Source organism: Phoenix dactylifera, chromosome 7, assembly GCF_051530095.1.
Source record: "Phoenix dactylifera cultivar Ajwa chromosome 7, Ajwa_hap1_PhDact_Kaust_v1.1, whole genome shotgun sequence".
NCBI lineage: Eukaryota > Viridiplantae > Streptophyta > Magnoliopsida > Arecales > Arecaceae > Phoenix > Phoenix dactylifera.
The window spans coordinates 28,537,984-28,602,894 of record NC_143196.1 but is presented as its reverse complement, the minus strand read 5'-3'; the positions used below and the strand labels follow the sequence as shown (position 1 = coordinate 28,602,894).

The window sequence follows — 64,911 nt, the reverse complement described above, 5'->3', positions numbered from 1 at the left end:
GAAGCGGCCCCCGTACCGGGCATCTACAGACACAATAATAGGATGGCATCAGTACGGAACCTTGCATCGAGACTGCATACCGTGGTTTATGATCTTTGTGAGAAAGAAAGTTCTACAAGAAGGCATATTTAAATGAACAAAATTCATCCCATGTCATGCATGACTTACAAAAACGTGCATGGAGATTGTTCAGGTGTCTTGCAGTGTTACACTTAGCTGCTTTTCAAGTTTGTTGCTATGGTATTCAAATATGAGGCAGCATCTCAGCAGTCTTATTTCATTTCTATTGTCTGTCTTAAAAAACAAATAGCAGAAGGACAAAATAATTTGGGTTAAAAAACTGAATACATGAGAGGTGGTGGTCATACATGACATGGTAGAATGTTGCGACCACGCCTCTAGAGAAAAGGTTTGGATATGTCGATCATGTTTTCGTATAATATCATGGCGGAGCCGCGGAGGGTTGTCAAAATGTTTGAAGGAGATGAAGGAATGCTGAGACCAGTTGGAAACCAGAGATTTTGAACATTAAATGTTATACCTTTTCTTTTCCTAATTTAAACAACCGTGGTTCAAGATAGATGGAAAGAGCTTCATTTTATCTGAATTTGCACACAAATGACAATGGATCATAAGAGAGGACCACAAATTCATTCACATTATAATATAAAACAGATGGCAAGCAAATACATGAAGATCTGATCCATGTTATCGATGCACATATATTTACAAATAGAACTGATACAGATAAAACTAATTAATGATAAAATTAGCCCGCACCAGTCGAGAGATGATATTCTTTCCATGTTCACCACCATTTTTGAAAACATCCATAAGTGCTGCTGGAAGAACCTTCCAAAATCTATCAACAAATTCAGGCCCAGTACGCCTGCCATTCTGTAAGATGTCATTGGCAAGATATAGATATGGAATCTTCTTTTCCTTTCGGGAACTACGGAATTGCTTGGCCCATGTTTGGACAACTTGTTCTGCATTCTTTCGGTGAAAAATACACCAACATGACAGAGCTATGGACAAGCGAAGTTAAGGTGACATATTTGATTACAGAAAAGATCAGCTTACAGCAGTATTACAAATAAAACACAAACATGATGGCATCCCAAGAACAATAGACAAATCAATATGGTCATCATGAAAAAGAGCATAGTTCTAATTGCAATTGTTTCTTCCTATAGCTCTAGTCCCGAGAGCTGCCTTTAAGCATACCTATTTTAACCTACTGTAAGTGATTTGGTTTGCATTATCTTAAATTTTGCACAAGCCAACTAAGATTTATTTGGGTCATAGTATATTGAAAGCAATCATACTAGACATAGTTTATGTTCTTGAAATTTCCAAATATAATATTTATAAAGACTTCCAAAGCTTGTTTTTTAATGATAACCTAAATGTTAACATTACATTCTGATTTATGCCTGTTTTGGCGAGAATTTTAAACATGGGGCATGCTTCAAAATCAAAATTTCCAATATTTTTTAAACTGTATCATCCAAATCCTTTGGTTTTCCAACCCATCATTCTTCATGTTGAGCATTGAAAATCTTAACCCAGTATGATAGTGAACAGACCGGATGGCATGGTTCCTGTGGAGAGACTCCTGAATATAATATTATAACAAAACAATGTTATTTTTTGAGAACCAATAAAACAGCATATCCCATGCGAAGATTACAAGAACATGGAGGCCTTGCATCTCTAATAACATAATGAAAGCTTGGAATGCGTATAAAGAAAGAAAATTAGACATAGAATCCCACAATATATATCTAAAAGCATCTCAAAGATATCGAGACTCCATGCCGGATATCACGCGCTAAATGACATCTGTTTCAGCTGACAATAAAAAGACTAGCATTGTCTCAAATGAACTTTAGCTACTGCTTACGTATACTAAATCATGCCTCGTGATCGTTCTGTTAGTAGTTCATCCGAAACCATAGGAGTGACTATAGCAGAGATTCGCAATAATAATGAAAATCATCGAAACGACAAAAAAAAAGCATCTATGAAGCATTTAAATTTTATTTCAGCGTCATATATAACATTCAATCCACATTCTCAATAATCATCAAAAACTAATATATATCTAAGAAATGGCACATAAAAAAGAAAATCCACCATTGTGATCTTCATTCTTGCCAAACAGAAAAGGACCAAAATGAAAACTGAAATAAGTGAATTCCCAGAGTAAGAATTTTTCAGGTTGGTCAAAGCGAACATCAAAAATTTCAAAAAAGGATACACTGAATGCGACTGCGAGTGTAGTTTAGCTTGGAGAGCTCATCTGCTAGTATCTGCTCAGAGAAAGCGTGATTCATCCCACCACCTCAAACTAGAACAAACGCCCCTCGCTGTCACTTTCACAAGAAAGCCTCAAGAACAAGCAGCATCAATCAGAACCTTAAAGATCACAAAAAAATTCACCATTCTAAGCACCAAAAGCCTGGAAAGATTCGATCTTTAAGCCCAAAACACAACGATTTCACTAAATTCAGCTCATAAATGGACGGAAAGAATAAAAATTCTCAGAAACAAAACTAAAATCAAGTACCTGAGACAAGAAACGGCAACCAGGACTCAAGGCAAAGAAGGAGAGAATTCGAACACGGTTACACTCTCAGGCACTGCCGAGAAGCCACCGTGATCGAAAACCTCGAAATGGGAAGAAAAGATGGGATTTTTACCTTGGGTTTTGATATGAACTTAGGGTTTCGAGGATCGCAGAGCGCTGCCTTCTCCTCTCTACGAACAAAAACTTTTCACCCTCTTTTTAACGTTTGCCGAATTGGACGACGAACTGGAAGGAAGGCGAGTCGGCGACCACACTGTGGACCCCCAGTGTACCGTATTTATACCGTGGGTCCTTAAGACCGAGTGAATCACGACCTTTGAAAGAAACATCCGTTCGATCTGATGATGCCACTTTTCCGACGGCTATTCCCTGAGCGTCACTAAATTTGTTGCCATTTATGCCACTTTTCTCTGTATTTTGTCTTAATTGCATGACCTGTGGGGCCCTAAAAGCGGTGGGTCCCATCACAACAAAATGCTTGGTACACCGAATTTTCCGGGCACCCAGATTTAGGCTCCGAGGTTGAATTATGCGCCCCACCTCCTGTGGTCTTGGGAGGACGGCCGGTGGGTGTGAGTGGGTGTCTTTTCCGTGGTGTGTGAAGCATCTCTAAAGCTTATGGCTTGTTTCGTTCAGACAATTTTATTGACGGCGGGAGGTAGTGGTTTTGCGGAAGAACTTGCATGGTTGTGAGCTTGCCTGAGCCAATGCATTAGAATGTGGCACGTGTGATATGCACGTGCCTAACCCAATTTATTATTATTAAAATATATACCATTTACAGGAGAGAAGCTATGAGGAGAGTCAGGGATTGCAATGGGAGGAGAAAGAAGTGAGAGAAAAGGTGGCGGAGAGGAGTATGGTGGAGGAAATGGAGAAAACAATGCATGGTTGTGCAGGCAAGAGAGCTATGAACTGGTTAGGCCCGGGTGAGTGGAGATTAGCAGCAGAAAACCAACCTTGAGTAATACTAAGAGGATCAGAACGATGTGTTCGCATAATAGTTGTTTCCTCTTGTAATGGATTTTTGAATTAAAAAATCGATATACACAACTATATAATATCTTGATGATTCATATATACTTACGATAGGAAATGCTTTATGGGGCAATTGTTTGATGTTACAGCAAGCTATTAAAGTACTCGGCAAATGGAGTACTTGTCTAGTATGACACTTAGTCAGTTTTATATTGATTATTTTATGTCCTAATTTTGTGTAACTTTCAGTTTGCAAGTGATTAATTTCTCAGTGATTGCTAATAATGAATATCACATAAGCCTTAACCGCTATACATTATAAGAACCTAATATATGGTTCACATCATGTATGTTAAGATCAATCTTTTTTAGATGCTCATTTTTCTTTGTATAAACTTGTTACATCAGTTTGCAAGTTCTCTGTAATGGAGATGAAAGAAAGAGGAGTTAGAGCAAGAAAGTCTATCAATCATAATTAATCTTTTTCTCAAGATAATAGAAACCACTAAAAAGGTTTTTTTTTAATATACAAAAATTGGGATAAGATGCAACCAAGTAGGCTTTGTGATCCTTCCAACTACCATAATTGACATACAACCTAAGCCACGGATCTTTCCTTCAATCTAATGAACCCCATCCATTTTATATGGCTGATAACACTATTCTAGATCTTTCAATGGATTTTCAAAAAGAATTAAACTTTTTGCCTATATATATATATATATATATATATATATATATATATATATATATATAAAGGAGACTCAACTTCTGCACAGTTCTTCATTTGCAATATAGTTGCTGGTGTTAATGATGCCGATGTTAATATACTCATGTAACCATTAAAATTCTTTACTAAATATGCAAAGCCTTTTATTTATTATGATTTGTTACATTGTCATATTAGGTTTCAAAACTATTAAAAAAAAAGAAGAAAAAAAATATTTCATGCAGACTAGTATTAATGATTAGAGTTTTTTCATAAAGGCTCAGTTTTGTGCAAAATTTTCCACTAGCTATTTGGGCATCAATTTTAATGACAAAAATTTCTGCTCGACCATTATTGAGCTTCACTACTCAATGTGAAATAGAAATTTAGCTATTGAAGCCTTCTATTTATTATAATTTATTAAGTTGCTATATTGTATTTAAAAATAATTGGAAAAGGAAGAAAAATTTATTAGGATTTGTTACATTATGTTATTACTTCAAAATGGCTAAAAAAGGAGAAAAAATATACCTCGCATATCTTTCAAGCCAGTACTCGATCATCATTAAAATTCATTACTTAATATATAACAAAAATTTGGCTATTGAAACCTTCTATTTATTATTATTTATTGTATTACTATATTATATTTCAAAAATAATTTAAAAAAAATAACATGCTTCACATCACATGGGTTATGCTAGCAGAATCTAGAATGAAGGCTATAGATCCGTTTTTGGTTAAGGCACTTATATAGCTAATATTTTTTGGAATACCATAATATTCTCATAGCTTTTGTTATTCCTTGTCTCTCATTTCTCCTTGCATACATTTTTTGTGAAAGCTCATTTAAAACCTCACCATCCTATGTAACTTAAATTATTTCAATTTCCATATCTTTTCTAGGATGATTAACATAAATCCCATCCAAAATTCTCCTTTCACTCAATTTACATTAAAATATAATAAAATAAAATGAGTGAAACAAATAACCAGAAAATTTTTATTTTTTTATTTATTGCCAACACAATCTATAAAGTGGATATAGTTTCCACTACACCCTCATGCAAAACTTCATATTAACCATTATGTATCTTTTGAGATACAAAAGGAATTTGTATAATTTAGCATAAAGTATGCTGCGAATCTCAAAATCTTTGGTGTATCATACATGGGTTTGAAGTGGAAGCTAAGCTCTAATATTAATAGATCCCACCCTTTTTGTTAAGTCAGTTTCATATGGGTATGGGATGATGTCTTTGTGTATGTGTATGTGTTTGTGTGTGTTTTTTTTCTAAAAAAAGACCAATAGACCTTACTAGATTCTCATACAATTTTGTATGCTTATGTCTTGTAGGAAAGGTATTCATGAGATAAGAAATGGATACAAATTAAGTAAACAAGCTTGGTTTAGAAAACTAAAAAGTAAAGAAAATTTATCAAAATACAATAACTTCTGAAACTATTTGGAAGAAGCAGTGATATACCATTCAAGCCAGCAATATTTAATATCATAGATAATGATGTCTGGACTTTTAGCTTGAGAAAAAAAGATTCTTATGTTTATTTTTAGCTAGAAGAGTACCCATCCGCTTGTCGTAGCACTTGTAAGAGCAATTTGTTGAGAACTCACAATAATTAGTTAAATTCCAAAAGATCTTGTCATAACAGATATAAGGTGACTATAGATGCAATTTTTTCCAAATGAGTTAAATAGTGTGGGAGATAATGTATGTTAATATTTCTTCTAAATTGCAAAGACTAGCCTTCTTCGGATAGATTATCTAACACTTTAGGTTGGTCCTTCTATATTTATGAAAAATAGAATTACAAGTCTAAGTGAAAAAAGGTTTATTGTGTTCCCCATCTTGTGAGGTTGTTAAACTAGAGAGGATTAGGATATGCAAGGCTAACATAGATAGGTAGACTTATACATCATTAGATTCTTAGTTATATCTCTTGAAACTTGTAAAATGATGGATGATCCAATTGGAAGTCTCTAAACAATATTTGTAAGGAATTTACCTATGAGAATTAGAAAATGTATTAACCTTTCCCCTTGTTTGACATACCTTTTTTCTTTTTTAAATTACAAAACTTCTACAAAAACTTTGGTGTTGGTTCTAATTGTTAATTTCTAACTTGAAACACGTTATACAATTGCATTATTGGTAGTGATATCCTTACTGAGTTTGGAGTGAGTATGTGTTGCTTCGTTACTGCATGGTATTCTATTGGTCGGCTATAAATAGTTACATACTTCCAATATAGTAGCTACAAAGTGAAGTTACTTCAAGTCACTTAATATGGTTTAGATAACCAGTTAGTCTCATTACTCTTTTTTATTCTAAATGGAACAAGCATTCTTTATTTGATAACAAATTCAATAAAGTTTTCTAATGCTAAATCATAATACCAACACAGAAACTTTCTTGACAACTAGAAGTTCGACCTTCGCCCAATGTTTGAGGGCCCTGTTGATTTTTTAGTGCATATATTTGGAAAATGATACCTGAGGATTTTTTTGCTAGTGCACCTAATGGAATCTAAGATTTAGATACTTAGATGCAAATGGATGCTGGATAATAATATAATGGCTGATCTTTGCAAAATAATACATCTCATTACCAAAAGTCTAATGAAATACTTGGCTAGTTAATGGCATCGAAGCCAAAATTAATACACTTTCCATAACTAGCCAAGTGCATCATAGTTGTATGATTGTGCTTGAATAATCGATTGTGTATACTTTTTTGGGGGTTAGGAATTATGTATCTTGCTTTAGTGCAAGCAATACTTGTCAGATATGAGTAGCTATTAGAAACCTCTTGCATTTGAACTATTGATAGGCCAATTCTTGATTCACCAAAATATTATGTTCCTTGTGTAGCTCATCATAAGGAAAGAAAAAAAAATACGGCTCAAGGTTTTTTTGGGCAAAAGTTAGTAAATTTAACACTTGAAGTTTGGTGAGGAGCTAAAATATAAGTTAATTAGAATTTTGTTTCATGGTGCTTGAAGTGCTAATGCTAAAAGTTTTCACCTTTTAACTCTTTAATCCACATATACTTAAAATGTCATTTTATTAGAAAACTCTTTTAGAGAAAATTTTGTTTTTTTAACTCCTTGTATCAAGGCCCATAATGAAGCAAGTCCTAAAGAAATTTAAGGCATCAGATTTGCTTTAAAATGATGGCAGATGTTCAAATGTTCCTCTACTTGACAATAGACCAATGGTGATTAATTTAGTTTTCTACAAGAAAGGATTGATAAGAGATTAGATGCATGGAAATGGCAAACTCTTTCTATGGCAGAAAAGTTAGCTCCGATCAATTTGGTCTTAGCTGCAACTCTTAATACAATTTTATTTTCTAATTATAGATGGTTTGTTCAAATGGTTGGAATGTACTATACTTGAAGGATTTGGTAGCACAAATTTATCATTGTGGCATAAGGTTTTAATAGCTAAGTTTGCTCTGAAGCTTTTTTTTTTAAGCCTTCTAATTTAGCATGCCAAGTTCCACATGCAAGATATGGATTTCATGGGGACTAGAGGTACCATTCAACACTATAGGTTACAAACAGTGCAAAACTAATCCAAAATAATCTTTAATGGATGGTGGGGCTCGGTTCCACTATTGAAATTTTTAATGATCTTTAGATTGGAATACGTGCTTGAAAAGAGTTTCTTCTGTATTCAATATGGAGATGTTTATCTCAAGTATGCAAGTAGAGTCAATTATCAAGGATGGCAAACAGTATGGCAACTTGATCCGGAGTTTATCTCCTCAAGGAGAGTGTTGCTCAGATTTTTAACATTACCTAGAATTTCTTCATAATCAGAAGTTTTTATGGAGTATGGACATACTCGAAGATAGAAAATAGCAGTCAAAGAAGTACATTACAAAGCTCTGGGATCAAATTAGATAGCAAAAATAGGACATAATGGATATGAAAATTAAAAACAACAATTGCATAACCTTGTTCATATGAAAACTCTATTGAGTTATTTGAGTGCTAATGGATGCCTCAGATGGTGCTGGTATTGAAGATTGCAATTACATTGTTTTTAGCTGCACTTATGCTCAACATGTTTGGAATATGATATAAACACATCCTACTTTATTCTATGCACCAATTCTTTCACAAGCATGGTAGGCCTACTCAAAGGACACATCAGATTGCACTGTGTTATTAATTGGTTAATATGGAATGCTCCTAATGCTTACATTTTCCAACAAGTGTTTGATAGCTCTCAACTTTGTGCTACTTGTGCCTTCATGCAATCTATTGAATTTGATAAAACTATTGCTTAAAGCAAGAAAAAGTAGAGTATTTTTTTTCCTGCTTTTAACACTCCCTCTACTCTTTCTATGTTAAATGGGTATTGATACCCCCACAACCTACCTGGATGAACGTAAATTTTGACATAAGGGATTAATGGCTGGTGCTAAGTTCATTATCCATAATGATCAAAATAGAATTATCCATCCTCTAAAGCATTCTAGGGTGTTTATAGCCGAGTTAAGAGCTGTATGGAAGGGTTGAACTATCTTTTAGTATCATTTAGGCCAACTCAATTTGCCTAGAAGGCGATTCTTCTTATGTGATAACTTGGATCAATGATGGATCTAAGGAGAATAAATTTTCTTCTTCACTATATTAGAAAGATGCATACACTTTCATTTTCTTGTCACCCACTTCTATCCTTAGACTAATCAACTAATAAATTGGCGGTTTATAGAGCTAGAGAGTGATTATTATATGAGATATTGGCTAGTAAATTTCTCTAGAAGCCGATAACCCTTTGCAGCCAAGATGCAATGAGTTCTACTTCCACATTTGTGAGAAATAAAGAGTTTTACTCCTTTCTATGGCTAGAACTTAAAAATAAAAAAAACATAAAACATCTTCTATAGCAAAAATAGTTAATGGGTGCTAAGGCACCATATCAATTATCAGTTGAAGCACATATCGTTCATGCCCAAATTATATTATTGCCTGTCCCTTTTTATGTTAAATTCATCAAAAATTTTAGTTACATATTACTGTAAAAATATTCCTGAATAAGCATAACTAGAAATGACTTGGCATCAACCTGAATCAACAAAATTCATATTTTTATCATTTGCAGCGTGTCGTTTGCTATACAGTTTATGCAATTAGTGAATGGATTCTAAGTATATATATTAAGAAAAAATATGGACCTTTCACACACCGGTTACCTACTAATTCATATGGAAGAATTAGTTAATGATATATCTATATTGTAAATACTCTACAAGTAAAGCCAAATGCGTTTCAATAAAATGTGCCTGGTATCTTCTTGATGAACTATTGCTTAAATTGATAAGCACTATTTTATTTTATTTGTTTTAGTTTTTAAAAAACACTTCCTAGAGGTGTTTTTTGAATGCAAAAAGGATAATGATAATTAAAAAAAATTATACCTCTATCACTTACTTTTCATGGCATTAGAATATGTACCATAGAATATAAAATATCGATATAAGAAAAGGATACAAGGTATTGGCTGCATCATATGATTCATGAATAAGGATACTTGGTGCAACTTGCCACCTCTCAATCACACACAAACTTCATAAAATTACCATTGAAATATTATAAATTAATAAATATATATTTTTTCAGCCAAAGAATGGTTATTATTTCAATCACACATCTTGGAAATCTTATATTAAGACATTGGAGTAAATCAAAGGAAACTATTGAAAAAATATCTAAATGGTTGATTTTATTGTATCGAAAATATGCTTTGCACTCTATATGTTGGTAAGTGAAAATGAAGATTGTAGACCCAACAAAAATAAATTGTTAGATTAAAGTTTATTTATAACCAAATATTAGTATAAAATGGGAGTCAATAAAAAAAAATTGAGAGCAGAAGAATTCAATGGAATCATTTATCTTTTTATTGCTAGAGGCAGAATCATATATAATTAGATGAGATGTAATAGGATTGTGATGAACTAGGAGAAAATATAATCATGATCAAGTTTGCTTTTTATAACACATTGTTAATCTTTGCCAACTCTATCTCTCCATTTTATTTACTTTTTAGTGACTCTTTATCTATTTGCTCACTCCACTTGTCATCCTATCTTGTCTTCATTACTAGAGTTTACATAGGGCACATAATCTCTCAAAATAGAGACTTGGTTGATTTTTATTAGTTTTGAGCTTTAAACCTCATTTGATAGTTTATAATAAAATGAAAACCTCATATGAAAGTTTATGATGAAATGAAAACTTTATCTAAATATGTTTGGCTTAAATTGCAACTTTAAATATCTTCGATCTCCATCTTTAAATATAGTTATCTTTATTAGTTTTCTTGGACTACAATATATAGTATAATTCTTTGCAAGGTGCGTGCATTGCACATGTAACAACTCTAATTATACAAAACAAACACCAAGAGCATCTACTGGATATTTAGTTGTCTTTGTCTCATATCTATAGTTATGCAACAAAGAATATAGAGAAAAACACACATATATATATATATAGAGAGAGAACAAGCTTCGAATTGAAGTTTGATATTAAGAAATGAGATTCTTAATTATTATTCATAAAAATCTTAGAACTTAATTAGAAATACTACTCGAGGGAAGCTCTCTCCTAGTAGGAGCAAAATATTAAGAATTCAAATTCTTTTTTTTCAACTAACAATCTACTAATATAACCTTAAGACAATTAATATAAAATTAAAAAATAAAAACCATGAAATATTATTAAATATATGATTGACAATAAATAATATCCATATCCTATCATCCATATATCAAAAATTTGATCTTTTTTTTTTAAAATTAAAGTAATAAAATATGTATAATAATAAGAAAGAATTACAAGATAAATATAGCTAATAGTCAACAAATAAGCATGCACTTGGAAAGAGAGATGTGCGCTTCACTAAATCACTACCAAAAAATTTAATGTAGGTGTATAGAATTTTGACCTAATGTTATGTCACAAACCATGTAAAGGGCATCACAAATTCAATTTAGCATTTTCAATCATGTCATACTATGTGATTTTAATTTGTTTACTAACTACTAGCATTATTATATAAAAAGTAAATTTTTCTAATATATTCAATCTTGGATATTTTAGGTTTTATTTAGGACATATTTTGTTTTTCTAGTTAGAGCCTCAGAAATAAAAATAGGAATTAGAGGAATCATGCTAATTGTGGAAAGTTGATTTGCAGTTAACAGACCTCACTAGACTATATAACATCTCAAAGAGATTTTTTAGGGAAAAAATCTAAGGGATGGTTTTTTGTTCTAAACAACAAACTTATAGTTGCTATAAAAACTCATACAAGGTGTAAACTTTTCACCTACTTCCAAGTCCAATAACAAAGTTCAATAGTGAAACCTAGTGAATGCAATGAACAAATACTAAAAATATATGTAAAAAAAAAAAAGTTTTAGAGAGTCCTTATCCATCCATCTATTCGTCCAAAAATTTATATACCATGTCATTGCCATTGAATTCTTGATTCAAGACAATTTGATACATATAGATCTCTTCAAATAATTATATAGTATTTCTTTATAGACATTTTAAAGCTGGTATCACCATAGTTTGCATGTCACTTGGCAACTCTAATTGTTGATTCAAAAGTCAAATCTCCCCCAATCCACACAACCTCATTGCCTACTGGGCTGGTCCGGGCCTGGGCATTTGCAGCAAGAAATATATGTTCGATTCCCTCTGCGGTTCTCCTTCCGTTTCCCTTAGAACAAACCCGGATGTCGTCCTGTCCTGATGCCCGAAAGCCTCTTATAAAACGCCGAGAGATCCCGGCTCCCTCCCTCGCTTCCCCCAATCCCTTTCCCCTCTCTCCGCACGAAGCGGTGGACGGAGAACGGAGTGAAAGAATCTAATAAGAGCCAAAAACGAGATCAAGACCTCGAATCCCTTCACTTCTTCGCATCCCGAGTCTCGCTATCACTTCTCCGCAATGCTGCGAAGGTATTTCGATCTCTCTTTCTTCTTCGCGGGCTCCAATCTCGATTCTTTAGGGTTTATGGGGTTTTTGTTCGATTCTTCCCTTCAAATCTTGATGCTCTCCGGTCCTCATAATATTCTTGCCATTAAATATTATAAAAGAATTTAGATAGGGTTTTGTTGCAGATGATGCTATTTTAATGCATGCAACGGTGAAATTTTTGTAAATCAGAGTTTTTTTTGGTATTTTTTGGATAATTTAGTGCCCCCACTGTAGGTGCATTTGGAAGCTCTCATCAGGCGATTCCCTCAGGAGGAACCCTCGGACGACCATGGCCCAGGTGCATATCCATTTCTTGATTACTCTTTTGCTTCTTGATCCTCTTATGAGCATTGATGCTTTGACTAGGGAGATTTCTGAGCTTTGTGTGGAGTTTATAAAAGAATAAAAAATGAGTTTGGTAAAGAAAAGTAATCCCTAAAGCATGTTGTACAAAGATATGCAAAACTATAATGATTGTAGAGTTAGCTTATCTAGTTTTGTGGAGAACGAATCTATGAGAACTATATTATGCTATCAAGTATCTTGAGCAGCTAATATTTTTTAATTTTATGGATTTAGTTAAACAATACTATCAACTCCTGAGGCTTCAATTTTACATGTGCGACAAAAAATCCGCTCATACCATAACCGTAAGGAAGTCAATGCGTAAGTTTATTGATGAGGTTATCATCCTGTCATGTTTAGCAGCTAATAAAGAGTGGTTGTTGTTGCAGAAAAATTAATGTATAGGGCATAGCATATGTTATACAAATGTGGAACCAAATTTTGGTTTTATAATATATGAAAGAGGTGCATAATTTGTATGAAGGGGTTCATGTGGCAAAATGTCCATGTGTTGGTACCATAACAGATTTATGAGTAGTCAAACTGAATGTGGTAGTATCAAGGGGTTTACGCACTCTATACTCTGTTATCCTTATGCAGAAAGAGATTCTATAGTTGCCAATAGAGGCAAAATATTGTTGCATTAATAGGTGGGTATTGAAGTGATTCCCTGTAGTTTGCTATTCATGCCTTAACCTATCTGGTGCTTTGGGTTGTTTGACATGCACATCTCCAAATTGGTGTCATAGGATGCATAACATAACCAAAACTAGCAATTCTTAACCCATTTGTAAGGGTTTGTCTATAAGAATCTTTCTTCATAATTGGTTCTAATTTGGACCAAGTAGTGACATTTCCTTTTGATGCTCTATGATGTAACCTTTCTCTCAACTTACTGCTAGGCCTTCTTAAAAATTGAGCTTCTTGCATTATGAGGGCATCTATTGGCTGTTTGTGTACATGCTAATACCATTAATTTTATTCCCATATCCTATCCTATCTGCTTTCCAAAGCATCCTTTGGTTTATCCATCAACGTTCTTGTATCTCTGATATCGACCCATTGTTTGTAGATTCATCATTGTTGACGGGTATTCTATGCCATGCAACGTTTCTTGGGCTGCTTATTTGTATATTAGATAAATGAAGACTGTATAGAAGACTTATTGGGTTCCCTAGGCATTGGCTTCCTCAGGCATTGAGTGACTGAATAGGGGGAAAAGATGATAGCAAGAGATCTTTGAACTGAATTGTAGATTTACTGGCAATGTATTAAAGGTGATTATGGACTGATGCCTATGGTAGTTGACTGAAATGAAGAGCATGTAGGGATATATTTACAGATTGTGATGGGTTAAGCCCACAGATTGTTGGGAATTAAAAGATCACAGTCTAGAGAAGGTTATGACAATGTTGAGGCTTTATGGAAAAGTATGACGGAGGTGGTTTGGGGGTTAAGCCATATGTGATGGTTTAAGTGAAGATGATGGGATGTTGAAAGTATGAAGGGATGGCTTTGGGCCATGAAAATGAGGGGTTAAGCTAGAATCTTGGCGACAATGCATCCCAATGTATGTCATCATGGCCTTAAGCGAAAGTTTACTACCATGAAACAAATAAGGATATAGAACTATAGAAGTATTCAAAATTTCAAACATGTATTGTGACCAGAAGCAATAAAAACATGCTTGGAACTTCGCGAATAAGTGCTAACCACTTATATGTAAATCTTGGGCATATAATCAGGGTGTTTTCTTCCATCATCTTTTCATGGATTTGTTACACATAATGCAACAAGAAGCACTAAAAAACTGTATTAAATTTTGGGAAAAACTAAGAGCTAACCGTTTCTATGTAAATCTTGGGCATGCAACCTGCATGTCATGATATGTTTACTGATTGGTGGGTGCTTAAGCGGCACAGTTAGAATACCGGTGAGTGTTAAGTAGAAACTGAGCGCAAGGGTCCTTTGGATTTGATAGATGGAGTTGCAAAAAATGGTGAACTTCCAAAATTACTATTGTAATAGCTTATTGCCTCTTTCACAATGCACTTATCATATATAATGCCAAAATCGATTCAATGCTTCTGCTGGTTGCTCATCATATCTTTCTTTTGTTTGGTTATTTTTGTTTCTTAATTAATAAGACATCTGCTAACGCAGTTTCATGTATTATCGGCTTAACTTATCCTTGTTATCATGGAGAGCAGATGCCCTTTTTACTTTCTTCAAGATATGAATACTCAAATGCTTCTCACCGAAGTTCAACCCAGAGACCTGCTCCTGCAAAAGAAACTCCTAATTCAGGGAACTATATCTCAAAAATTGTCCTTGGCAGTGTTGTTGTTGGCGCTGCTGTTATGACAGCTTACAAAATCGGCTTTTTAGATATTAAACTTCCAGATAAAGCATCTTCTCGAAATTCTAGTAAGCTAAACAATGTGAGAAAGTCAGAGATTCTCGAGCATTCTGCTGAACAAACAGTTCATCAAAATAATGAAAAACTGAGCACATCAAAAGCTGACATGGAGATTGTCGAGAAGCACGATGAACCTGGCCATTTTAACGATTCAGAGATCAAGAGGGAAGTTCCAGAGATAGCACCTGCAGAGGAGCCTCTGCCTGCCAAACAGAATGAATCAGTTAGCCTTTCTCAGGAGGCTGCTTCAGTCCTAGGTGGGCAATCAGTTGATTCGGAAATACCACATGAAGACATTCAGAACAGAGAAAGGCCTGTGGCTCAAACAGAAACCAATGTGGAACAGAAGACAAGTGAAGCCTCTGTGGAACAAAATGCAGAAATTGGCAGTTTAGTTGATGTTCCCAAGGAAACTACAAATGAAGCCGCTTCTCATCATGATACTTCATTGGAAATGCCAAAGGTATGAACTTGTTCAGGTAGCATCTTTTTCATTAGATTTACCTTGTTTCTGTTGTCTTTCTTGCTTTAACCTTGTTTTGAAGTTTTGTTACTCTTCTGACATAATTTCTGCTTCCAGATGTTCAATAAAAGCCATTTAAGGTGCAAACTGCTGTGTGCCTTTGCTATGTAATTTTTTCCGTGAATTGATTTCATCATCCTAACATTCATGAGAGTTGCTTTGATTGTTGTTGTGTACTACAAAGGCCCAATAGATAATTCTATCTTAACCTTATCTAACAAGCTTGTCCCTGGTTTGCTTTGATGGATTAAAGTATGATTGATTTCAGCTGAGAACATTTAGTAACTGTCTCAACATTTTCCTCCATCTACAATGAATCTTAATGATTATACAAGGTAATCTTAGGTAAGATTTTGGCGTGAATGAAACATGAAAGGTCAGTTTTTGTGTAAGGAGACTAATTATGCAATTTAAGTTCCTGCAATCAGGAAGCAATTCTCCAAGTTCTCATAAGAGTAAGGAAATAGATGCAGACAAAGAGGGAAGAGGGCAAGGTTTGATACAAGGAAGTACATCCATATCTTATGAATTGCAACCTAAAAAGTCAAATTGGCTGTAAATATCTTTTTGTATCAATTTGATAGGGGCGTACTTTGCGTCCTTTTTTCAGTTTCATTTCTAATGATGATAGTCCCTTGCTTGTGTTAAGGAGTATGCTTCTTCTGTTGTTACTTGGGAAGTTATATTTTTTGTAGAAGGTTATATCGTCTTGTTGCTTCTATATATCCAGTATATCTAACACCAATTCCTTGGCATGGCCTATGTGGATGTCGTGCAACATTATGTCGATTTATTCCATATATCTTGACTTGCCAAATGACACACTATTATAGATAACTTCAAACTGTAGTAAACTCATCTGTCTCTCTGTCCTTCCCATCCAAGAGAGGGAGAAAAAAGATGAGTGCACTAGCCAAAAGTTGGTCTGTAGTCATCAAGTTACAAAAACAATACTATAGAAAATTTTTAACTAGACATATCACAACAACCATGCTTCCTCTCACATTCGCTCAGTTACTCGTATGGGTTTTGTCTCATGTGCCTGTATATGCTACTTGCCAGTTAATGTTTGCCATGTTTTTATTTAAAATCGATATATCCTTGAATCTAGGCACTAATATAGTTTCTTTACCCACCTTGCATTCATAAGAAGTCATAAATAATATGTTATTGCATTTTTGGCTGCCTAAATGGGAGGTTACGAGAAGACTAGGGCATGTTTTTTGTCTTGATAAGGCTAGTATACTCATGTAACACCTTTTAGACTATTCTCTATCGAATGATTGTGATTAGTGTGAGTTTCAGTGAGAATGATCAATGGGGTAGCCATTTTTGTTGTGTTGAGGAATTCCCATTTTCAACAACATACAGCGACATGCTAGCACACTTAAAAATATAACATCTAGCACGTGCAATCCACATGAAGTGTATAGATAAAAAAATCTTTAAAATATAGACATTTATGATATGTTTATCAAATTTTAAAATTTATAATTATAATTATAATCATTATTTTGAAAGTTCAATTTTATAAACAAAATTTTAGATGTATTGAAATTTTTGAAGTAGTTAGAATTCCATAATCATCAAGCTAATGAGTGCTAGTTACATTGGTCATGAGGACCGAAGGCCTTGATATCGACAATTCTGGAGAGCGATCAGAAGGCAGAGACTAAGAGGGAGTCAACTCAGTTGATGAGGTCAAGTCTCCTAAAGGTTTGGTTTTTGGTACGTCCACCGTATCAGCAGAAGCATCCAATGACTCCCTTTTGGAGTCTTCTGTGATGTCCAATACTATGGCAAGCTTTGAAACACTACCCACCCGACCATGAAGGGGTGCCTTATTCTACCACTTTGTTGAAGAGGAATGGACCTAGGCTTGTGAACTATAGCCTTTATCCTCTTTGAAGCATGAACTTAGGTCTTCAATGCCGGCCGAGCAGGAGGAATTGAAGGGGCTACAGAGACAAGGATTGGTCAAAAACTGTTTTGCAGATACACTTACTCAGTTCAGTCAAAGAGATATACCTTTGCCCTTGACTGAGGTTGGAGACTTATCGACAGTCGGGTGTGAACTAGAGGGCGTAGTAGATAGAGTCAAGATGAGTGTCGATGTTGATATGGCCCAGGATGGCGGAAGCATGTTCATGCTAAATATTAGTTATGTGAGCCTTCCACCAACTTAGAAATTCTCCCGTCATGCTAGGCTGAAGGTCGAAGGGGACAAAGTGATAATCCAGGTATAGCTGCTTGTAGAAAAAGTCCATCAACACGATCTGATGTGGCTCAGAAATAAGGAGCCGATCAACAAATGACACATTCAAAGTGTAGAGGGGCGAACAAGGGATATTCTGGGTGAGACCGAATTGATAAACAAAGATGGTGGGGAAGTAGGGTTCAATGGAGCACTTATTATTCATCGATCTATCAATTATTGAGCTAACATGGAGGTCTCTAGGAACTAAGAAGTTTCTCCATAGAAGTCCTACAACTTTGGTCTCGGTTGAGAACATATCGTCCACTGGAAATATCAATTAGGCTGGTTTTGGGGAATGGGTCAGATGCACTGATGATTCTTTTTTCCTCCCTTGTGTTTAGAATGTGGGTCCCATGTCGGTTTCATGTTATGGAGTCCAGTTTCAGCATGGTATATTCTAAGAAGGAGAGAGAGAGATGGGGAATCAGGCTCTCTCTTTAGTTGGTGCAAGTTTCCTATGATGTGGGCCCCACTTTTACTAAAATAGAGAAAGAAAGATACCTTATTGCGCATATTTTTCTAGGAAGGGGAGTGCTCTCTCTCTCTCTCTCAAAGCATTCGTGTGAGCCATAGGCTTTCAACTAGAGTTTGGCTACGCATGTCGACTTTAGGAGTTTCCATTATATATAGTAGATAGTAGATATACAGCTGAAATACCTGAACTTTGTAGCAAGAATTTTCAATTTAGGGTTGTGCACTCGCTTCCGAATCTCCTCAGAAACTTGTCCTTGCACCTGCTTTCCAAGTTTTTTATTAATTTTTATTAAAAGACCTGCTTCCCTGTACCACACCTAACCAGCTTCCATTATATAAGATACCAGATGCTTGTGGATTGTGATCATGTCTGCAGAACCTTAATTCTAGGAGCATGATTTCATGGTCCAGGATAACTTTGTCATTCAATGGTTTACCTGGTTATGAGAAGCCACACTTTGTCCTGTTCCCTATTTGAATTGATAAAAATAGTTGCCTCCTTGCAGAATTCACTAAATGCAGAAACAGAGGCCCCGATACCCCTCTCCCAATCATATTCTCTTCAAGATGAAGTGAACCCTGACATTTCCAGAAAAGAAGAGGGTGCAGATGCCTTAGCAATGTTTTCTAAGAATAAAGAGGTTATTTCATGGCAAGAACTTGACCATTCTGGATGTGTTTTCTACTGTTTTGATGTTTAGTGCACATCCTTTTTGCCTTTCGAGAAGCTCTTGCTTACTTTCTTTTGTGATAATGAAGGCTTCAGTTGTTGCACATGAAAAACCAGAGGACAAGAAAACTTCTGAAGATGGGAAAATAATACTTGATTTAATAGATGCTATTCATACTGCTGAAAGAAAGCAAGCTGAATCAGATGCTTATATCTTTGCTGAAGAGAAAAAGAAGCTCAAGGTTTGCATTCTTGCATGATCCTTTAAAGTTATTTGCAAATCTAAATTCTTGGTGCTTTTGTGTGTTTTTGTGCATCCATCCATTTCAGTGTTATGTGGACTTTCTCTAGTAATAATTGTATGGCACATGCCCAAGAAAGTATAAAATAGAACTCATCTGATGAGAAAGAGTTATCCAAATAATGATGCATAATATAGTACCAAAAAATGATAAAAAGACTATATCAAACTTTCTTAGAATTGTTCTCGGATTTTTTTTTGAAAAAAATATGGATACATTTTCCTACAATAAATATTAAATATGTATTGTTTCGGCATGACCCAATTTATTATTGAATTCCTTTAGTGCATTCCTTGCTTCGTTGTTTAGTTAATTTAAAAATCATAAAGTACTACATTTCTTTCCAAGCTACTGACTATAATCTATTCAGAATGATTTTTGTTCAAACTCCACTGTTTTTTTGTTCATTTAGTGTTACCAAGATCTAGAATGCCTATAAAACCCATAGTTTCTTACCTAAAATTTTGTTTTGACCAGTGCACTTTTTCTAGGTCAATTTCTTGTTGCCTCTACATTACACAATTAAACTATAAAAATCCTCTATTCATTTTTTGTTTTGATATTCTGCTAGTTAAGAAATCACATTACCTTTCTTTCTCTATAATCTGGTGATCTGAAATCAGTCAATAATTTTGTTCAAACTTGTTTGTTTCTGAATGACAGTTAGTTTGATCTTTTATTGGTAGATTTTTTTCTTTCTTAAAGACATGTATATGTATTAGTTATCTTGTTTCTTTATGAAATTCTCCATTGATCAAGGGTCCATATTGTGCCTTTAAAACCCAACTTGCAAGAACCACACCAAAAGATCACATTCAAATTGATGTCAATGGTGACATTCCATTCAGTTATTTTTGTATGTGCCTTTATATGCATCCATCAAATCATATTTTTGAAAGAAATGATTCACAACACCAAACTAATATGCAGGCTTAGATAATAGGGTGGCCTGGTGCACCAGGCCCTTACCATTGTCGGGTCCAAGGAGGGTCAAATATATGCAGCCTTACCTCTGCATGCAGCGAAACTATTTTTGTGTTTCGAACACGACCTCCAGATCACAATGGAGAAACTTACTGTTGCACCAAGGCTCACCCTCTAATGGGTAGGCTTATATAAGGAAACAAAAGCCTTTTCCCCCCTTGAAAAGCAACAAGGAGCATGATTTGCTTTTAAACTTTGGTTCAGAAGGGGGAAACGAGACAAACATTTTTGGGAGTATGGGAGACTTATTGAGAGATTTATATTCTGCATACTTAATAACTAGTCATTTTTTTTTTATCATTCTGTTTCACTTCAGGAGAAATATGAAAAAGATCTGAAGGATGCAAGGGCGAGAGAACTTATGTATGCCGAAGAGGCAGCAATCTTGGTAAAGGTATTAGAACATTTATTATCTTGATTTTGTAAAATGTTAGTTTCTCTGATATATGTTTCACATTTGACCATTGCGACTTTCATTGTTTAGTTTTATTCTTCTTGGAAAAGATGTAGTGGTACAGCAGTTTTCTTCTTCCTGATGCTTTACATTTGCATATGAAATTGTTTAGTCCTTTAGTGTTACCTTTGGATATAAATTTACAGGTTTACTTATATCAGTGGTACTTGTCGTTGGATAGCAATACGCTCTTAACACAATGTTTATTATGAAAGTGTGTTTCGTTAGTTTCAGATGGCAGATACGGAAATCACTAAATAAAAAATGCGCATCATAGTAAGCAAGCAATTGTTGTTCAGTGATTATATGGTTCTCAAAAAAACTTTGCACTTTTGACAGAAGTCTGTATTCCTGTTATTGGTGATGGTTTTACTCGCAATACTATAGCTTACAAGATAATTAACTTGTCACATCATGGCTCTCTCTTTTTTATCACAAGTAGAACTATACAATTTTATCCATTCAAGGATGTTTTTCTCTTAGTTTACTCTTCAAGAGGGAAAACTTCAACTAAAAGCTCATAGACATCATAATGGTATAGTATTTATCCACTGATTTGTGATAATGTTCATTTGGACATTTACATTCAAGGCCTATCATTGGATAATTTCTTGTTTCTTCTAAATTTTGTTGATTCATATATTACTCTGTAAGTTTTTAAGTCTAGACTCTAGAGCATTATTTGAATCAGTATTCTACTTAGCGATGCTAAAGGGCATGGTCTCTGATGAATAATTTTTGTATATCTAAAGGTACATAGGTTGCTAATGACTTTTGTATCTTTCAGTGATTTTTCTACCAAATTATCCTTTTCACGTGATGCAAGTAGAACAGTGAGGCTCAATCATCATACTGCCATGATTTTATAATGTTTGCTTACAAGGGGTGCCAATGTCATTAAGGAGTGGAGGTGCAACTGAGAAAGGTAGAAATTTGTGAGACAAGGGGATTCTTCATAGCCTAGCTCATTGGGGAAAGTTCTTAGCCTTTGTAGTATGTACATTGGAAAGGCCATTCCAAAATGGGCATCTCCTTTGTAAACAGTGTTGAAACTACTTATATATATTACGTTATAATTGGAGATGGATGAGGGGCAAGGCAGAATGCAGAGACTTTAGTTAGTACATAAGTTTCTTTATGCTTCTTAGTAGTCCTTAAAATTCTGGCATAAGTTTCTCTCTCTCTGTGTGTGTGTGTGTGTGTTTATGTGTGTGTGTGTGTGTGTGTGGGTGGGTGGGTGGGTGGGTTGGGGGGGGGAGGGGGTGGTGGTGGTGGTGTCATACTCCCTCCTAAAGCATGTATTAGATTTGGGCAACTCAAGATATCCTGATAGATTGCTTTGTGGCTTTTTGTCTATTAAAAGCTCATCCATCGGCATATTCTGAACTAAACATTGAAGGATTAAAATGTGAAAGCAGAAATGTTTTCTTTTAGGTATGAATGCATTCATGGAATCCTACAAACTATTGTTGTAGAGGAGAAAGTGATGACGGACCGGTTAAAATAGTATACATATGCAATGAAGACCACATGTTGCCTCAAGGAGTGCGGCTTGATTTTTCCAGGAAGGGTTATAAAAGATAATAAGATACCAGAATACTAACATGTCCATGTGTTTGTGTGTTTGAGGGAGGTATCCTGCATCATAAATTTCTTCCATCATGCAACAAAAATGGTTACAATAACTAATAAAGAAACAAAACTTGTCAAAATTCCATTTTTCATAATGTTTTCCTTCCAAAATTTCAAATTTGTTTAACTAAGATACCTCTACCCAAATAGAGTATTTAGTACGAATTTATGGCACTGTGACTTGTTTCGAACTTAACCCAATATTGGAGTAGTTGATATATGAGTAAATAGCTCTCTACAGTGTAGGTCATAATTCTTTTGCCAAAGCCTGCCGGTAAAGTTAAATGCTGTTTTAAGAATTATTTTGGGAGTATATATATATCAAATCATCATAATGCTCAATTAACATCATTGGTAGAATATTTTACCTTGCTTTGTTAAACTATGTTTCAGGAGTTAAACCGAGAGAAGGCAAAGGCAACAGCTACAATAAAGTCACTTCAAGAAAAAGCTGAACAGAATCTTCGAGAGGAATTGAGACACAAGGTAATACCCAGCTAGTGGGACCAGTTTATGCATTGCATTGCTAGATTCTTCTTACAAACTACTTGATTCCATTTCTTTTCAGATGCAGAAGTAAAACAAAACTCTTTGCTCTTTGCTTTTTGCAGGATGAGGAAACTGATATAAAGCTTAAGAAAGTTCAGGAGTTGGCAAAAGCCGAATTAGCTGCTGCTATTTCAAAGGAGAAAGCATCCCAGATGGAAAAAATTGCTGAAGCTGACCTCAATGTATGTCTCGTGCTGTTGCAATTGGCATATGTGAATACTCTTTTATATATCACCATTTTTTTCCTTATGTTTAAAAGCATTTATGAGCTGTAGGCTAGAATGTCCTATTTTCCTTCCATCGCCAGTATCCTTGATATGTTCTTCGAAAGTTCTTAGGGTGATTTATGTATTTTGGGCTCTTGTAGATTAATGCCTTGTGCATGGCATTCTATGCAAGATCTGAAGAAGCCCGCCAGACTCACTCTGTTCACAAGCTTGCGTTGGTGCGTTTGCTGTTAATATTTACTAGCATTATGTTTGTATCACTTTACCTGAAAATTTCTTAAAATGTTGAAGCTTTGATTTATTATATTTGTAATATTACAACTTCTAGGTTGTCTGTGAAAAATGTATTTTAACTCCACTAATGTTAGAATCTTACAGGGTACACTTGCTTTGGAAGATGCTCTGTCTAAAGGACTGCCAATTCGAGCGGAGGTAGCTGCACTACGCAAGTCCCTAGAAGGCATTGACAAAGAATCTCTTTTAGATTTAGCACTTACATCTCTTCCAGAAGAAATATTAAACTATGGGTCAAGTACCCAGATGCAATTGAATCAAAAGGCAAGTCAGATTATTCTCTTAGACTTTGGAGACTTAGCTTGCATTTTCGTTGCTCTTGCTACTTCTGATTTGCTGCTTTTATAGATTTCTGTTAAGCGTGTCTTGCCCACTATTGGCAAAACTGATTGCATGTATATGTTGTATTTGAATCGGTGATAGAAGTTTCTATGCCACACACACACACACACACACACACACATATATATATATATATAATATATATAAATACTTGAAGACTAGTAATCTCTCTATTCTTCTTTTCCTCAGCACAATTGTTTATGACTGTCAATTGATAGTAAAATCTACATTACCAGTATGTCAATTGGGAGGTGTTTGCTGATCTTATTTTGTCTTTTATTACAATAATGGTGTATATTCATTTGCATGTTGATTATGTCATGAGGGGATCAGAAAATCCCATGAGAAGATGATATGGCTTCGAACTTGTTAATATAGCATCATTCTTGTGTTGTAGAAGTTCCGATTCATGAGCCAAGAAGGGCCTTTCTTTTAGTGCTATTATATTTTCAGATATTTGGCTTTCTGTAGTGCTACAGGCAATGGCCTGTGCACTGGGGATGGACCTCCCTGATAACACTACCTTGATGAAAATAGATGGAGTCCGTGCCTCTGGTACAACCATCAAGTGGCTTTACTGCACACTAAGCTGAAAGCTTTGAGGACCCATGCAAACCTGTATATGGTCCCACATAGGATGTGTGTTGGGAGGATCTTTGGTACTTAAGTAGGCCATGGATCCAAAGTAATAACATTTTGGCTGGGGCATTACAAGTGGTATCAAAGTAGATCCAGCCCAAGATCCATGTGTGGCTAGGGGCAACGTAGCGTGGGTCCGTTCATGGCTAACACATGCCACTCATAATGTTTTTCTGATTTGACCCTTTTCGAGTGAGAATGCGAGGGTTTAAATGGGTGGGTATATGAGAATCCATGTAGGCATGTATTTTTTATTTTTTTTTGCTTAAACGTAGTCATGTATTTAGTCCTACATTGGTTGTACGTTGGGAAGATGTTGGGCACTTAAGCAGGGCTAGGGATCTTAAATAGTAACTTCTATCTAGCCTTCTCTCCAGTCGGATCACATTACAACACCTTTTGGAGGTTTATCAGTTCAACCTTTCACGGTGCTTTGTATCTATTGGAAGGAAATTCTGAAGCAAGTGTTCATGCACGTAATACCAGGTTACTAAATTTTTTAATTATTCTTTCTGGGTGGGAGGGTGGACGAGGGGAAGGATTAAATAGTCAAACCATACCTTTTTGCGGTTGATATAGAATCAATTATTTCCCCATGTGCTAGAGGATATATATCAGGTTCATATCCTATCTTTAAAGAATCAAGTGTTTTCATGGGAAAACCATGTTCATGAATGAAATTGTAAGCACTGCCAACTTAAACATCAGATGAGACATTCCAATATAAGGTCATTCTTTTTCTAGTCATTGCCTGTCTGCATCATCGAGTACAGCATCCTTCTGGGACATCAAGAGATTTTTACTGTTTCAATGAACACATACCATTTCCTCTTGCCATTTCATGTGATGGCTATGGATACTTACAAATGTTCGTATGATTCTGTCGGTTACTATTGCTTGCATGCTAACCTGTTGAACAATGACAGAAGTTTTGAAAGTTGTTCCTTGTTTCATGAATATGAGGTTAGACTAAATGATGGCACGTGATTAATCACGATGCCCACTTTTGCTTAGCCTTCTGTTTTCTTTTGGTTTACCAAAACTCCAAAAAGTTGATGCTTGACATGCCTCTGATTCAATTATACGATTTTTCAACTGCTCTTAAGTACCTGATTCAGAGACGGCTTTTCACTGCAGTTTGATTCCTTAAAGCGGAACCTTCGGCATTTTAGCCTTATCCCAGCTGGCGGCGGCGGCATCCTCACTCATGCTGTAGCTCATTTTGCATCTTCAATAAAGGTAAAATATTGTAGCAGCATAATGCTTTAAACAAGGGATGTGTTTGATCTACCATGGTAAATATTACTTACGAAGTATATATGGACTTTTGGAGTCAAAACACTCTTCGTTCTAATTATTATTTGTTGGGCCGACAACTTGGCATCTTGTCATTGGGACGGTGGATTGCTTAATCCTGTCACACTGAGGATATCATCTGCTGATGGTTCGCCAATGCAATAATGTAGCTGCTACCTTTGGGTCTAGAATGTTTGAATCATTTCCTTGATCGATCATAGAAACTCTTATAATCTGTGAGATACTAATCATTAACTTGAGTGTGCTTCTAATTCTTTATTTTCCATTCTTTTCAGATGAAGGAAGATCAATCTGGAGATGGCATCGAGTCTGTCATCAGTAAAGTAGAGAACTTTTTGTTAGAGGGAAAATTTGTAGAAGCAGCAGATTCCTTGGAAGCAGGAGTCCGTGGCAGCCAAGCAGAGGAAATCGTCATCGAGTGGGCGAGGCAAGCAAGGAATCGTGCTATCGCGGAGCAAGCACTTTCTCTGCTTCAATCATACGCCACATCTATTACCTTTGCCTAGTTTTGATACACCCAGGCAGCTTCTCATTCCCCATTCCAAAGATCCGTGTGGGTCCTTTTTGTTCATGTTACCTACCATCACACTACCGGTACTGCTGCCTGAGTATTCAGTTTGGTTGGACTGAGAGCACAGAGAAACTTTGAACAAATAAAAATTTGTTCATTTCAACTATAGGGCTCTTTGCCTGATGTGAGATGGAAATTTAAATACAATTTACAAATGAGTGAAATTTTTGTACTAATCATAACGAGGATATGCAAAGTTGCCGTGTACTCAAGCTGATTACGTTATCTGCTTTGTAACGGGGCCGGTACGTTCTTTTTTATTCATATTTGGCTTGGTGTTCATTTGGAGGGAGAGTTGGACAGGGGAGGGCCTGTTTTACCAATTGGGCAATGATGGCCATGATCAGATGGAGCTCCATGGGGGCACATGGAGAGTGCATCCATGTCCCTGCCGAACTCTAAATCGGTAGTTTCCATCACCTGTTCGGGATTGATTCCCCCGATTTTGATGATGGAGAGGAAAAGCTACCTATTTACACTATCATTCTGGATAAAGCTTGCGTCCTCTGTTCTAGTCTCTGTATCTACGGATTATTGATCAGAAGTTGAAAGATGGTCTTATATTCAATTCGGTTAATATAAATTTTGTAATATTTTTGGATATATTTAATAGTTGCCTGCTAAAGAGTTCAAGTTGGAAGAATCCCATCCAAAGTAAAATAATTATTTTTAGATTTTTTTTGGGCATGAATACTCTTCTAAATATCGAATTTTGTATGAATATTGTTCTAAAATTAATATTTGCATATATACTTTCATAAACATTTGTTTTGCTATTTTATCCTTTTTTTTATTTTTGTTTTTGCATATGTACTTACACTATCTAACGCTGTTAAAAAATTAATGATTTCAAATTAAAATGACTAAACAACTCTTAATGGGTGGATATGTAAAAAGACACATTTATAAGGCGATCACGGTGGAGAATAAAAAAATAATTTAAAAATTATATTTTATTTTTAATTAAAATAAATATAGGTTTTATTAATAGTATTAGAAGAATTGTTATATTAGAAATATTTGTGTAAAAATAGTGTTTTATGAGGGTAAAAAATAAATATAAATTTTAAGAGAGTATTTACGTAAAATTTAAATTTTTAGAAAGATATTCATGCAAAAAAAAACTCTTAATTTTATATTCCAATTTCAAGAGAATGTTTTACTATTTTTACCTTGGTTTTGAAGAAAATCAAGCATGGGCACGTCTACATAACTAGACCTATCTTTAGGTGTCTTAAACATGAAACCATGCTTTAGATGGTATATAATTGACTTGGATCTCTAAAATAAGTGACTAATAAAATCCCTTTAAATGGACAATTAAGTACTTCTCACTGCCAAGTGCCAACCAATTTAGTCACTATATCTGTATATCCAAAAATTGCCTCCTTGAAGCCCTTATAACAGCACATGATAAACCATTTTAATCAGCTCTTTGCCATCTTTCTTTCATTGGTCCTCCCAATTTGAAGCTGTCGCTTAATTTATAATAGACATCCGTGAGCTAAAAATACTTTATTTTGATTTTTAATTCAATCAATCCTTCCTTGCACATGCGACGCACGTGGGTAGGGAGCATGTCTTATTTACATGCAAGTCCATGGATGACCTCAGCCGTTCATGGTTAAGCTGTTCTGTGAAGCACACCGACATGATTTGTTAGTCTTCCACTTGTAAAAGTTCAAGAAACCTGATACTTCATACCAGAAAAATGCGTTCATTTACTAATAGTATTACTTTAAATTCTTAAAACAGTTAACATGGGTCCAAATTATTGAGAATTACAAATATAATTCTGCAATAGAAATACTGATATTAAATTCTTACAAAAAAAAATTAGAAATTTTAACCACTAAAAATCTCAGCGAACTTAAAGAAAAGAATACATTACCTCGAGTCATCCACTCTCGACTTATACTTTCGAAGCTAAACAAGCATTATAATTCTTGCCATGTTTTCGCAATTTTTAATATTTCTAATTTAATTAATAGTATATACTTCAACCATTTAAACATCAGCTTGTTTGGTGCCACCATAAAAAAAAAGCGGATCTAATTACAACAAATAGTATAAAATATATAGAAAATTTCTAAGAATATTTTTTTTTCAAAAAATTAATGTAAAGAATGAAATGAGAATTTTGTGCAACCAAACGTTGATAGCATGACTACACACCTAATCTGTTAAAACTCTGCCATAATGTTATCCTTAGACTCCTATAAGTTGTACCGTCCCAATCACGCCAAAAAAATTCTGTTGCCAGGTCCCAATCAAAGCCGCTTCCGTTTCATGTCACAAGTTATGATTAACTTCAATCTGAAACTGGTGCTGTGGGCTGATTCAGAACGTGGATGAGTGCACGCCAAGGCCTGTAATCTCCATCCAATGGCTCTTGAGGGTTATCAGCGATCAATATTGGACGGTTCGATTCGTGCCAGACATGGTAATCCGGTGTGCCGTGGTTGAAGACCCAAGGTTCCTCTCGTACAGCTGCTTCCCAACTGCATGGAGGTTGGGAGATGCTTCTTCTGGATTGCCTGGAGCCAGCCAATTTCAGTGTCTTTTTTTTATGAAGACCAGCCAATTTCAGTGCCATAACTAATCAACCACCGCTCACTGCTATTATCTTATTTGTCATTTTACTATTATATGAAGCTTTGCCTGATGTTTTTGCCAGCTATGTATGCGTGGTTAGACACATTGGTAGAGAGAGAGAAAAAGAGGAGTCATTGCTTTAGCTAATAGGCTGGCTAACAATATTTAGTATGCATTAGAAGACAAGAACAATATTAATATGAGGTTCACTTTAGGTGAGAAAAAAGGTGGCAATGTGAAGATCTTCAAGAATTTTGCTATGTTTGGGGACTGTTAGTACTTGCATTGCTTGGGGACCTATCTACTTCCTTTATTCTCAATCTAGATAAGGCTATTTTCTGAACCTCAGAGCTTCCTTTTGCAACACAATCCTTGATCTGGGTAGAAGAGTGTGGTAAATAGTGACATAAACATTAAGGTTGGAATAATGGTTGACACATGTTCCTTTATTGCATTGCCGTGTATCCTGATGATCAAGAGAAAACCACTTTCACATGTCCATTTGGGACATTTGCGTATAGAAGAATGTCATTTGGACTCTGTAATGCACCCGCGACATTTCAACGATGCATGATGGCAATTTTTTCTGACATGGTAGAAAAATTTCTAGAAGTATTCATGGATGATTTTTCAGTTTTCGGCCCCTCATTTGATGATTGTTTTAGCAATTTAGCCCTGATTCTGAAAAGATGTAAGGAGACCAATCTAGTGCTTGGGACACATTGTGTCCAGAAGGAGTATTGAGGTAGATAAAGCAAAAGTTGATCTTATTTCTAATCTTCCTCCACCCAAATCTGTGAAACAAATCCGTTCTTTTCTCGGCCATGCTGGTTTTTACCGTCGTTTCATTAAAGATTTCAGCAAAATCTCTAGACCCTTGTGCAATCTTCTTGCCAAGGATACACCCTTTGTCTTTGATGAAGCATGTAAAGAGACCTTTGAAAAACTCCGATCTAAGTTGTCTACAGCACCTGTCATGCAACCTCCCAATTGGACCCTTCCATTTGAACTTATGTGTGATGCTTCTGACTATGCCATTGGGGCGGTTTTAGGGCAACGGCTAGATAAGTTACCTCATGTCATCTACTATGCTAGTAAGACACTCTCAGATGCGCAATTGAACTACACCACTACTGAGAAAGAATTACTAGCTGTAGTGTTTGCCTTGGATAAGTTTCGATCCTATCTCTTAGGATCCAAGGTTATTGTATTCATTGATCATTCTGCTCTTCAGTACCTCCTTTCAAAGAAGGACACCAAGCCTCGTCTAATTCGATGGATCCTGTTGTTACAGAAATTTAATCTAGAAATTCGTGATAAGAAAGGCACCACAAATGTTGTAGCCGACCATTTGTCTAGAATCCTTCTCGAGCCTCCTCATAACATTTTACCACTTCATGACTCCTTTCCAGATGAACAATTGTTTGAGGTACAACAAGTGAAAATACCATGGTTTGCCAACATAGTGAATTATCTTGCCATAAGACAAATTTCCGATCATTGGTCCAAGCAGGACAAGGATCGGTTCTTTTTGCAAGTCAGGTTCTACTTTTGGGATGACTCCGATCTGTTTAAATACTGCCCTGATCAAGTTATCCGTCGATGTGTGCCTGAATGTGAATTTCAGAGTATTCTTAATTTTTGTCATACCCAAGCCTGCGGAGGACATTTTGGGGGTAGAAAAACTGCAGCTAAGGTCTTACAAAGTGGATTTTATTGGCCCTCATTGTTCAAAGATGCTCACAAATTTTGCCAGACTTGTGAGCGATGTCAACGAATGGGTACAATCACCCGTAGAGATATGATGCCACTTAACCCCATTTTAATTGTAGAAATTTTCGATGTCTGGGGTATTGACTTCATGGGCCCTTTCCCCTTGCATTGCTTGGGGACCTATCTACTTCCTTTATTCTCAATCTAGATAAGGCTATTTTCTGAACTTCCATGAGCAGAGCTTCCTTTTGCAACACAATCCTTGATCTGGGTAGAAGAGTGTGGTAAATAGAGACACAAACATTAAGGTTGGAATAATGGTTGACACATGTTCCTAAAGATATCCTTTATCATTCTGAAGCTATAGTGCATCTGTTTCTCCAAAAGTAGTTGAGAAACTAGTCATTAGAAAACTTTATTATGTGATTTCCAAATTAGCATTTATCATGTATATAACTTGATGGACATGGTAGATTTGATATGAGATGATTATGATTTTTTTTTAAAAATGAATAATATTATGATTCCATCCCATTGATTAATATGCACTTGATTAATTTTATAAGCAAAATATTATAGATGATGGTGAAATTTATATTGATTTATGTAAAAGATTTTTTTTTTTGATTTTAATGCATGGCTGATTTTATTGTCTGATTAAGGTTGATAGTGCACTCATATTTTGGTGGAACGAATACCTAAATTACTTGTCGGAAAAAAAGATGAATTATTGAAACTTAATTTTATTTTTTGAGTTAAAATGAAAATCATAAGCAATGACATTAATGTTATTACTATTACTACTACTATTGATATTATTATTGTTATTACTATTACTCGATAAGTAAGAAGTTTCTCTTTTTATAAACCAAGAGATATTTATTAATAATTATAAATTATTACTCATAAGAAATCATTAATGAAGTATTTCTTTTACGAACCACTTATTAAAACATGGTAACTTAATACTTTATCGTACTTTTTAGCCTTATGTGGATGTAAGAGCGCCTTATTTGCAAATAAGAAGTGTTTTATCTTTATGTGACAGAAGATCATGACTCCAAGAAAGAGTTATCTAATGGAAAGAAAGCAATCAACTCCAACAGAAAATTTTGATTTAAATGAACATTTATAAAATACCACCTTTAAAATAAATGCTATCCTAATTTTTGATGATTGTCTGAACAAATTTGTTCTTAGCCATTTAAGATTGCTTCTTTGGACCTGCCTCTCCCCTCATGCTCTACTACATGGTGGATAACTTATTGACGCTTCGAAAGTCGAAACAGACCCTTTTTGTAAATTTTAAAAAAAAAACTCTAATTAGTTCAGTAATTGTTCAAGAGAGAAAAAAAAGAGAGACACCTTTAGATAAAGATGAACACATATTAACCACCCTAATGAAAGGTTTTGCATTAACCTTTCATCATTACTGTTCAGGATTAATGCGGCTCTCGCGCCGATCCGCTACGAGCCGCCGCCGCCGCCTCCAAACTGGCGCCGTAAATTGTCGGCGGACGTCAGACTAAAGAGAGAGAAACCCCGAGATTACTATAAATAACAGCTCATTTTACTGGTCGAAATTTCGGACGCCAAAAGAAAAAAATTGGAGCCTCTCTCTCCTCTTCTTCGGAGGCGGAGAGAAAAAATCTGTGCTGCTGTCTGAAAGATCTCCACTTCACTCTTGTCGACCACTAGAATCGAAGCTCTTCTGCTGCTTGAGTCCGTCGAGGTTGCTCTCCTCTGATTTTTCTCGATTTTTTCACATTTTTGGTCCATTTTTCGGCTCTCTGCGAGAATTTGGAGTGGGAGTGGACGATCCGGTCTCCTCTGGAAAATCTGGCATTAATGCGGTCGTTTACACTCTGAAATTTACTGAATTGTTGGAATTTTTGGAGTCTTTTTGAGTCCCAGGTGAACGCTTTTACTTCTATTTTCTCGGAAAGTGGAGGCTTTTGCGGGATTAGTGAGTGATCTGGTAGGTGTGAAGTGGATGTGGAGAGTTTTGTCTGGATTCGGTTTGCTTTGTGAGAACTGTTTGGGAACATTGAGAAATCATCAGATCTGTGGACGGAAATCACTGGTTTGATGATTTGGAGTTGGAGCAAATGCCAGTGATTCAGATCTAAATATACGAGTGCTCTAACATTTTAGTGGTGATTTTTTTTTTCTTGAAAATTTAGATATGTTACTGAATGCTACTTGTCGATTTAGATTTCTCTAATTCTTTTTATCTCGTCCTTTGATTTGGAGTAATTGGTACTGATTTATATATAGTCCTGATCGCAAAATATGATTTTCATTTAATTAGTTCAGGTTGTTTTGATTTGGAAGCAGATCGAGGGCGAAGAAGAGAAGTAGGTTTACTTAGCTGAGGGCTCTTAAGCAGCAGTAAAGCTGGCGACAACACTAGCGTGGAGGTACAATGGTGGCAGCCATGGAGCTGCGGATCTGGTAGGTTTCCTCCTTGATGTTCTGTAAGGGAGTCAATGATTACGGTTAGCTCGTGGCATTGTTGCAGTATCTCGTAGATCAGTAGGAAATAGTTGGATGAAAATGGATAGGAGAGTTAATTTTATTCTAGACGGGTCCTTGAATCTGGTGGTTCAATGCAATATATGGAATATTTTAGCCTTCCGGGAATATGATCATAACAAAAGAAGCAGTTTCTTTTAGGTAGATCCTTTATAATTTTGGTTGAGAAAGAAAAAGGAAATCAGGTTGGGTTCTCTATTTGAGCTGCAGTTCTATATGTTTAGTGTTATGCATGCCCAAGTCCATTCATTTTCCATGTTCATTTTGAAAATGGTACTAGAAGAGTATGTCAATGAAGGTTCTTTGTCGGTTAAGATTCCAATCACTAAACCTCACTCATGATCTTAAATGATTAATTGTTAGACTTTGTTTCCATGTAATTGGGTCTACTGGAAAAAAAATACACGAGATGATTCTATTTTTTCATTAATACAGTCTTGAGACATCTGATTATCGTGTTTGAATTAGGGTCTCTTTTTTTCACTCGTTTCATAGTAGTCATAACGCAGTTCAGGTCTTTTCCTTTTCCTACGCGAGACTCATTGCCAAGCAGTAATTATCTGTATTATGAAATCTTCAATTTGTATCCTTTTGCCAATTATTTTATCTTGCTAATAGTATTCAGTTTATTCTCTCTAATTTTCTTTGTGCAAAAGAATTTTATCAAATCATCCTAATAAATGCTTTTTACCAATTAAAAAACACTGGATAGAAAGATTGTAATCTAAGCTAAAGCTTAGTAGAGCTTGTTTGTATGTACTGGAGGTTGTCGACATGAATATTGCTAAAATGCCTACCTGGTATTGTTTTGCTGGAAACAGTATGATGGAAGAAGGAATCTGACTGATGGAAGATTATGGTTAGAAACAAGTCTGATCCCCTTTAAGAGTAGCCAGTCAGCACTAAAAACTATCTGCCATCTAAAATCCCTGTGACTTCAAGTGATGCAAAATGTAGACTTGCAGATGTGCATCACATATTTGATCATGCTAGGATAAGCTTGTTAGATCTTCAAAAGCCATATTTATACCAGATCTATTTGCACTGGACTTGTCAATAATAAAATCCACTGTCTTAACAAAAACCACATGTTCAGGATTTTGAACCACCGATGTTTCTCTTTTAACTTATCAGATTTTAGGACCTCCTTATATCCATGGATGGGACCCTGACCCGGTAGTTTAAATGTGGCATCACTTAGTAAAAACACTAAGAGATGACTCAGATAGCTTGATTTGTTAAAAAAGCAACCTGATATTTCCTATGCAACATATATCTCCGACATTATTGTATCATTAACAAGCAATGAAAAAGATAATAACAGAGATAACTTATTAATCTTTACCCTCATACTGCTATGGATAAATGATCCTAAACTACCTGGATAAGAACCATGGGACTAAGAAAGCATTGAGTCTTTAGTATTTTGGCGGCATCAATTCTGAATCAAACTCAGCCACTTCATTATTGTACATTCTAGCTTTAGATTTGATCTTGTTTGAACTGACATTGGTAAAAACTATGCAGCTGTTTATTCTAGTTAGTTGTAGCCTTAAAGTTGCATGCACATATGTTCATGAACTTGAGAAGGATCAAAGGGATACCACTGATTACATAAATAACTATACAAAAATTGATGATATTAGTCAACCTCAGATTTTACAAAATTAACATTTAATTAATCTGTAAGCCGTTTCTGTGGATGCCAATTTATACATAAATTCAGACAGTATAATCTTACCTTCATATAATCCTTTTTAGATGATAATGGAGCTATTTGCAATGCATCTTAGCTCAACAGCTGAATAATTCTGTATAGGTCATGGACACTAATCTGTAGCCTTCGTTGATGCACTTCTTATGATTAATGTTATTCCCCACTGTTCAATTACAGGAAAGAAATATGGATACTAAAGTTCAAGCTTCGGAGCCTCCAACTCCACACTCAGTAATGAAGATGGGCTTGAGGCGAGTTTAGAATTTCGTACTTCGATGTTTCAGATTTCATCACTAAATATCTCAGCAAGGGAAATAACTCAAAGTTTATTTACATTGTTAATTATTCTTTTTTAAAATTTATGGTTGACCATATATTGACATTATGAATACATTCTAAGTTACAAAATACACACATACATGTATACCTGGACATATTTATTCCATGTGCAAAGCAGATGCTATGGCATAGCGCCTAAGTGCAATTTGGGCCGTTCAAATCAGTAATCCAAACCTAGTGTCAGTATCTACATTATGTAAAATGCTTATAGACCCAAAATGAATGATTATTTTTTCAAAAGAAAAGAAGTCAATGGTTTAATCTAAATCCAATGTTGGAACATCTCCTACACAATTGAAATTTGGTCTGCATGTGCTTCAAAGTTTAAACATATGCGGTCAGGATAAATTGTGTAGATTATCCATTTGAGTGGTCTACCATGCATTTTAGGCACAAGGCATGACTAAATTATGCCTAGGGAACATTAAGATCATTAGCATACACATATTTAGATACATGATCACATTAGCTATGTATTGGTGTTAGCAACGTTTTAAATTATGTGGGACAAAGGTGTCTTGGTTTCTCTATGGAACGAAATTTTCTGCTGTCCTGTCCCATCTCGGCAGTGGTCCCGGCCATGTATCCCTGCTAGATATCCTCCGTCTCTCTCCTCTTCTTCTTTCCTTTTTTTTCTTTCTTTCCTTTTTTCTTTCTTTTTCTTTTACCTTCCTTTCTTTCCTTTCCTTTTTTCTTTCTTTTCTTATCCCTTCCTTTCTTTCTTTTTTTCCTTTTTCTTCTTCTTTCTCTTTCCTTTCTTCCTTGTTTCCTTCCTTTCTTTTTCTTCTCCCTTCCTTTCTTTCTTTCATTTTTCTTCTTTTTCATTCCCTTCACTTTTTCCTTTTCTTTGTATTTCCTTCCTTTTTTTCCTACCTCTTTCTTCTTCTCTCCCCACATGCATGCAGGAATGACATGGGATGGCCGGATGCCCCCTGTCCCACCAGGAGCTAAAACCTTGGGTATTAGTGATACCATTGTGCCACGTTGCTTGCTCTTAGTTAGAAAAGATCTGTTGATATGCATAAACTTGTAAAAATACTAATGTAATAGAGAATGTGCCATCCTGTTTTTTCTTATACCATTAAATATCTATTAACGGTCACATTGTTTCCATCTATATATTACTCAATAAAGTACAATAAACAGTCATTGTAAGCTCACACAATTATGGTTTTGAGTTGCAACATTCATTTAATTTAAGAAAAAACATTAAAGGTTGATTGCCTTTGAGCTTTCACTGACTAAATTTTAATACTATGTTATAAACTTCATGGTTTTGTGATCTATATAATACTCATATTATGCAAGCTCGACTATTTAAATATAGTTTTTTGGTGTCAATATCATATCAGAGGTTCAATCTGTAAATGGTTTCATGGGAAAAATATTGCTGTAGAATCTTCAAGTTAAAGCTGAAAGTTGTCTGGCCTCAAGGCAAGTCTTGGTTTCCCATCATTGGAAGCTTTGAACTAAACCAAACGAATGCCCATTTAGGACTGATGGGCATGGACTTTCAAGCCACACTGTATACTATCTTGGATTTAGACCAGGACTTGTCTGGTTTCATCTCATCTCCATAAAGACATTATCACTAAAATGTTTATCTCGTCATTGCTTAGTTCATGTAGGCCCAGCTTTCTGGTCATACAGAATCATAATTTTGGCTAGAGCATGATCTTTAATATATCATTAATAGAAATTGACAAAATATACACTAACATAACATTTGGATGCTCATGTTAGTCTTGTACACATCCAACATGTAAGACAGAACACCCACATCTCATAACTCTTAACACCTACTCTCAAACTCATGGCTGATACAGTATCGCTGATTCTACAGTCATATGTGACTTTTTTAATGAGTAATTAGTAGGATGTTCATGGAGGTACAAGTGATGAATAGCAGATTGCTTTCATTTTGTATTACTCTGTCACCATGAAGTGAATGGCCAACCATTGTGACACCCACATTATTGTAATGTTTTCAAACCCCACACCTACCAACAATAGATTGCATGACCAGTAAACACCCCTCCTCCTCCCTTTTCCCAACTGCTACAACAATTAGCATTCTTGTTCCTAACCTCATAAGCATTACCATCGCCGCCAGCCTGAGTATTATTTTAATCACAGAATAATTTTCCTTTTTTTTTTCCTCCATGCAGCAAATGTTTGAATATGTAGATATTGACCTGAGAAATATATATCTCCATGTGTGTGTGCTTCATGAACTTGTAGGCACATATATAGCTATAACCATAACCATAACCAGCCTTATTCTGCATGTTTTAGTTTGCTTTGACAAAACAGTTGTTGTTTAACTCCTTATATTTGTTGTAAATGGGATCTTCATAAGGTTGATCATTATGCATGTTACAATGAATTCAATGGGAAAGTCCAATGATAAAAAGAAGGAGATTCATTAGCTCGTTATTTAGTAAGAATGGGTAAAAAGGGGAAATCTATAAAAATTATTCAACAAGCTCTAGAAGGAATTCCTAGAGGTCCCTACGAGAATTTAGAAGTCCCACAAGCAAAAAAGTGGGCACACACAAAGGGGTTGTATCCATATGCAATATGAGCATTAAGCTAATAGTGTATAAAATTTCAAACCCACACACTAAATAAAATATACAGCAGAATGGAAAGAGAAAAAAACAATAATTAACAAGAATAACAATTGTAAATGTGATGATTGCTCATAAGTCATAACTATGTTATAGGACCCTGTCAAGATCCATATTTTTCTCATTGCCATTTGAACTGTGTGATTTTGAATCATCCAATGAACTGATTTTCTCATTTCATTAGGTTCCAAAATCAAAAATATAAGGCTTGTCATTTATTTATCTATGGGACTCGACATATGCTTCTTTAGTTATTATATTCCAACATGGATGGTGATGCATTTAACTGTCAAATTTTCTTGAGAACACAGATTTAATAGTTAGACATCAACATCACAGTAGCAACATTGACAAAATTCCAACACTACAACATGCAAGTTCCTCTTGCCCTATCTGTTGTGTGTTCACATACTACCTGCATAATGTTATGACATGTAGTATTTGAAGAATGATCCTCTTATTTAAGTGGGCAGTTGAACATCCAGCTATCTCCTGCATAATGTTATGACATGTGTAGTATTTGAAGAATAACCCTCTTATTTAAGTGGGTAGTTGAACAACCAGCTATCTCTTAATAAATGTTTAGAGGGTTATGTGCAGAATCATTTTAAATCACAGAATTTAGTAGCTCAGGATTGTGACCATTCTGCAATGCTGAATACTTGTGGATACCTTTCACCTATGGTTCTTGCTAAATGTGTTACTTTCAGAGACCGTGCTAGTATGGAGGATCCAGATGGAACACTTTCAAGTATTGCCCAGTGTATAGAGCAATTACGTCGGAATTCTTCAACTGCACAAGAGAAAGAGAGCTCCTTGAAACAGTTGCTAGAACTTATTGAAACTCGTGATAATGCCTTTGGAGCCGTGGGGTCGCACTCCCAGGCAGTTCCCATTCTTGTCGCCCTCCTCAGGTCAGGGTCATTAGGAGTGAAGATGTTGGCTGCTGCTGTTTTAGGATCTCTTTGCAAGGAGGAAGAACTAAGAGTAAAAGTATTGCTCGGTGGTTGCATCCCCCCACTGCTTGCTCTCCTCAAGTCCAGCTTGGCTGAGGGTCAAATTGCAGCTGCAAAATCTATTTATGCTGTTTCTCAAGGTGGAGCAAGGGATCATGTTGGATCAAAGATCTTCGCAACTGAAAGAGTTGTTCCTGTTTTATGGAAGCAGCTAAAACATGGTCTCAAAAATGAAAGTGTGGTGGATAGTCTGCTTACTGGAGCATTAAAGAATTTATCTAAGAGCACAGATGGTTTCTGGCCAGCGACCATAGAATCTGGTGGGGTGGATATACTTATAAAACTGCTTTCTTCAGGACAAACCAGTACACTTGCAAATGTTTGCTATCTTCTTGCATGTGTAATGATGGAAGATGCATCTGTCTGTTCACGAGTTTTAGCTGCAGGAACCACTAAACAACTCCTCAAGTTACTGGGGCCTGGTAATGAAGCTTCTATTAGAGCTGAGGCTGCAGGTGTCCTTAGATCTCTTTCTGCAAAGTGTAAGGAAGCCAGGCGTGAGATAGCTAATTCTAATGGGATCCCTGCTTTGATAAATGCAACTATAGCTCCATCAAAAGAATTTATGCAAGGAGAATCTGCTCAGGCATTGCAGGAAAATGCAATGTGTGCATTAGCAAATATATCTGGTGGATTGTCGTATGTGATATCCAGCCTTGGTGAAAGCCTCGAATCTTGTACTTCACCTGCACAGATTGCTGACACACTGGGTGCTTTAGCTTCAGCCCTGATGATATATGATATGAATGCTGAATCCATTAGGGCTTCAGACCCTTTAATCATTGAGAAGATATTGGTAAACCAGTTTAAACCTAAGTTTCCATTTCTTGTCCAGGAGCGTACTATTGAAGCATTGGCCAGTTTGTATGGGAATAATATTCTATCAAGGAGGCTTAACAATTCTGATGCAAAACGCTTGCTTGTTGGTTTGATAACCATGACAACAAATGAGGCGCAAGATGAACTTGTGAAATCTCTTCTTATTCTCTGCAACAAAGAATGTAGCCTATGGCATGCATTGCAAGGTCGTGAGGGGGTGCAGCTTTTAATATCTCTTCTCGGCCTCTCATCGGAGCAGCAACAGGAATGTGCTGTGGCTCTTCTTTGCCTCTTATCTAATGAAAATGATGAAAGCATATGGGCCATAACTGCTGCTGGAGGCATTCCTCCTCTTGTTCAAATTTTAGAAACAGGATCTCCAAAAGCCAAAGAAGATTCTGCAATAATCCTTGGAAACCTTTGTAACCACAGTGAAGACATACGAGCATGTGTTGAAAGTGCTGATGCTGTTCCTGCTTTATTATGGCTGCTGAAAAATGGAAGTGATAATGGAAAAGAGATTGCATCAAAAACATTAAACCATCTCATCCATAAGTCAGATACTGGGACTGTCAGCCAGCTCTCTGCTTTACTAACCAGTGACCAGCCTGAGTCTAAAGTATATATTTTGGATGCGCTAAAAAGTTTGCTTTCAGTTGCACCCCTCAACGATATTTTGCATGAAGGAAGTGCTGCAAATGATGCCATTGAGACCATGATAAAAATCTTAAGTTCTACGAAGGAAGAAACTCAAGCTAAATCAGCATCAGCTCTTGCAGGACTCTTTCATTGCCGCAAAGACTTGAGAGAAACTCATGTTGCTGTGAAGACTTTCTGGTCGGTGATGAAGCTGCTTAATGTTGAGTCTGAAAGAATTCTGAGGGAGGCTTCATGCTGCCTTGCAGCTATTTTCCTTTCAATTAAGCAAAACAAGGAGGTTGCTGCAGTTGCTAGAGATGTATTGAATCCATTAGTCCTTCTTGCTAATTCCTCAGTTCTAGAAGTGGCAGAGCAGGCAACACGAGCTCTGGCTAACCTTCTTCTGGATCATGAAGCATCTATGCAGGCATCTCCAGATGAGATTATTTTTCCTGTTACACGAGTTCTGCGAGATGGCACTATTGATGGACGAACTCATGCTGCAGCGGCAATTGCACGTCTTCTTCAGTGTCGCTTTATTGATCAGGCAATATCTGATAGTGTAAACCGTGCTGGGACAGTTCTTGCACTTGCTGCTCTTCTGGAATCTACTAGTATTGAAGCTGATGCTACATCAGAAGTTCTTAATGCGATGGTCGCATTGTCAAGATCAAAAGGAGCAAGCGATCATATAAAACCTCCATGGGCAATTCTTGCTGAATATCCTCATACAGTAGTCCCCCTCGTTGCATGTATAGCTGATGGAACTCCCTTGTTACAAGATAAAGCTATAGAAATTGTATCAAAACTTGGTCATGATCAACCTGTTATACTGGGTGGTGTGGTTTCTGGCACCTCTGGGTGTATATCATCAATTGCAAGAAGGGTTATCGGGTCTAACAATTTCAAAGTCAAAGTTGGGGGAAGCGCTCTTCTTATTTGTGCTGCAAAAGAGAACAGCCAGAATCTGGTAGAAGCTTTGAATGAATCAAGCTTATGCACTCATCTTGTTCATTCTCTTGTTGGTATGCTTCATTCTACATATTCCTTGGCTGACCATGGAGATGGTGAAAGCAATATAGACATAAGCATTTATAGGCATCCTAAAGAACAAGATAGAAACGGTGAAGTTGAGTGTAGCACTGCTGTGATTTCTGGTAACATGGTTGCCATTTGGCTACTTTCTATGCTTGCTTGTCATGATGACAAAACTAAAGTAGCCATAATGGAGGCTGGAGCAATTGAAGTTCTTACTGACAAGATCTCTCAGTATGCATTCCTATCCATACAGGTAATTGGCAATGCCTTTTCGGCAGTTCCATCCCTTATTGTATGAGCTTTGCCCATTTCTGTATTTACTATATGTATATTTCATGTTTGCACTTTCATCAATATTTTTCGTGGATTATTTACATCTTCGCTTAATGTCATGATTTATCTGCATGGTTTTTAAATCTTATGGTCACTCTCAGGACTTAATCTGACGTATGTAAATGTAAAATTTGCAGAGTGATTCTAAAGAAGATAACAGCACATGGGTTTGTGCTTTACTACTAGCAGTGCTGTTTCAAGACAGAGATATCATACGATCGAATGCAACAATGCACTCTATTCCAGTACTTGTAAATCTGTTGAGATCAGAAGAGTCAGCAAACAGATATTTTGCTGCACAAGCTTTGGCCAGTCTTGTTTGTAATGGTAGCAGAGGGACTCTGCTGGCTGTTGCTAATTCTGGGGCAGCTAGTGGGCTCATACCTTTGCTTGGGTGTGCTGATATTGATATAGCTGATCTTTTAGAATTGTCAGAGGAGTTCTCTTTGATCCGCAATCCAGAGCAAATTGCAGTGGAGAGGTTGTTTAGAGTTGATGATATAAGGATTGGTGCAACTTCTAGGAAAGCCATACCTGCACTTGTTGATTTACTCAAACCAATTCCAGACCGACCAGGTGCACCTTTTCTGGCATTGGGCCTTCTGACTCAGCTAGCAGTAGATTGTCCTGCAAATAAACTTGTAATGGTTGAAGCTGGGGCTCTAGAGGCACTTACTAAGTATCTCTCACTAGGACCACAAGATGCAACAGAAGAGGCAACCACAGAATTATTGGGCATTCTGTTCAGCAGTGCTGAAATAAGGCGTCATGAATCTGCATTTGGTGCTGTTAATCAACTTGTGGCAGTCTTACGATTGGGCGGAAGAAATTCCAGGTACAGTGCAGCTAAAGCTTTGGAGAGTTTGTTTTGCTCAGATCATATCAGGAATAGTGAGTCAGCTCACCAAGCCGTTCAACCCCTTGTAGAGCTTTTGAGCACTGGATCAGAGAGGGAGCAACATGCTGTTATTGCTGCTCTTGTTAGGTTGCTTTCTGAAAATCTGTCAAGAGCTCTTGCTGTTGGAGATGTTGAGACGAATGCAGTAGATGTCCTTTGCCGTATCCTTTCTTCGAACTGCTCAGTAGAATTGAAGGGAGATGCTGCTGAGTTATGTTGCGTCCTTTTTGGAAATACAAGAATTCGGTCTACGATGGCTGCAGCACGTTGTGTGGAGCCTTTGGTGTCTCTATTAGTTAGCGAGTCTAGTCCTGCACAGCATTCAGTAGTTCGTGCATTGGATAAGCTTTTGGATGATGAGCAATTGGCAGAACTAGTTGCTGCACATGGTGCTGTTGTTCCTCTTGTTGGTCTTCTGTTTGGTAAAAATTACTTGCTTCATGAGGCAGTTGCTAGGGCTTTGGCAAAGTTAGGAAAGGATAGGCCAGCTTGTAAATTGGAAATGGTGAAAGCTGGAGTAATTGAGAGCACACTGAATATACTCCAAGAAGCTCCTGATTTTCTCTGCATTGCGCTTGCAGAATTACTTAGAATATTGACCAACAATGCAAGCATTGCAAAGGGTCCATCAGCAGCCAAAGTTGTGGAACCTCTTTTCTCCCTACTAAGTAGGCCAGAAATTGGTCCTAGCGGTCAGCATAGTACCTTACAGGTTCTTGTTAATATTTTGGAGCATCCTCATTGTCGAGCTGATTATAACCTGAGACCTCGGCAAGCCATTGAACCTGTTATTGCTTTACTGGATTCCCCTAGTCAAGCAGTGCAACAATTGGCTGCAGAACTATTATCCCATCTCCTCTTGGAAGAACACTTGCAGAAGGATTCTGTAACAGAGCAAGCAATTAGTCCCCTAATCCAAGTTCTTGGGTCAGGTGTGCCCATTTTACAACAGAGGTCTATAAAAGCTCTTACTAACATTGCATTAGCTTGGCCAAATACAATTGCCAAGGAAGGTGGTGTTTATGAGTTGTCTAAAGTAATATTGCAAACTGACCCTCCCTTGCCTCATGCTATATGGGAATCTGCTGCTTCTATCTTATCCAGCATTCTCCAGTATAGTTCTGAATTTTTTCTTGAGGTGCCTGTGGCTGTATTGGTGCAGTTGCTTCACTCTGGAACAGAAAGTACAGTTGTAGGTGCACTAAATGCCCTGCTTGTGTTGGAAAGCGATGATTCAACCAGTGCTGAAGCAATGGCTGAAAGTGGTGCTGTAGAGGCACTATTGGAACTTCTCAGGAGTCATCAGTGTGAAGAAACTGCAGCAAGATTACTGGAAGTGTTGCTCAACAATGTGAAGATCAGAGAAACAAAAGCTGCCAAATCTGCTATCTCACCATTATCCATGTATCTTCTAGATCCTCAAACACAATGCCAGCAGGGAAGGTTGCTTGCAGCTCTCGCTCTTGGTGATCTTTTCCAAAATGAAGGCCTTGCTCGAATTACAGATGCCGTTTCAGCATGCCGAGCTCTGGTAAATCTTCTTGAAGACCAACCAACCGAAGAAATGAAAGTAGTAGCCATATGTGCCCTTCAAAATCTTGTAATGTACAGCAGATCAAATAAGAGAGCTGTTGCAGAAGCTGGCGGTGTTCAGGTTGTGCTAGACCTTATTAATTCCAGCAATCCTGATACGTCTGTTCAGGCAGCAATGTTTGTTAAACTTCTCTTCTCTAATCACACCATCCAAGAGTATGCTTCCAGTGAAACAATGAGAGCTATAACTGGTAAATTCTTGTGACTCTTGTCATGTGCCTTTCTTTGCAAATTTCTTTTTGAACTTCTGTGTGTTCTGGGATGCCTGCAATTCAATCTCAACCACAAACAAATACATAACTGAGGAAGATTACTGCTTGATTTTTTTTCTTTTTTTTGTCTTTCTCCTCACCATGATTGTACTTGTCTAGTGGTTTTCTTGACTAACTTATCCTTTATTTTTGACAAATCAAACATATTATGCTGAGCATATAATAAAGAATTATAGCTAAGACAAATGAGTATTGATTCCTTATAAAACATCATCTCTTTTTTTAGTTTAAGCTGTTTTGGTAAAAGAAATACACTCTGGTTTAGGGCTTAGAACATCTCATTTTCCAGTCACATGAATTACAAAATTAAGTTGATAAATATGTTTCCAAGTTCATGACTATGGTATTATCAAAGTTTTATGTATAAAACTTCTAGGATAGACACTTAAACTAAATTACAGAAGATAATAAATGTTAGATCTAATTATTGAAATAGAGAGCTCTGGATTATGTAGCTGTGGACTCCTACAACACAAAGTCAAACATTGTTATTATACTTAGTATATTGAATTGTACTCATTGAGGTGGTGGTCAGCATTACTTCTCAAGATGGAGAGTCATCTGTGAGTTTGCAATTGACCTTTCTATTTAACAAGGAAGCTGGCTGAATTTAAGCTGTACATCATAATTATTTGTTGCCTTGTCATCAACCATGACACCAACTTTCTAATTTTTCTATCTGTTGATAATTCTAATGAATTAAATGCTCATAATATTCATGAGCCATAGCCATAATTTTTTTCACCAGTATTACAATGGAATAATCTTGGAGACTATTCTGAGAATAAAAAGATTTATCACTAACATGACCATTTTTAATGTTGTTTCAACATAATTTGTTGAGGTTTTATTTCCAGACTTATTGTTTAGTCTAGCTGATGTTTATTTCTCATTCACTTGCTTTTTTCGTGCATCCACTATCCTTTCGATACCTCACAATTTTGATTCACGTGCAGCTGCCATTGAAAAAGATTTATGGGCCAATGGAAGTGCAAATGAGGAGTATCTAAAAGCACTGAATGCACTACTAGGCAACTTTCCTCGTTTGAGGGCTACTGAACCTGCTACTTTAAGCATTCCCCATCTTGTAACATCTCTTAAAACTGGCTCTGAAGCAGCTCAAGAAGCAGCATTGGATTCGCTTTTCTTTCTCAGGCAAGCTTGGTCAGCATGCCCAACTGATATTTTCAAAGCTCAATCTGTTGCTGCATCAGAGGCTATTCCCTTACTGCAATACTTGATCCAGTCTGGCCCACCTCGGTTTCAGGAAAAAGCTGAACTTCTTTTGCAGTGCTTACCAGGAACACTTACAGTCATTATAAAGCGTGGTAATAATTTAAGGCAGTCAGTGGGAAACCCAAGTGTTTACTGTAAACTCACACTTGGCAACAATCCACCTAGACAAACGAAGGTAACATACTGTGGCTAACCACACTTTGCATATCTAAAATGAAACTTCTGAACTCGTTTTCTGTTATTGTTATTCTCTTATTGTGGCCTGCCTTCCAATACTACTAATATCCTGAAAGCACTATCCTTATCTTACTAGATCAGCTTGTTTCTAATATATGATGGGAAGCTATTTTTCATTAGAGTCAGTAATTCAACTTTATTAATCTTGTGATGATTTCAATCATGTTGTATTTATTATTCATATAAAAATTAAATAACTTATGCTATACATATAGTATTTAACATAATATCTGAGATGGCTTATGCTTTTCTTTAAATATATTCAGGTTTTTATTTGGCATATGTAGGAATTTTAAGATGTTTGGTTGACCCTTTATCTTCTAACTCTTTAGTAGGTAACTAATTTATAGTTTCCTTTCCTTTTAATTGGGAGGTCTTAATCTGTGTCCCAGCAAAATTGTTATACCTATGTCAATCCCAGCTCCCAACTAATACTAAAGTATAAAAGAAATTACCAAACAGCAAAATGATGTCTGAATAGCAGAACTACTTCTTCTTCTTCTTTGGTATTTTGCAACACCCTTCTGCCCCTTCGTAATTTGTTGACAGCATTTATGTCAGCCAAAAATGCATCAACATCATGGCCAAATTATTAGTAAAAGGTTGGTTGCCTATTGAGGTCAGGTGGGAAGAACATAATGTATAAGCTAGGCCATCATGATTTCACCAAAGTAGAGTATGATTCTTGGTGCATTGAATTTGTAAAAGTTTTAAGGACTCACCCTCATGACATGAAAATGGGATCTACTGGAATTTTAAAGTGTGAATCTCCATACAACATAGCAGGATATTTCTATGCAAAATAATTACGAAATTACAAGACAAAACATGCCAAGTGTCGCAGATGAACTTCTCAATGACTTGGTGAAGGATGGTTTTAAAACTTTTGTTGGCCAGAGGGCGTGCACCACCTCTGGCAAAAATATACACAGCAGATCCTATCACAACTATCTGGACCATTTCTATGAATCCGAGCCTAGTACATGGTCAAATTTTCAAAAATGAATAAAAATCCAAAAAAATTGAGTATTATTATATTAGTTTTGTTCCTCTTTATCTTCTTCTCCTCTTTTCTTCCACTTCTACAGGAATCTGTGACCTCACAGTGTCAAGGTTGGATTTAACCTGTGTGCACATGGTCAAACTATCTCGATTAGTTCACCACTTATTCCCTGAATACTACTACTCTTGCACATCCTTTTCCAGTGTTCCTAGTTCTTTCGCCTCCTATTTCCCACTAATCAAATATGCAGTGTTTTGAATTGCACTCTAATTGTTTTGCGATGTGACCATGTTGCCAATTATTCAAACGATTAATTTTTTGTATTTTCTTAATCCCATAATTAATGATATTCTACACAAGGAACTTTTAGTTACTAGAGTAGTTTTAGGTTCAGTATCAATGAGCCTTTCGGTTTGTGAAACTCTAATTTTTGCATTGTATATCCATGGTGTTTGTTACTAAAATACTGTTAATTGTTTAGTTTCTTATTTGATATATTTGAAAATAAATAATTTAGAGAATAGTTTTATACATCACAGTTTTGTCACCTTCCATTCAATTAAAGAAGATATCATCAACCAGCTTTCTTAATATCATTGCAAATTTTAAAGTTATATTTGGTAGGATACTAATCTATTTTAGTTCAACAATTAAAATTAAAAAAAGAGAATTTCTTTAATGTACATAAGCGTCTTTGGAATTGGGTCGCTTTTTATATCACCTTGCTCTGCATTTGGTTCGGTATATGCTTTAGATGTCCTCTCCACTCATATTCTTCACATCGACTGCTTCAGACAAGCCCTTCTCCTACCTGTTCAGGCAACTGCTTATACAGTTCTCATTCAACATTTTTGCACCTTTTGATCCCTTTTCTCCTATCCTGGATGGTCAGAAATGTCAGTGAAAAGACATTGGGCTCTACGAACAGATGAGTGGACAGCATACAACATCTTTTTGGGCACTTGCTTTCTGACCAAAATATCTCTTGGCTCTTGCAAGTATGCCTTGCCCCTCTCTAAGTTTTTACTACTTGGAGCACCTTTAAGGCCTATATTATAAGTGGAGCAACGAATGGAACTGTTAGGAGTTGGTTAAAAACAAAGGAAGCCACAGGGCTTACACACCTTCGTCTATTTAATAAGACCAATGGTCTAGATCATTGAAGAGTTTTGGAAAAGTTGTTTTTCGGTTAGTTAAGTGCCTATGTACCCATCATTCTTGGGATCTTCCTGGAGTGACTTGCCCACAAGAATCGTGGACGGTGTGTCCACACCAGACCAGCACATACCATGCAGTGCCTTTTAGAGCAGCATGGCTGCATGCCAGTGCTTGCTCATGGTGCTAGTGCATGCCAAGCACAGGCATGACAGGGAACTGGTATGCAATGCTTTAATCCTTGACAAGAATACGTTGATTAATCATATGAAATGATGTAGAATATCTGAATCTAAGAGCTCTATGTGCTTCACTATAATATGCTTGTATATGCCTGAAACATCATAAAATTTTGGTACATAGACTGCACAGCACTGTGGTAAAGCTTGAGCTTTATAATTTACTGATCGTAGGGGTTATTCTTGCATTACATAACTACAATTGTTTACTTTAGTGTCATCTTCCAATTTCAGATTGTGTCAACGGGTCCAACCCCTGAATGGGATGAAGCTTTTTCTTGGGTATTTGATAGCCCTCCCAAAGGCCAGAAGCTTCACATATCATGCAAGAATAAGAGCAAATTTGGAAAGGTATTGACCCCAAAGAAAATAGATAGATGTTATCCCTCTTGTTGCCTAACACATTGCTTCAAAATCTTTGTGCTTTTGACCTTAGTTCTACTGGAAATTGACTGCCTCATTTTCCTTTGTGTCTGACTGCAGAGCAAATTTGGAAAAGTAACGATTCAGATTGATCGGGTGGTTATGCTGGGATCAGTTGCTGGAGAGTATACATTGCTACCTGAAAGCAAAAGCGGACCCCCCAGAAACTTGGAAATTGAATTTCAATGGTCAAATAAATAGTATCTCTTATGAGGTGTGCCATCTTTGCAATTTTAATTTATAAAGAACCGAAATTGCTCCTTCTTGCCACCCTTTTAGCCTTGCTCTCTTTATGTGTCAGTGTATATAGTCTGCAGAGGAAATTGTCATCTTCGTTCTCTCGCATTAGAAAATGAGTTGTGTCGAGTACTTGGGCCTTTTTCTTTCTTTGCTTGTAATGAATTATTCTTTATTTTTTCCAACATTTGCCATGATAAGCTTTGAGAGAAATTGTAGCTTCAGAACTTTGATTTCCTCCTTTTTTTCCCTTGTAAGAGATGTTTGTATGAATGTTTCTAATGAGCGTTGAGGAGTGTTTTTTAAAATGAATGCAACTTGTCTCTATTTTTCACAGTCGAAATGTCGAGAGAATTATTATTGCTCAGACTTTATACAGCCTATACAAGAACAATTATTGGAAGGAATTTCCTATACAGTTATCATTTGTTGCTATTTCCCTTTCTTAATTGATCATTCTGAAGTTAAAAAAGTTTTGAGGCTTGAAATAATGCATATAACCTGAAGATGGACAATGTTGAGCATGCTGTCTTTCCGGTGTGCTATGACAAGATGGTCCTTCTGACGGAATAATTGTGGCATACATTTTTCATTGAATGATCAAAGAGACACCCCCAAAAAAAGAAGGAAAAAAAAATCGTTACTTGGTTCGTGGATGTTAAAATTGCTATAAGCTGCTGTTAATTTTTCAATATTTTGCATGGATCTCAAATTCTTAGCCATTATGGGCATAGAAAGTTTGATCAGCATTGTTATAAATCCAGATTCTGAATAATATTGTACTCACTTTTGATCCTATCTACTAAAAAACTTGGATTACTTCATGATGGTAATGGTCCAGCACACCTTTGTGATCATGTCATCAACAATGTTATGCAGAGTACTGAACCATGTTTCCTCATCAAGGAAATCTTTGTCCATGTTCCCTTAATTTTCAAAATTTTGCAAGTCTTTGTGGGAGAATTGGAGGACAGAAACTAGAGGATATTGGATGAACTAGAAACTGTTGGGTCCAAAACAGGGATATTGCGGAATAAGCTAAGCTAAAATCAAAGCCAACTAGAAGTAATATTCACACAGGCAATATATCAAACACCTTAAGAGCAAAAAAAAAATACACCAAATTTACGTGAAAAACCCTCCAGTGTAGAGGAAAAAAAACCACGGGGCAAATCCAATCAATCCACTATAATAAATATAGAGTTTACAATCCGTTCATAACAAATTGGAAAAACTCCAATATCACCTCCCTAAGAGTAACAATGATCTCATCCAAACCACCACAGTGTGATGAACCCAAGAATGTAATGAGATCCCTAACAATGAATACTATAAACTCCCTATAGCATCCAATACAACTCTTAGATAGAAACCCAATTTGTTAAATCATTGTGCAAAAAACCACACCCAATAAAAATAAAGAAAGAAAGAGAGCCTGTTTTTCTTCTTTTATTTCTTCTTCGTTTGGCGTGCCAATTTCTGTCACCGTGTCCTCTGCCCAAAATTTCAAGAGCTGACGTGCCGTTGACCTTTTTTTCTCCTCTTCACAGCCGCTCTCTGTTTTTGGGGTTTTTATGTGCCGCAGCCTTTGATTCACGCCTCCCTATTATATTCTTTCACGCGCACACTCCCAGGTCCTGCAAAGGCAAACAAAGGTAAAGCCCTAATGGGCTTTCTGGGCCTCTCCAAGTGGGCTGGACCCACTTACAATCTCCCCCTCGAGCCCACAGAGGAAGGAGACTGTACTCTAACTTGCTAGTTAGAATCAATGCCGGCCAATCTGGCACAAAGTTTCAGCTTCTCTCTTGTCACAACTTTTGTCATCATGTCAGCTGGGTTCTTGTCAGTGTGAATCTTCTGTAGTAATACTAACGTTCCGCAACTACCTGATGTAGCCAATGGTATCTCACATCTATATGCTTCGTACGTGAATGATATGTAGCATTCTTGCTCAAATCTAATGCACTTTGACTGTCACAATGAACTACGTACTTGTTACGGGGGAAATAAGCCGCCATGCCCCACGTGACCGGCACGCGCGCCCAGGAAGACTACGGCTGCCCTTTGATCCAGCAATCCGACCCCGAGTCAGACATCCTCGGCTCCGCAGCCCGACCCCGAGTCGGTTGCCCTTTGATCCAGCAATCCGACCCCGAGTCGGACATCCTCGGCTCCGCAGCCCGACCCCGAGTCGGCTGCCCTTTGATCCAGCAATCCGACCCCGAGTCGGACATCCTCGGCTCCGCAGCCCGACCCCGAGTCGGCTGCCCCTTGATCCAGCGCTCCGACCCCGAGTCGGAGATCTCCTGATAACGACAGGCTATTCCCCAGAGGCACGCCGCGGCCTCCTGCTCCACTACTCCCTGCAACGGCTGTATCCGATGCTGCTCCACGATCTCCTGCATCAGCCGTACAAAGCGGAGCCCCACTATGCCCTGACGTGGCCGTACCCGGTGCTGCTCCACGACGCCCTGTAACGGCCATGTCAGTGGCCACACCATCGTGCCCCACGATAACGAACCCCCCTGAGAGACCCCCCGGTCAGGTATATATGCGGCTGGGGGAAGAAAGGGGGGGAGGTGAGCAATATCTCCCAGAGCACTCTCTTACTTGCGATTATCACCTCTCCTCCTCCTCCAATCTCCTCTGACTTGACCGTCGGAGGGCCATCACCACCCTGGTGGTGGTGCAAGGCTTGTTTGCAGGTTTCTTGGCGGAAGGTGGAGCGCAACCAACACCAACCAAGACAACTCAGACGGAACCCCGTTCACACCGCAGTGCCAATCGTTCATGGTTTGGACCACCAGCAACAGTTGGCGCTAGAAGGAGGGCACGAATCTTAGAACGATCGTAATGGCACGGCGAGGTGGTCGTGGAGCTTCCAATGCTTCCGGTCGCGGAGCCTCTCGCGCCTCCGGCCGGGAGGCTGCTGCGTCCCCAACGCACTCTCAGCAGCACTCCACCGCCCCTTCTCCCATTCAGACGGTCGAAGCTGCCCAGTTCGACCAGCTAGCCCAGCAGGTTCGCACCCTCGCGGAGGCAGTGCAGAATCTGCAGGGCGTGATCTCTCGGGTGCCGCAACGGGCTCAGGAGCCGCTGCCCCCCGAGCACTCGCCTCTTCCTCACAACCCGCGCTCCTTCCTCTCCCATGGAGAGGAGCGCCGGCGCGAGGAGGATTCTCGAGTGCGGTCCATTCTGCCAGGACCTTCTCATCGGAGCTGTGCGGGGTACGAGAGGCGGACCCGGGCGCGTTCTCAGACACCCCAGTCCTCGAGGGGCCCGCACTCCAGTCGGTCCCCCTCGCGCCGCTCCTTGTCCCCCACCCACCGGTCGCGCTCCTTGGACCGGCGGGTGGACGATCTCCACAGACAACTCCAGGTCCTGAAGGGCCACTCCAAAGATCCCTTCGCTGACTTGGAGATCTCCTCCCAGCCGGCGCTTGCCTCGAGGATCCTGCGGACCCCGAACCCGCCGGGGTTCAAAATGCCGGCGATCGAACCCTACGACGGGGCGGCGGACCCGCGGGACCACGTGGAGAGTTTCAGGACTCTTATGCTCCTCCATGGAGCATCGGATCCGCTCCTCTGCAAGGCCTTCCCGGCGACCCTCCGTGGCCCGGCAAGGGCATGGTTCGCCGGCCTGGAGGCTAACTCCATCCAGTCCTTCGACCAGTTCACCCGCTTCTTCATCAGCCATTTCGCCGTCAGTAGCAGGCGGCGACTGGTCTCCGACTCCCTCTTTGATGTCCGGCAAAACGAGGGAGAAAGCCTGCGGGATTATCTCACCCGCTTCAACAAGGCTACACTGGAGGTCCGGAACCTGAGCCAGGAAGTGGCTCTCTCAGCCCTGAAGCGTGGCTTCCGGAAGGGCAGACTCACCTTCTCCCTGGACAAACGCCTGCCGCGGAGCTTCCCGGAGCTGTTATCTCGGGCAAACCAGTATGCAGACGCCGAGGAGGCAGCCTCCCACCGGAACAAGGAGGCCGCCGAGGCCCCTCTAAAGTCCGGGAAGAAAAGGCGAAAAGAGGCACCCCAGAGGAGGAGCCCGACGCCTCAACGCCGGCGCAGAAGCCCGTCACCAGCAAGGAACCACGGTGCCACACGCCCTCGTTCTCCGCACCGACGCTTCAACCGGTACACCCCACTCCTGGCCCCCCGGGCCCAGATCCTCATGGAGGTCAAGGGGCGGGAGGACCTCCCGGTCCCGAGGCAGATGAAGAAGATCCCTGGGAGGAGGCCTTCTCGGGCGTACTGTGAGTACCACCGAGACCACGGCCACGATACCGAAGACTGCTTCCAGCTTCGGGACGAGATCGAGGCTCTCATTCGCCGAGGGCGTCTCGGTCGATATGTAAACGACCGACGTCCCCCGGCAGACCCGCGTCCGGTCGACCCGGCCCCTCAGGAGCCTCGGGAGCAGAATCGACCCGTTGCGGGAGTGATCCACACCATCACTGGGGGCTGCTCTCGGCCCGTGAGGAACGCAGGGGGCTCGGCGGAAGCATCAGGAGTGGCCGTCGCGAAGAGGCAGCGGGTCGGAAATGTAATCACTTTTTGTGATGAAGATGTAAAGGGGGTTCAGACTCCCCACGACGACGCCATGGTGATCTCTCTCACTATGGCGAACTATGATGTAAGGCGTGTTCTTGTGGATAGTGGAAGCTCAGCTGATATTTTGTATTACGAGGCCTTCCAAAAGATGAGCTTGTCCCGACAATTGTTGCACAAAACATCCACCCCCCTCATAGGATTCACTGGAGACGCTATCTCGGCCGAAGGTGTCATTGAGCTGCCTGTGACTGCGGGCGTTGCACCCGCAGAAGCCACGGTGCGACTCGGGTTCTTGGTCGTCCGTGTCCCCTCGGCCTACAACGCTATCCTCGGACGACCCGGACTGAACGCCCTTCGCACGGTGGTTTCTACCTACCATTTGCTCATGCGGTTCCCCACGGCGGCCGGGATTGGAGAGGTCCGAGGTGACCAACCAACCGCACGGCAGTGTTTCCTAGCAACTCTCAAAGGGAAGAAGCCCATAGAGGCCCTAAGCGTCGAGTCCCTTGACGCCAGAGACGAAGTGGCCTTGCGGCACGGGGAGCCGGCCGAGGGCGTAATCGAAGTTCCCCTCGAAGAAGGCCGCCCGGACCGCACGGTCCGGGTCGGTGCCAACCTCGACTTGGAAGCTCGGCTCCGATTAGTGGAATTCCTCCGAGCCAATGCTGATGTGTTTGCCTGGTCGGCGGCCGATGTACCTGGGATCGACCCGGAGGTCATTTCTCACGCCCTCAATGTCGACCCGACCCACCGACCAGTAAAGCAAAAGAAGAGACACTGTGCCCCGGATCGGATCCGGATGGTCGACCAGGAGGTAGACAAACTCTTGGAGGCAGGTTTCATAAGGGAAGTGAGCTACCCCGAGTGGCTGGCAAACGTCGTACTTGTCCGGAAGGCGAGCGGGAAGTGGAGGATGTGCGTCGACTACACCGACCTGAACAAGGCGTGCCCCAAGGATAGCTTTCCGCTTCCGCGAATAGACCAACTGGTCGACGCGACTTCCGGATATCAGCTGCTGTCTTTCATGGACGCCTTCTCCGGCTACAACCAAATAATGATGGCTCCACAGGACGAGGAGAAAACGGCCTTCATAACAGACAGGGGGCTGTACTGTTACAAGGTAATGCCCTTCGGTCTGAAGAACGCTGGCGCTACTTACCAGCGCCTCGTCAATAAAATCTTCAAGGAGCAGATCGGCCGGAACATGGAGGTGTACGTGGACGATATGCTGGTAAAGAGCCGCCATGCGGATCAGCACATTGCGGATCTGGAGGAGACCTTCGCCACCTTGCGGAAGTTTCGTATGAAGCTAAACCCAGCGAAGTGCGCCTTTGGTGCTTCGGCCGGGAGGTTCCTCGGCTTCATTGTCAACCAGCGGGGGATCGAGGCCAACCCGGACAAAATCAAGGCTATCCAAGATATGTCCCCTCCGACCAAAGTGAAGGAGGTTCAGGAGCTCGCTGGGAGGGTCGCCGCGCTCGGACGATTTGTGGCAAAATCGGCCGAACGCTGCCAACCGTTCTTCAAGGTGTTGAAGCGCCCGAAAGACTTCCTCTGGACGGCTGAATGTCAAGTGGCGTTCGACCAGCTCAAGGAGTACATGGCGTCTCCTCCCCTGCTGTCCAAGCCGCAAGAGGGGGAGATGCTCTACCTTTACCTGGCGGTCTCCCCAACCGCAGTCAGCGCAGTACTGGTTCGGGAAGAGGCAAAACTTCAGAAGCCCGTGTACTACACCAGCCGAGTCCTCCGGGATGCCGAGACGCGGTACACGAAGGCTGAAAAGATCGCCTTCGCGCTGCTGACTGCGACCAGGAGGCTTCGCCCCTATTTCCAGGCTCATTCTGTCACCCTTTTGACCGATCAACCACTGCGGCAGATCCTCAGCAATCCTGAGAATGCGGGACGGCTGGTGAAGTGGGCAGTAGAACTTGGTGAGTTCGACATCCGCTACCAGCCCCGGCCCGCCATCAAGGCTCAGATGCTCGCGGACTTTCTCGCTGAGTGCACTGTGCAGGAGGCGGAACCTAGGCCGCCGGAAACACCCAGCCTCGATCTCCCGATCTGGACGCTCCACATTGACGGGTCGTCGAACCCTGAAGGTGGAGGGGCTGGGCTGGTCCTTACCAATCCCGATGGAGTGATAGCCGAGTATGCCTTGAGGTTCGGATTTCCAGTGACCAACAATGAGGCGGAGTACGAGGCCCTAGTCACGGGACTCAAACTCGCCAAGGGGCTCGGCATCCGGCGTCTGAAGGTCTTCACCGACTCCCAGCTGGTGGTCGGGCAGGTTTGAGGGGAGTTCGAGGCACGGAGCCCGACCATGCAGAGCTACGTCCGGAAGGTGCAAGCACTCATTCCCGACCTCGGCAGTATTGACATTCAGCAGGTCCCAAGGAGCGAAAATGCTAGGGCCGACAGGTTGTCCCGCTTGGTGGGCGCTGAGGCACACAACCTGTCAAGGGCGATATACCTGGAGACCCTAGATGCCTCGAGCATCGGCGAGGCTGAAGCGGTAATGGCAATTGATCCGGAACCATCTTGGATGGACCCGCTTGTAGCTTACCTCGCCGAAGGGATCCTCCCCGAAGATGAAGATCAAGCTCGGCGACTTGTTATGAAGTCCGCCCACTACGTACTCTACGAAGGGAGGCTGTATCGGACCTCGTTCACCGCCCCCCTCTTAAGGTGCCTCCGCCCTTCGGAAGCGGCTTACGCCCTCAGCGAAGTCCACGAAGGCATCTGCGGATCGCACCTGGGGGCTAAGTCCCTGGCACATAAGATCATGAGGCAAGGCTACTATTGGCCGACCTTATTGGAAGACTCAAAAGATCACGTACGGAAATGCGACGCCTGCCAGCGCCACGCCAACATCCAGAGAGTCCCCTCTGTTCTCTTGGCGCCAATCACCGCCCCCTGGCCCTTTGCACAGTGGGGAATGGATATCCTCGGACCATTCCCCATCGCTTCGGCCCAGAGGAAATTTTTGATTGTCGCCATCGACTACTTCACCAAGTGGGTGGAGGCAGAGCCACTGGCCACCATCACGGAGGCGCAAGTCCGGAAGTTCGTAAAGAAGAACATCATTGTCCGATTTGGGGTACCTCGGGTCCTCATCTCGGATAACGGTCGACAGTTTGATAACAAGCATTTCCGAGACTTCTGCGAGGAGTTCGGGATCGAACATCGGTTCACGTCCGTGTCGCATCCCCAAACCAACGGCGAGGCCGAGGTCACAAATCGGACAATCCTCCAAGGTATCAAAGTGCGGATCGGACGGACGGGGCAAGCTTGGGTCGAGGAACTCGAGAATGTCCTTTGGGCGTATCGGACCACGCATCGGACTCCAACCGGGGAGACGCCTTTCAGCCTAACCTATGGCACGGAAGCCGTTGTCCCCGTAGAGCTCGGACTTCCCTCACCTCGGGTAGCCGCACACCGACCCGAGGCCAACTCGGAGCAACTCCGAGGGAACCTGGATCTCTTGGAAGAAGCAAGGGAAATGGCGCAGGTTCGGATGGCAATGTATCAGCGGAGGGTGGCCCGATATTACAACTCCAAAGTCCGACCGAAGCTTTTCAGAATTGGAGATCTGGTGCTGAGGCGAGCTAAGGCATCTCAACCTACGGAAGGTGGGAAGCTAGCGCCGAATTGGGAAGGCCCGTATAAAGTTCGTTGGGTAAACCGACCTGGCTCCTACCAGTTGGAAGCCCTAGATGGCCGAGAAATTCCAAGGGGCTGGAATTCCGCTAACCTGCGGATGTATTACCAGTAGAACAACAAGGCCAGAAAGACAATTTGAAAAGGTGCAACACTTTTCATTTCAATAATTTCTGGTTACAATGGCGTGCTCGTGTGATTACAAGGAATTCCCAGAGGGGAATTAGGGAGTAAAGAAAGCAAAGAAGAGGTGGAGAATCCGTGAAGCTGAGGACCGAGGATCCCAAACCCTCAACCCAAAGCAGCTGCAATCCCACCGGAAGTGGGTGCTTCTAACCGGAGGCGCCATCCAGCACCTCACCAAAAAGACGAGGAGCCGCCGCAGAAGAAGCTCCCGCTGCCCCCAGGGGAACGCCGCCTCCAAAGGATATTCCCATCCTCCCCAGTGGTAGGAAAGAGAAGGAATACGAGGGGGAAGAGCATACGGAGGCGCGGTCCCGGACTGAGCGTCTGGTGCAGAGCTCGATCGGGAGGCTGAACTTCAAGGAGGGGAGATGTGATCCCGGATGAAACGCCTAGAGCGGAGTTCCGCCGGGAAGACCCTCCTTGTTGATCCCAGATGAAACGGCTAGTTGGCTGAAGTCGCAAGGGGAGCGCCTCCCCTTTCCTTCAACAGGAGTCTCTCAGTCATATGCCAAGGAGGAGGTCCGCGATCCATGGCAACCTGAACAGCTCCGGCTTGGCAAACTCCATCGTACCTGCACCTGTATTTATAGCCAAACTGCGGCCCCCTGGTCGTTCCGATGCGGGTGGCTCCAATAAATGCAGGCGCATTGAAACCGGAGCCGTTCCGGCTCCCGAGGCGTATCTCCCCGCGATTTCCTAAGCGTCATTCTCCTTAAACCGCATTCTTTGTGCAGGACAATCCGGGTGTCATGTTCCCCTAGGTCCACATATCTCCGCTCGCGCCCAGGCCGTATCCTCCTCGAAGAACCCGCGTGTCGCGGCCGCTCAACTAACACTCCTCGCAAGCAGCAGCTGGCGATCCGATTTCCCAGGTAACGCATTAATTAGCGTTTAATGCCCTTCTCGTGTTCCCCCAGGCAACGCTTAGAGAAAAGGAGAAACATGATCGCGGCTGGCCACGGAGAAACCCCGTCGGGCAGCGAGCGACAAGCGCACGACCAGCGAGCGGAATTTTCCGAGGCTCGGCCCTCGGATGCCTGGCTAGCCCGATGATCATCCCGGGAGCAGACTAGCCGGAAGCCCCGACCGGTCGCCTCGGCTTGCGCCAGCCTTGGCCGACCAACGAGCGGAATGTCCCGAGGCTCGGCCCTCGGATGCCAGGCTAACCCGATGATCATCCCGGGAGCAGACTAGCCTGAAGCCCCGACCGGTCGCCTCGGCTCGCGCCAGCCTTGGCCGACCAACGAGTGGAATTTCCTGAGGCTTGACAACCCTCGGATGCCAGGCTAACCCGACGATCATCCCGGGAGCAGACTAGCCTGAAGCCCCGACCGGTCGCCTCGGCTTGCGCCAGCCTTGGCCGACCAACGAGCGGAATTTCCTGAGGCTTGACAACCCTCGGATGCCAGGCTAACCCGACGATCATCCCGGGAGCAGACTAGCCTGAAGCCCCGACCGGTCGCCTCGGCTTGCGCCAGCCTTGGCCGACCAACGAGCGGAATGTCCCGAGGCTCGGCCCTCGGATGCCAGGCTAACCCGATGATCATCCCGGGAGCAGACTAGCCTGAAGCCCCGACCGGTCGCCTCGGCTCGCGCCAGCCTTGGCCGACCAACGAGCGGAATGTCCCGAGGCTCGGCCCTCGGATGCCAGGCTAACCCGATGATCATCCCGGGAGCAGACTAGCCTGAAGCCCCGACCGGTCGCCTCGGCTCGCGCCAGCCTTGGCCGACCAACGAGTGGAATTTCCTGAGGCTTGACAACCCTCGGATGCCAGGCTAACCCGACGATCATCCCGGGAGCAGACTAGCCTGAAGCCCCGACCGGTCGCCTCGGCTTGCGCCAGCCTTGGCCGACCAACGAGCGGAATTTCCTGAGGCTTGACAACCCTCGGATGCCAGGCTAACCCGACGATCATCCCGGGAGCAGACTAGCCTGAAGCCCCGACCGGTCGCCTCGGCTTGCGCCAGCCTTGGCCGACCAACGAGCGGAATTTCCTGAGGCTTGACGGCCCTCGGATGCCTGGCTAGCCCGATGATCATCCCGGGAGCAGACTAGCCGGAAGCCCCGACCGGTCGCCTCGGCTTGCGCCAGCCTTGGCCGACCAACGAGTGGAAGGTCCCGAGGCTCGGCCCTCGGATGCCAGGCTAACCCGATGACCATCCCGGGAGCAGACTAGCCTGAAGCCCCGACCAGTTGCCTCGGCATGCGCCAGCTTTGGTCGACCAACGAGTGGAATTTCCTGAGGCCTAACCCTCGGATGCCTGGCTTGGCGCCGGAAGAATTTCCTGAGGCCTAACCCTCGGATGCCTGGCTTAGCGCCGGAAGAATTTCCCGAGGCCTAACCCTCGGATGCCTGGCTTAGCGCCGGAAGAATTTCCTGAGGCTTGACAACCCTCGGATGCCTGGCTTAGCGCCGGAAGAGTTTCCTGAGGCCTAACCCTCGGATGCCTGGCTTAGCGCCGGAAGAATTTCCTGAGGCCTAACCCTCGGATGCCTGGCTTAGCGCCGGAAGAGTTTCCTGAGGCCTAACCCTCGGATGCCTGGCTTAGCGCCGGAAGAATTTCCTGAGGCCCAACCCTCGGATGCCTGGCTTAGCGCCGAAAGAGTTTTCTGAGGCCTAACCCTCGGATGCCTGGCCTAGCGCCGGAAGAATTTCGGGAGCCAGGAGTCAGCAAGACGCTACCGAGAGTTAAAAGAAAAAGAAGGACGAAGGCGAGATGAAGAAACATTCAACTTGCATTAATCTTCATTGTTTCAGGGCCGAGGCCCATACAATTTGGCGAAACCCCGGTATACAAAAAAAAAGAGAAGACAACGAAAGGTACAAGAGGTCAGCTTGGAGGAACTCCCGGGTCGGGAACGTCGGGCTCGTCCGCAGGAGGTAGGGAAGCAGCAGGAGAACCAGCAGGCAATGGCGCCGGAGAGGAGTCGAGAAGGGAAATCTCGCTCAGGTCAACTTCGGGGTACTTAGCCGACACCCTTGCCAGGCCCTCCTCGAAGCCTAAGATAAAGGCTTCGGCCCCCGCGTCCGACGCGTCACGGACAAACTCGTCGGACTGACGATAGGTCTGTACTGCCTCCGACATATCATGAGCGAACTCGGCGGACTGGCGATAAGCCTCTACCGCCTGACGCCCGATTTCCGCACTCCTCTCGGCCAGCGCCGCCTCTGCCCGCTCCATAATCTGGGCTTTCGCCTCCAAGACCTTCGCCACAATCCGGCCTTCCGCCTCGGTGGAGACCCTCAGCAGCTCAGCCCGAGCCTCCTTGTGCTTCGCTTCGGCAGCAATGCGAGCAGCCTCAGCCTCCGTTAGGCGCGAATGAAGCTCCTGATCGCTCGCACGGGACTTCTCCAAGGCCGACTCCAATTCGCCCAGCTTAGCTTCAAGAGACCGGATTCGGTTGCGGGCGTTGTCGGCTGACCGCTGGGCCTTCTCCCACCTCTCCCGGTAGTCGGCAGCCTTCCGGGACTGCTTCTCGGCCCGCTCATCCGCCTTCTTGACCTCGCCCTCGAGACCCGAGGCAACCTTGAGCTGCTCCTGAGCCTCCAACAGTTGCTTCTCGAGGGCAGCAAAGCCGAGTGCCCGCTCTTCGGCCTCCCGGAGCCTCGCCTCGAAGTCCCCGGTCGTCCTGCCTGCCATAGCCTGGCCTCCCTTTTCCACTGCTTTCAGCCGGTCCTCGGCCTTCGCCAGAAGCCCCGCCTGTTCCTTGTAGCACTCCTCCAGACGGATCATGTACTGGGCGAGCTAAGAAATAGGAAAAATAAGGGAGTCAGGCGGAGAACAACAGAGCCAATAAATGGTGAAAAGCGGCCAGAAGAACACTCACCGACATGAGACAGACACAGCTGGCAGCCCCAACGTCAGAGACCTCCAACTCCCGGACCCGCCGACGGTCCTTCTCCAGCAGCACTGTTTCGATGAGATTTCGGGCGCCATCGGTAGTGAAGGCAGACCCCGATTTCTCCCCAGAGCCGGACGGTGGTTCTGCAGCCTTACCCCTATCCATCGCCTGGGGAAGAGTCCGGCCGATCGCGCTCGGGGCGGGGGTCACCCCAGGAATTGATAGGGTCCCGCTCGGTCGGGGCCTCGGCGCGTCCCTCCTCGAGTCATCAGGAGCCGACCGAGTCGAAGGCCGGGTCGGGGACCGATCACGTCCGACCCGTCCGTCTCGGGCAGGCTCGGATGATACCTCCGGAGTAGCGGCAATCTTACCACCGGAGGGCTGATACAGCGTCAGCTGCCGGTCCGTGCCCACGACGTCTCCCTGATCGGTGGGCCCGGACTCGTCGGTCGGCGTCGGAGGCACCTCCTTACGGGACTTCTTCGCCGGTGGGGTCCCGCTCGGAAGAGCTCGTTTCCTCCTCTGGGCTGCTTCCAGCAGGGACGCCCTACCAACAGCCTTTGTCTTCACCGACCGCATGACGTCGTCGATCTCTGCAAAAAGGACGGGATAGTCGGAGACGGAGAAACCAAAGGAAAGAACGGGACGAAAGAAGGAAAAAAGTCAAGAAAGAATCGGTGGCGGACTCACGGTCGGTGGGGACCGAGCTCAGACCGACATTCACCAAAGTATCCTCGGAAATAAGGCGGGCCACCGGGGGGAGCTGGCCCTCGGCAACCAACCCCTTCAAGGCGGCCAAGCCATCGGACTCCTCCCTTGACAGTCTCGATAGGCCGATCGGAGACTTCATCGGGGTCTCCCAGGTCGCCCTGATTTCCCAAGAGGGATCTGCATCAACAAAAAAGAAGCGCTCCTTCCATTTGTGAATGGAGGTAGGAGCCTCCTTGACAAGGCCGCATCCTCGCCGCGCTGCGAAGCACCACCACCCTTTGTCCTGGGGGTGGCCGCTCAGGCTGTAGAACTCCCAAAAAACATTCAGGGTGGCGGGGATCTCGTGCATACGGCAGAGAACCTGGAAGACCGTCAGGGCCCGCCACGAGTTCGGCACCAGTTGCGTCGGTGCCACTCTTAAACCCCGTAGCACCTGCATGACCAAGTCCGAAGGGGGAAAGCGGAACCCGGCCTGGAGAATGCCCTCATTGATGGCGATCTTCCCTGGAGGAGGATGGGACATCCTCTCCTCAGGCTCCGGGAGCGTGGCGTTGCAGGCCTCGGGAAGGTGGTACCGAGCCACGAGTCTGTCTAAGTCTGTGGCGACCAGCTCCGACTTAATTTGGTCTGCTCTCACTTCGCCCATTCCTAATGGCCAATAAACCTACGGTCAGGACGGGGACAGGAAGGGGGGAAAGACCGGAGCGACTGGAGTACACTAGTATAAGAGGGGAAAGTATGGAGAGCCCTAAGTAGAAGAATGGGGAAAACTCACCGGAAAAGAGGTAAGAACGGCTCCGAGAGCGCCAAAGGAGAAACAAGTGAACAGTCCGACGGCAGCAACAGCAGCGCAAAGGGGAAACTTGAAAATATCTGTAAAGAAGAAGACGGACGGGGAAAGGCCCCCGATTAAATAGGCGGAAAGGCAAGTGACGCCTCGATGACGCCAGAGGACGCCTGGCTGCCGAAGGGTCGCTCGCGCCCCAAAGGCGAATCGACACCATTAGGGAAGGATGTCCGCCGAAATCCTCAGACTGCCAGGTCGGCAATAACCGCCATACGCCATAAAAAGGGCGGGGAGCTCGAAGCGCGCGCGCCTCTCCGAGGAACGGCGGCAATCCCGAAACATCACTCCCTTCACCTGTTCCCCTTCTAGTTCCAGGCTCGGAAGTGGGGGGCTACTGTTACGGGGGAAATAAGCCGCCATGCCCCACGTGACCGGCACGCGCGCCCAGGAAGACTACGGCTGCCCTTTGATCCAGCAATCCGACCCCGAGTCAGACATCCTCGGCTCCGCAGCCCGACCCCGAGTCGGTTGCCCTTTGATCCAGCAATCCGACCCCGAGTCGGACATCCTCGGCTCCGCAGCCCGACCCCGAGTCGGCTGCCCTTTGATCCAGCAATCCGACCCCGAGTCGGACATCCTCGGCTCCGCAGCCCGACCCCGAGTCGGCTGCCCCTTGATCCAGCGCTCCGACCCCGAGTCGGAGATCTCCTGATAACGACAGGCTATTCCCCAGAGGCACGCCGCGGCCTCCTGCTCCACTACTCCCTGCAACGGCTGTATCCGATGCTGCTCCACGATCTCCTGCATCAGCCGTACAAAGCGGAGCCCCACTATGCCCTGACGTGGCCGTACCCGGTGCTGCTCCACGACGCCCTGTAACGGCCATGTCAGTGGCCACACCATCGTGCCCCACGATAACGAACCCCCCTGAGAGACCCCCCGGTCAGGTATATATGCGGCTGGGGGAAGAAAGGGGGGGAGGTGAGCAATATCTCCCAGAGCACTCTCTTACTTGCGATTATCACCTCTCCTCCTCCTCCAATCTCCTCTGACTTGACCGTCGGAGGGCCATCACCACCCTGGTGGTGGTGCAAGGCTTGTTTGCAGGTTTCTTGGCGGAAGGTGGAGCGCAACCAATACCAACCAAGACAACTCAGACGGAACCCCGTTCACACCGCAGTGCCAATCGTTCACGGTTTGGACCACCAGCAACAGTACTCATCTTGCTTCAAACCCAAATCTTGGAGAAACCGTCTCATCCAAAGCATCTCTTTCCCTGCTTCAGTAGCTGCAATATACTCAACCTCAGTGGTAGATGAGGCAACACACTTCTGCAGTTTCGACTGCCAAGATACAACTCCCCTTGCAAAAGTAAACAAATACCCTGAAGTTGATTTTCTTCCATCAAGGTCACCTGCCATATCTGAATCTGTATAGCCCTCCAAAATTGGTTTTGAGCCTCCAAAAGTCAAGCACATCTTGGAGTTACCTCTCAAGTATTTGAAGATCCACTTCACTGCTTGCCAGTGATCTTTCCCAGGATTAACAAGGAACCTGCTAACAACTCCAACAGCATGAGCAATGTCTGGGCGTGTGCAAACCATGGCATACATCAAACTTCCAACTGCAGAGGAGTAAGAAACTATTGCCATGCTATCTTTCTCTTCCTTTATAGAAGGACAAGTCTTTTTACTCAATCTGAAGTGACTACCAAGAGGTGTACTGACTGGTTTAACCTGCTTCATATTAAACCTTTCAAGTACTCGCTCAATATACTTCTCCTGTGATAACCACAGCTTCTTGGCTTTCCTATCACGAAAAATCTGCATACCCAAAATTTGTTGTGCTACACCAAGATCTTTCATGTCAAAGTACTTGGACAATTCTGCCTTCAAACTGCGAATCAACTGAACATCTTGTCCTACTATCAACTTGTCATCTACATATAACAAAAGAATAATGAATTTACCATCAGAAAATTTTCTGACATACATACAATGATCTGCCTCTGTCTTGGTATAGCCATGACCCACTATGAATGAATCAAACTTCTTATACCATTGCCTTGGAGCCTGTTTTAACCCATACAGACTCTTTTTCAACCTGCAAACCATGTGCTCTTTTTTCTTTACTTCAAATCCTTCTGGCTGAACCATGTAGATCTCTTCCTCCAAATCACCATGGAGAAAAGCAGTTTTCACATCTAA

At 41.1% G+C, this 64,911-nt stretch overlaps 2 protein-coding genes across 9 annotated transcripts; both read left to right on the top strand.

Moving 5' to 3' along the window:
• The first annotated feature begins 11,920 nt into the window (after window positions 1–11,920).
• LOC103723544 (MICOS complex subunit) lies at window positions 11,921–26,584 on the top strand. 2 transcript variants are annotated; one of them, XM_008814495.6, is made up of 12 exons: window positions 11,921–12,284; window positions 12,538–12,601; window positions 14,859–15,530; window positions 18,828–18,962; window positions 19,081–19,233; window positions 20,594–20,671; window positions 22,757–22,849; window positions 22,975–23,094; window positions 23,280–23,357; window positions 23,518–23,697; window positions 25,552–25,653; window positions 26,007–26,584. In XM_008814495.6, exons 1-12 carry the CDS (start codon window positions 12,274–12,276, stop codon window positions 26,235–26,237), a joined length of 1,917 nt encoding a protein of 638 aa, XP_008812717.4. In that variant the 5' UTR covers window positions 11,921–12,273; the 3' UTR covers window positions 26,238–26,584. The 2 variants fall into 2 exon arrangements, with proteins under 2 accessions (XP_008812717.4, XP_008812718.4); XM_008814496.6 differs by lacking the exon at window positions 18,828–18,962 and having other exon boundaries at window positions 11,982–12,284.
• A 5,609-nt stretch (window positions 26,585–32,193) lies between these two features.
• LOC103723545 (protein CELLULOSE SYNTHASE INTERACTIVE 1-like) lies at window positions 32,194–49,277 on the top strand. 7 transcript variants are annotated; one of them, XM_008814498.6, is made up of 8 exons: window positions 32,194–32,766; window positions 32,948–33,064; window positions 35,040–35,113; window positions 38,542–41,596; window positions 41,814–44,358; window positions 45,396–45,850; window positions 48,544–48,660; window positions 48,793–49,277. In XM_008814498.6, the coding sequence occupies exons 3-8, from the start codon at window positions 35,049–35,051 to the stop codon at window positions 48,931–48,933; spliced, it is 6,378 nt and encodes a 2,125-aa protein (XP_008812720.4). In that variant the 5' UTR covers window positions 32,194–32,766; window positions 32,948–33,064; window positions 35,040–35,048; the 3' UTR covers window positions 48,934–49,277. The 7 variants fall into 7 exon arrangements, with proteins under 7 accessions (XP_008812720.4, XP_008812719.4, XP_088557618.2 ...); XM_008814497.6 differs by having other exon boundaries at window positions 32,196–32,342; XM_088701492.2 differs by having other exon boundaries at window positions 32,196–32,766; window positions 32,927–33,064.
• The last annotated feature ends 15,634 nt before the right edge of the window (window positions 49,278–64,911 follow it).

What these genes read in the sequence shown, in the direction of transcription:
- LOC103723544 (XM_008814495.6), top strand. An exon ending in CTTCATTGGAAATGCCAAAG is followed by an intron (nt 15,531 to 18,827) that starts GTATGAACTTGT and finishes GCCTCCTTGCAG; the next exon opens with AATTCACTAAATGCAGAAAC. An exon ending in AGGCAGCAATCTTGGTAAAG is followed by an intron (nt 20,672 to 22,756) that starts GTATTAGAACAT and finishes ACTATGTTTCAG; the next exon opens with GAGTTAAACCGAGAGAAGGC.
- LOC103723545 (XM_008814498.6), top strand. Translation starts at nt 35,049, where the DNA reads ATGGATACTAAAGTTCAAGCTTCGGAGCCTCCAACTCCACACTCAGTA. An exon ending in AACAATGAGAGCTATAACTG is followed by an intron (nt 44,359 to 45,395) that starts GTAAATTCTTGT and finishes ATTCACGTGCAG; the next exon opens with CTGCCATTGAAAAAGATTTA. An exon ending in ATCCACCTAGACAAACGAAG is followed by an intron (nt 45,851 to 48,543) that starts GTAACATACTGT and finishes TTCCAATTTCAG; the next exon opens with ATTGTGTCAACGGGTCCAAC.